This window comes from Benincasa hispida, chromosome 3 (genome assembly GCF_027475165.1).
Source record: "Benincasa hispida cultivar pf3 chromosome 3, pf3_genome.v1.1, whole genome shotgun sequence".
Taxonomy (NCBI): Eukaryota; Viridiplantae; Streptophyta; class Magnoliopsida; order Cucurbitales; family Cucurbitaceae; genus Benincasa; species Benincasa hispida.
The window spans coordinates 19,444,590-19,516,678 of NC_143480.1; the positions used below are offsets into that span (position 1 = coordinate 19,444,590).

Here is a 72,089-nt window from a genome sequence, read left to right on the forward strand (position 1 = left end):
ACGATTGGGGAAAAAACTAAAGTAATCCTATCCATTTCTGGAGTTTGAGTAAATATTCATGCAAATGCCATCCATAGGGCAACACAAGCAAAGGTGCCTCAAGGCTGAGCAAGAAAATTTACTACAAACTGATGAGAGAGATCGTGGGATATGTTGACACACATACCGCTCCCACTTACTATAAACACTCTCTCCATTCACCTGGGTATTGACCTATACAAACACCACTCATAGGGGGACACAAGCAAAGGTGCCTTAAGGCCGAATATAGATCTCACGGTGTGAAAATTTTGAGGGAGAAAGATGAAAAGAAAAAATGAAGTATCTTATACTCCATTTTCCGCCCACCGAGTGTTTTACCTAGGGTTAACTTAACTTAGAAAAATATGGCTAATTATTTTACCAAGTGATTGTTTAAATTTGCCCAAAAGTAATACTTACTTTGGATAGTTAAACAACTTTGATTATGTGCATTAAATACTTTAATAAACCTTAATCAATAATTGCATGCTTGTAGCAAATCTTTCTAATTCACCTTTCCAGGTCAGTTCCCAGGTAGGGGTATTCCATTTCCGTCAACTTAAATACCTCAGCCTAGACAAAACTAGCCTTAGACAAAAGGTCCCTTATAGATACATTTGCTACAAATTTAATTTTTTAATTAAAACCAATTTAATCCTATTAAACTGATTAAAAGATTAAACTAATTTCTAATCTCATTAGAAATGTGATCTTAGATCTATGTAAATCATGTTTTAAAACTATTTTTTTAAAAAAAGATTTTAATCTCAAGGTTTGCTTGTATTTCTGAATTATTGATTTTAATTATAACTTTTGTAAAAGAAATGAAATAAATTAAAACCAATTATTGCATGTGAACACATATTTAGGTAAATTATAACAATTATAAAATAACCTAAAGTAGTGACATGCTTCATGCAATTCCATTTCATTACTTAACATACATAACACTTATATAATAAAGTAATGAAATAATTAATAACATACATACATCCATACATTCAAACTGTATATTATAACATTTATAATATAAATGATGCATAACTATGTTACTAATGCATGCAAACATATATTGTAATATTTATATTATATGATGCATGAGCATGCTATAAAATTAAATCATGTAACTATATATTATAATATTTATAATATAAATGATGCATGAAAAATGCATAACCTATAGCGGGATTTACTATATGGCATACATTATAACATAAATATATAAATTAAATCATACATCATATGCATAATTTAAAACATTTTTTGGACTGGGATTGGGCTCTTAAACCATTAATTAAATTAATATAACACTTATATAAATTTAATTAATTAAAAACAACTAACTATTACAAAAATAATAGCCAACCGGTTCAAAACAGGAAAATCGGGTCTCGTACTGCACAAACCGGAACGGCCAACACCTAAACTGGCCACGAACTGCTTGAACCAAGTGAACTGGACATGAACCAGCCGGGCCACAAACCAAGTTGCGGGCGAACTAGTTCATTCTTTCCATCTCGACTCTGTTCCACCCTTCGCAGTGTTGCAGCGTTAGGACATAACGTTGCAACGCTACTGTATAGTTGCGAAATCCTTCAAAATTTTTAATTTTGGCCTGATTTCTCCAGAAAACGACTGAAAAACTCATGAATGACTCAAAAACAAAGAAATACTGACTCTATTGTAATTAATGCCCCAAAACAAAGGGTCCTTACAAACCAATTTGCAAAAAAAATAAAGCGATAAAACTAAGGTCTAATCTCGTAAACATCCAAAAATTGCACAAATTCAAGTTCATTCATAAAAAAATGCAGAATGCAACCCACCAACAGATATGTAAAATCAATTATGGAACAAAAAAAATTAGGACAAAAAAACCTCCGCTCTGATACCAATTGAAGGAACTGTTAAGTTCTATAACAGAAGCGGGGATCGACCCAATTTCAATTTCACAGAACAAAATTTTACAGGACATTCAATATGCATCGAAATAAAAATTTACAGCATGTATCTTTAAAAGGTAGAGAAAAAGGGTTGGAAAAAAATACATACTTTTGAAGAAACCAATTTGAACAATTTAAATTATCCAAAATTAATTCTCAATAATCCATGTTGAGCTACAGAGGGTATCTTATGGATGTGTAGATTGAAGTTTTAATGGTACTTGAATAATTTGAATAATTTTTGAACTCCTTTAATTCAATTATTCAACATCCATTAACTGTCGGTCACCCCACTAAAGACCAACAACTACACTCTTCATACTACAAATATTTCTGTGTCTATTGGATATAACCAGTAAATAGTGTGATGATCCTTCACAAATTGCTCGCAAGTACAACTAGGCCAAAAATATCGTTTTGCTCCTATAGTTACATAAAACTCCTTAAGTATCACTAATCCATCTAATGAACAATAAGTCATAGTTCAACTATTGTAACATTCTGATTTTTATTTTGTAATTAAGTTTTTTTGTTATTGTTGGCTACTTGGATAAATTATATGAGATTTATGTTTTTGGGCTAAGCTAAAATATGATTTAATTATTTGGAATTAATTGAGTTTTATTTTGGCTTATTTTAAGAGATTTGGTTATCTATGGAGATAATTAAATGTGTATATTAGATTCTTTTTTTTTAGGAAAAGGAATATATATAAGTATATATATATATTGGGAGATAATTAAGGAATTTGTTTTTTTTAAGGGAAAAGGAAGAGTTTAATTTGGTTATATATATATTTGTGGAAAGTTTAAAGAAAAGAGAAAAAGAAAAAAGAAAAAAATAATAAATTTTCTTTTTTCTCTCTCTCCACACGTAAGCAGCCCCATTTTCTCTCCTTCTTCTTTTTTTTTTTCCTTCCAGCCCTAGCCGCCGCAAGCAACCTCACCTCATCGTGACCTCCTCGCCAGCGCCGTCGCAAACAGCCTCACCTCGTCGTTCCGTCGATGCCACGAGCAGCGCCGCTAACCTCGTCGTTCCGTCGACCCCGCGAGCAGCACTGCTAACCTCGTCGTTCCGTCGACGCTGCGAGCAGCGCTGCCAGCCTCGCTGTTCTGTCGCTGCCGCAAGCACCGCTGCGCCAATCGACCGCCGCTCGCTTCGCCGATGTCAGCCCCACCGTCCAGTTTTGCTTCTGCCACCGTTCGCCCGCCACTGCCTTTTTGAGATTTGGTAAGTTTGGATTGTTTTGGGCAAAGTTTGGTGTTAAGTCTTTTTAAAGTGCCTCTTGGTGTTGGAAACGATTTTAGTGTTACCCATTGTGTCGACTTTCAGGATTTAGATTTCGAGGCGTTGCTAACAAAGAAAGGACCATTCTCTTCATCGAAGAGTTTCAGTTTTGGTAAGTTTTGTGTAAACTGGTTAGTTATTCTTTTGGATTAAGAGTAATAGTGGAAAAAAAATAAGTTATTGATTTTGGAATTAATTCTTGATCAGATTGGCTACTTGAATCAAGTTTTGGAATTTGTCTTGGATCAAGCCACAACTTTGGGTTGATTTAAGTTTTCCAAAGATTTTAAGGAATTATTTGCGTGGACTTTTGTGACCAAGTTGAGATAAGTGATATTATTACTGGTGCCTTCATGCCAGGCGATCTAGATTAGACCTATCAAGTTACTTGGTTGACTTTGGAGCATGATTTTGTTTGATATTATGTTTTACTAGTTGCATGGTGGTTGCAAGTATTATGCGTATGTTAAAATTATGATCAGTACTGATATTATGTATGTGATGCATGAATAGACCAGTAGAGCAGTTTATTGTCTTGCCTTGACACGTGTTATTACTATGTTTGATGGTATGCCTACGGGCCGCTAGACATGCGTGAACCGACAGGTTAACATTCATGTTATTATCATGTTTGACGATGTGCCTACGGGCCACTAGACATGCGTGAGCCGACAGGTTTACGTTCATGTTATTTTTATTTTCATGTTTCATGTTTTGACAGTGTGCCTACGGGCCGCTAGACATGAGTGAACTGACAGGTTAACGTTCATGTTATTATTATGTTTGACGGTATGCCTACGGGCCACTAGACATGCGTGGGTCTACGGATTCACGTTCATGTTATTATCATGTTTGAAGGTGTGCCTACAGGCTGCTAGACATGCATTTCAAAGCAAGATAGTACGTCTTTTGGTTTTCCTTTCGTCATCAAAAACCGATGTAACTACATAAGCCACGGGCTATTTTTTTTTCTTTGCCCATGTATGCATAGTTTGATCGCAGTAATGGGATCACTTACTGAGTATTTTATACTCAACCTTTATCCTTATTTTTTTTTCAGATAAGGGTAAGGACACTCGGGCGACTGACAAGAGGAATTCGTGACAGTGCCAAAGGAATCAGAATTCGCTTCTGCATTTGACTGTTTATATTTTCGCATGTTTTGTTTTTATCCATCCATGGATTTATCATAATTTAATTAATTAATTTATCTATTTATTTATTCATTTTTTTTTATAAATTGTTTCTTGTTAAAAAAGATGCCTGGGTTGAACAATTTAAGATTTTGAGATATGTTAGAACATTTTTTTTTTATATATTTAATGCAGTTTAAGATTATGATTATTTTCTTTAATTTGCTTTATTTTCTTCAATGAGAATATTTATGCATGCATGCAGTAGCGATTCCCTTTTTAGTAGTCCTAAAAAGTGGGGTTGTTACAGTTGGTATCAAAGCCCGTGTTTTAGGGTTCGTTAGACTAACTTATAATGTAAGTCCAGATTGTTCCTTTGGCAAAACGGATTCTTCGTCGTCGCCAGGTATGTCCTTTATGAAAAGTATTTAGAATAATACACACCCGAGTTAATAGCATTTATGATTGCAATTGATGTGTTTTGTGCTAGTAAGGAAAGTAGCTAAGGGCTGGTTGCGAATAACTATTAGGAAAATGGTTCGTGTTAGGGGAAGAGGCAGTCATAGGGTTACCGGAAGGGGGCGTGTTCCCGTAGAGCAGAATCCGTCAGTTCAGGAGCAAGATCCTCATAATGAGGATCTACAAGTTCAAGATGCACAAGTTCAGGACCCTCTAGTACCAGAGGATTTCTTGCCGCCTAAGAACCTCTCAGGGTCAGGGTGGCCGCGAACCCAGACACAAAGTAGAGCTCAGCACATGGCCATGCCGCCACAGACGCAGCCTACCCCCGTCGCTCCAGCAGAGGTTATCGATTAGGCAGCCACTATTGGGGAAGTAGTTACATCAGTTGTGTTGGATAAGGTAAAGGACATGTTGGATGAACGACTGGCTCAGTTTGCCCAGTTCCATCAGACACCACCACCACAGGATCAGGTGTCGCAAGTCCAGACTCAGAACATGATCCAGCACCAAAGCATGTAAGGCCTTTCGGTGGAGGCCAAACATTTGCGAGATTTTAGGAAGTATAACCCCAACACCTTCAATGGGTCACTAAAGGACCCTACCAACGCAGAATTATGGATATCCTCGATTGAAACGATTTTTGGTTATTTGAAATGCCCAGATGACCAGAAGGTGCAGTGTGTCGTTTTTATGCTTACCGACAAGGCTCAGATCTGGTGGCAATCGGCAAAAAAGATGTTGGGTGTAGGAAGGGATCCAGTGACTTGGGAGCAGTTTAAGGAGCGCTTTTATGCGAAGTACTTCTCGGCCAACCTGAGGTACAATAAGTAGAGGGAGTTCTTGGAGCTGAGGCAGGGACACAGGTCAGTGGAGGAGTATGACCAGGAGTTTGACGCCTTATCCCATTTTGCCCCAGAATTGGTCGCCACGGAAGCCATGAGGGTAGAACGGTTCGTTCAAGGCCTAAAAACAGTATACGAAGTATTGTGTGAGCATTCAAACCAACCACTCATGTTGAGGCACTTCGTCTGCCAACCGAGGTGGACCCACAGTTAGGAGATGAGTTTTCATGAGTATTCGGGGTGGGACCTTCCTCAGGTCAAAAGAGGAAGGCAGATCAGAAGGCTTTCGAGCCACACCCCCATCAGAAGGTTCAAGGTTCAGACAGATCGCTTCGTCATTTTAGGCAGCAGGCTGCCGAGACAGGTGCGGTGGAAAGGATGCGACCGGTGTGTAGCTCATTTGGACGACGTCACTGGGGTTGATATTTGGCAGGCACCGAGGTTTATTTTCATTGCAAGCAGAAGGGGCACTCGGTAGATAGATGTTCTGCTAGAGGCACGTTCGGTCTTGGGAACCAGTTTGTAGGCCGTGATCAAAGGAGTTTGGGTAGGCCTCAACATTAGCAAGGTCGTGTTTGCTCTACCACTCGGCAAGAGGCCGAGAAAAACTGTTGTGACAGGTACACTCCTAATCTTGGGGCATCTTGCGCTAGTATTGTTTGATTCGGGTTCGTCCCATTCATTTATATCATCACTGTTTGTTAAGCATGCCATGTTAGAACTAGAGCCTTTACAATTTATGTTATCGGTTTCCACTCCATCTGGAGAAATTGTGTTAGCAAAGGAGAAGATAAAAGCATGTCAGATTGAAGTAGTGAGTCATACCCTGGATGTGACTTTAGTAGTCTTGGATATGCAGGATTTTGATGTGATTTTGGGCCTGGATTGGCTAGCTGCTAACCATGCCAGTATAGACTGCTCTCACAAGAAGGTGATCTTTAACCCTCTCACGAGAGCCAGCTTTAAATTTAAAGGGGCGGGGACTATGATCCTACCCAAAGTGATTTCTACCATGAAAGCCCAGAAGTTGCTTAACCAGGGTACCTGGAGTATCTTAGCTAGTGTCGTCGACACTAGAGAGCCTGAAGTCCCTTTGACATCAGAGTTAGTAGTACGTGACTACCCGAATGTCTTTCCAAAAGAACTCCCAGGTCTGCCGCCACATCGGGAGATAGACTTTGCTATCGAGTTGGAGCCAGGCACAACTCCTATCTCGAAAGCTCCGTACAGAATGGCCCCAGCAGAACTGAAGGAACTCAAAATTCAGTTGCAAGAGTTGTTGGTTGAGGGTTTCATACGCCCTAGTGTATCCCCTTGGGGTGCGCCGGTGCTGTTTATGAAAAAGAAAGATGGGTCATTACGGCTCTGCATTGACTATAGGGAACTAAACAAGGTGACTATAAAAAAACAAGTATCCGCTTCCCAAGATTGATGATTTGTTTGACCAGTTGCAGGGAGCTATAGTGTTTTCTAAGATTGTTCGGTTGGGGTATCATTAGTTGAGGATAAAGGACAGTGATATTCCCAAGACAGCTTTTCGTTTGAGGTATGGGCATTATGAGTTCGTCGTGATGTCATTTGGGTTGATGAATGCTCTTGCAGTATTCATGGACCTGATGAACAGGGTGTTTAAGGAATTTCTTGACACCTTCATGATAGTCTTCATAGATGACATTTTGGTTTACTCCAAGACAGAGGCGGAGCACGAGGAACATTTGCGAAAGGTTCTAGAGACCTTGAGGGCGCAACAGTTATATGCTAAGTTTTCCAAGTGCGAGTTCTGGTTAAAGCAGGTGTCCTTTCTAGGGCATGTGGTGTCTAAGGAAGGTGTATCTGTTAATCCTGCAAAGATCGAGGCAGTCATGAGTTAGTCTCGTCCTACCACAGTTGGAAAGGTACATAGTTTCTTGGGGTTGGCGGGCTATTATCGTCATTTTGCGAAGGACCTTTCCCGTATAGCCACCCCTCTGACCCGGTTGACCAAAAAAGGAGCTTCCTTTATTTGGAGTAAGGCTTGTGAGGATAGTTTCCAAGATCTCAAGCAAAGGTTGGTTACGGCCCCAATTCTCACCGTACCAGATGGAACAGGTGGTTTTGTTATTTACAGTGACGCCTCCAAGAGAGGTTTGGGGTGCATGTTGATGCAGCAAGGTAAGGTAGTTGCTTATGCCTCCTGCCAGTTAAAGAACCATGAACTGAATTATCCCACACATGATTTAGAGTTGGCAGCTGTTGTTTTTTCTTTAAAAATCTGGAGGCACTACTTGTATGGCGAGAAGATACAGATTTTCACCGACCACAAGAGTTTAAAATACTTCTTCACTCAGAAGGAGTTAAACATGAGGCAACGTAGATGGTTGAAGCTAGTGAAGGATTGTGAGATTCTGTATCACCCAGAAAAGGCAAATGTAGTGGCGGATGCTCTAAGTAGGAAGGTAGCCCATTCAGCAGCCCTTATCACCAAACAGAGTCGTTTATGTAAGGACCTTGAGCGAGTTAAGATAGTAGTGGTGGTAGGGGAAGTATCTGCGAAGTTAGCACAATTGTCAGTACAACCATGTTTAAGGCAGATGGTCATTATTGCTCAACGCAGTGATCTTTACTTAGTTGAAATAGCATAGCAGGTGAAGACAGGACAGGGTGGTGAGTTCTCATTGTCAGCAGATAATGGTCTTACTTTTCGAACACGTTTATGTGTTCCAGCAGATAGTGACCTCAAGAATGATCTGTTATGGGAAGCTTATAACTCCCCATTTTCAATACATCTTGGCAGTACCAAAATGTACCAGGACCTAAAACATTGCTACTGGTGGAATAACATGAAAGTGGAGATAGCAGAGTTTGTCAGTAAGTTCTTGGTGTGTCAGCAGGTATAGGCCCCAAGACAAAAGCCAGCAAGTTTGTTGCAACCTTTGAGCATACCGGAATGGAAGTGGGAGCATGTCTTGATGGACTTCATTGTAGGTTTGCCACGAATGGTGAAGGGTTTTACAGTAATTTAGGTTATAGTGGATAGACTTACCAAGCTGGCACATTTTATTCTAGGGAAGTCTACATATCCAGTGAGTAGGTGGGCCCAGTTGTATATGAAAGAAGTGGTAAGATTGCACGGGGTACCAGTGTCCATCGTGTCTGATAGGGACCCTCGATTTACCTCCAGCTTTTGGAAGAGCCTTCAGGCAGCATTGGGTACACGTTTGGATTTCAGTACGACTTTTCACCCACAAACTGACGGTCAAACTGAGCGTTTGAACCAGACCCTGGAGGATATGTTACGTGCTTGTGCACTAGAGTTTGCAGGGAGTTGGGACTCTCACTTGCATTTGATAGAGTTTGCCTATAATAATAGTTATCACGTAACCATTGGTATGTCACCGTTTGATGCCCTTTATGGGAAGAATTGTAGGTCACCCGTATGCTGGGATGAGGTTGGTGAGCAAAAATTACTAGGACCTGAGTTAGTACAAACCACGAATGAGGCAATACAGAAGATTTGGGCTCGAATGTTGACGGCTCAAAGCAGGCAGAAGAGTTATGCTGACGTTAGGCGTAAGGACCTGGAGTTTGAGGTAGGTGGAAAGGTGTTTCTGAAAGTGGCACCTATGAAGGTAGTGTTGAGATATGGCAAAAGGGATAAGTTGTACCCTCGTTTCATCGGGCCATTTGAGATCTTGGAGCGGGTTGGCTCTGTAGCATACCGACTGGCCTTGCCCCCATCTCTTTCTGCAGTTCACAATGTTTTTCATGTTTTCATGTTGATGAAGTATGTAGCAGACTCATCTCATGTTGTGGATTATAAGCCGTTGCATTTAAATGAGAACCTGAGCTACGAAGAAGAACCCATTCGAATCCTGGCTAGGGAAATGAAAGTTTTGCGCCACAAGAAGATAACTTTGGTGAAGGTTCTTTGGCGAAATCACTAGTTCGAGGAAGCAATGTGGGAGCGAGAGGACGACATGAGGATGCATTATCCCGAGCTTTTTCAAGATTAGAACTTTCGAGGACGAAATTTTTTTAAGGGGAGTAGAATGTAACATCCTGATTTTTATTTTGTAATTAAGTTTTTTTGTTATTGTTGGCTACTTGGATAAATTATATGAGATTTATGTTTTTGGGCTAAGCTAAAATATGATTTAATTATTTGGAATTAATTGAATTTTATTTTGGCTTATTTTGAGAGATTTGGTTATCTATGGAGATAATTAAATGTGTATATTAGATTCTTTTTTTTTAGGAAAAGGAAAAAATATATATAAATATATATATATATATGGAGATAATTAAAGAATTTGTTTTTTTAAAGGAAAAGGAAGAGTTTAATTTGGTTCTTTTTTTTTTCCTTCCAGCCCTAGCCGCCGCAAGCAACCTCACCTCACCTCACCGTGACCTTCTCGCCAGCACCGTCGCAAATAACCTCACCTTGCCGTTCCGTCAACGCCGCGAGCAGTAGCGCCAACCTCGTCGTTCCGTCGATGCTGCAAGTAGCGCCGCCAGCCTCACCGCTATCTCGCCTCTGCCCCAGTCGACCGCTGCTCGCCTCGCCGACGTCAGCCCCGCCGTCCAGTTTCGCTTCTGTCACCGTTCGCCGGCCACTGCCTTTTTGAGATTGGGTAAGTTTGGATTGTTTTGGCAAGGTTTGGTGTTGAGTCTTTTTAAAGTGCCTCTTGGTGTTGGAAACAATTTTAGTGTTACCCATTGTGTTGACTTTCAGGATTTGGATTTCGAGGCATTGCTAACAAAGAAAGGATTATTCTCTTCATCGAAGAGTTTCATTTTGGTAAGTTTTGTGTAAACTGGTTGGTTATTTTTTTGGATTGAGAGTAATAGTGAAAAAAAAAATTATTGATTTTGGAATTAATTCTTGATCAGATTGGCTACTTGAATCAAGTTTTGAAATTTATCTTGCATCAAGCCACAACTTTGGGTTGATTCAAGTTTTCCAAAGGTTTTAAGGAATTATTTGCGTGGACTTTTGTGACCAAGTTGAGGTAAGTGATACTATTACTGGTGCCTTCGTACCAGGCGATCTAGATTAGACCTATCAAGTTACTTGGTTGACTCTAGAGCATGATTTTGTTTGATATTATGTTTTGCTAGTTGCATGGTGGTTGCAAGTATTATGAGCATGTTAAAATTATGATCAGTACTGATATTATGTATGTGATGTATGAATAGACCAGTAGAGCGGTTTATTGTCTTGCCTTGACGTGGTTATTACTATGTTTGACAATGTACCTACGGGCCGCTAGACATGCGTGAACCGACAGGTTAACGTTCATGTTATTACCATGTTTGACGGTGTACCTACGGGCCGCTAGACATGCGTGAGCCGACAGGTTTACGTTCATGTTACTTTTATTTTCATGTTTCATGTTTCATGTTTTGACAGTGTGCCTACGGGTCGCTAGACATGCGTGAACCGACAGGTTAACGTTAATGTTATTATTATGTTTGACGGTATGCCTAGGGGCCGCTAGACATGCTTAGGTCGACGGGTTCACGTTCATGTTATTATCATGTTTGACGGTGTGCCTACAGGCCGCTAGACATGCGTTTCAAGGCAAGATAGTACGTCTTTTGGTTTTCCTTTCGTCATCAAAAACCGATATAACTGCATGAGCCACGAACTATTTTTTTCTTTGCTCATGGATGCATAGTCTGATCCTGGTAATGGGATCACTTACTGAAAATTTTATACTCAACCTTTATCCTTATTTTGTTTTCAGGTAAGGGCAAAGACACTCGGGTGACTGACAAGAGGAATCCGTGACAGTGTCAAAAGAACCAGAATTCGCTTCTGTATTTGACTTTTTATATTTTTGCATGTTTTGTTTTTATCCATTCATGGATTTATCATAATTTAATTAATTAATTTATCTATTTATTTATTCATTTTTTTATAAATTGTTTCTTGTTAAAAAGGATACCCGGGTTGAACAATTTAAGATTTTGAGATATGTTAGAACATTTTTTTATATACTTAATGCAGTTTAAGATTATGATTATTTTCTTTATTTTCTTCAATGAGAATATTTACGCATGCATGCAGTAGCGATTCCTTTTTTAGTAGTCCTAGAAAATGGGGTTGTTACAACTATGACCAAACCCCTCTTGGGCCAAGAGAGGGTGTGATGCCACATTGTTCAAACCCTGGAATCAACCCTTAAGGGAGTAATTTATATACTTATCCAGACATTAGGGAAGAAGTGAATTCCGTCTTGTGTAGTTGTGTTTTCGGTTCCCTAATCGAACGAATCCCTAAAATGGTAAGCTTATTGAGTCGGCGATCTGGCCACTCTCAGCCATACAAATCAAAAGACCGCTTTCATAAGCAGGAGTTCACAACTCACTCAAGATTCAGGTCATGTCACCTATGGTCATCCTAATGAAATGTAAGTATCTATTATGAATGGTGTTATACAATGAGACTAATCATTTCGTGGTCTAGTCTTATACAAATTTCTTTGTATAGAATACCTCTACTCACATGTCTTCACATGAATGATCAGGATCAGATCATTTGTAGCACTTTACAATAATTGTAACATATACAAAATGGATCGTATTCGTAGTGTCACCAAGATAAGGTATCCAACCTTATCCATCTACGGCATATCATTTAAGTTATCACTTAAACACGATCCGCCTATATGTCTCTACAAACATGTTTAAGCTATAGAAGATAACCTTGGATGTTAGTTTATTGGTTTGTGGGTTAATGCTACTAAATTTTGAATAAAACATCTCATATTTTAATTAAATAAATAAAATATTTGTATATTACAATTACAAACTACAGAATCCACGAGATTGAGGACATCAACCTCAACAGATTATGGATTTCAAATTCTGGTCCAAATCAGGGACTGAGAGCACAACAGATAGTATGTTTCTTATAAGATGGACGACAAGTAGATCGACTTTATTGAGATAGATAGTCTCGAGATAGATTTATGAGTTAGTAAGTTTTCTATCTTAGAAACTATCTTCAGGAAAATTGTTATGGATTATGGTGTTTTGTTTTAGACTAACTAATTCTATAGTATCCATGGACTTCGGGAACCTCACTATGAAAGAGATTTCCAGACTCGTTCGTAGCAGGATCTAAATAATGATATGTAATTATTTTAAGATTAAATAGTAATATGATGACTGGCTAAAGTAAGTTTTAAATCCATTGGCAATAGAGAGCAGTATGTCATGTTTCTAATAATATGCGACTGAATTGGACAAAGTTGTTTTTAAGGCATGTAGCTATTAAAAGGGGCATCACAATTGTCACCTAAATTAGAAGCAATTTCCAGTTGACCAAATTTTCTTTGCTATGTATATCGTTATGATGTATATGGGAGTTGCTCTACCGTATGTATGAGAACTTCTCTATGTCAGCATAACCAATCCGAATAGATGTTTTTAGTAAATAAGATCTCTTAGATTCATGACATTTCTTAGAATGACTGTGTTAAAACATGGTTGATTTTCAACTTCTTAAGTATTATAATCGCATATGGAAGGCGTTGTCACACATAATGAAAAGTGTTGCGTACTCAACTAGGGTTCAACATAATTTTTCATTTACAGACTAATGGTCAAACCGAGCACTTGAACCAAATACTAGACGACACGTTACACGCTTGCACATTATATTTTGCAAAAAGTTAGAACTCTAATTTGCGTCTCATGAAGTTCACTATAATAACTGTTACCAGGATACTATAGGCATGGCGCCTTTTAAGGCTTGATATGGAAAAAAGTTACAAGTCTCTTGTTTATTGGGTGAAGTTGGGGAGCAAAAATTATTGGGACTTGAGTTAGTACAGACTAAAAATAAGGTCATTCATAAGATTAGAGCACAAGTGCATATAGCACAGAGTAGATAGAAAAGTTACACTGTTTTGAGGCATAAAGACTTGAAATTTGAGGTGAGTGATAAAGTGTTTTAAAAAATAGCACCTATGAAAGGTGTCTTGAATTTTGGAAGGAAAGAAAAGCTAAGTGCACATTTTATTAAGCCTCTTGAGATCTTAGGAATGATTGGCCCAGTGACTTATCATTTAACTTTTTCATCGTCGCTCTTTTCAATTTTTAATGTCTTCCATGTTTCTATGTGAGGAAGTACATGGCAGATTCATCTCATGTAATAGACTTTGAACCATTAAACTAAATGAGAACCTTAGTTATAAGGAGAAACCTAGGCAAATTCTTGCAAGGGAAGTGAAAACTTTGCGTAATCGGGAGATAGCACTAGTGAAAGTCTATGACAGAGTCATTAATTTGAGGAGACAATATGGGAATGAGAGGACAAGATGAGGACAAAGTACCCAAAGCCAGGATTTGAACTTTCGAGGACAAAAGTTTCTTAAGGAGGAAAGAATGTAACCTCTTGAAATTTCAAATGAATTTAAATTAATTATCTTAAATTAATTGGATTATATTTTCCTTTTCAATTTTGGTTTTTGAAGCTAAACTTAAAGTAATTTGAGAAGATAATTAATTAATTTGATAAAAGATTTAGATTTTGAATTTAAATGTGGAAGATTGAGAAATTAAGGAGGAAAATGAATATTTATAAGTATTGATATGTTGATTATAATTAGTCAAGTTAGGGTTTTGAGTTATGGAGAGGTTATTTATATTAATTTAGCAATTAGGTTAAAAAAAATGTAAAAGGAGGAGAAAAGGATAGTTGCTGCCCCTCTCCACGTATCTACCTGCTTCAGCGTAAGCATGCGACTGCCGCCTCGCTGGCATTCATCTCCGTCTGGCATGACCTGCACAGGGTTGTGTCACATTCTGCTCAGTGCACCACTCATGATTAGCCACCGTTCGTCGACAGTTTGGGTTCTGTCCAAGCGTCATCGTCGATCGTTCACATAGTCCATATGCTCACGCCTCATCGACGCCGTTTCAGATCTATCGTTCGTTGCTGGTTTGTGTTTCATCTAGGTCGTCATTCGCGCATCCATCTGCGCTTCACTGCCTAGCCCACGTGCGTCCAGCCGTAACGCTTCACCGTCAGTCTGGGTGATCCAGTCCCCAGCGTTGTTTGTAGATCACCGCCACCTAATTCGGCCATTAGTCCGCCAATCGTGGTAGCTGTAGATCTGCCCGTAGTGATAAGTTTTAAATCTGGTTCTGGATGTTCTTTTAAAGGGCTTTTGAATATATTCATGGATTGTTTGGCTTCAAATTGCTGTTACCCACTAAGTGTTGAGTGCAAAATTAATTTTCCCATAATGTTTGTCGGTAGATTCAAGTTCCTATAGGGGGTCGTTGGCGTGTTGTTCAGCAAAGTTCAAAGTGTTTCCAGCGACCTTTTGGTAATGTTTAAGGTTTCTAATTCATTTAGATTGATTCAAGGGTGGTTTTTGCATAGTTTGAAAGTATGGTTAGGATTGAAATTTTGAAGCGGATTTGGAACAAGTCACACTTTGGGTAAGTGTTTGGAGTTATTTGGAATAAATTTAGATTGGGAACTAGGACTTAATATTTGGACTCAATTTTGGTTCTTGTTTAGGGTTTGGGTTCAGATTTGTCTAGTCCAAAATGGACTAATTTGCTTGATTACCGAAAGTTTCCAAGTAAGTGGTTTACTACTGGTTCGTCCTCGAACTAGACTCCCTAACTAAGTTGATGCTAAGATCGTGTATACACGTGAAAACATGATCTTATCATGGTGGAATGATTTGCTATGATTTACTAATGGATGGACTGTTGAGGGTGTTTGTTAGTTCTCAAAAAGATCTATTATTCCTAACTTAATTATGACTCGTTATCAGATTTTACATGTTTATTTCTCTATTTTGTAGGTGTTGAGCAATCTTGAGGTGAAATTGGCGATTTGGAGCCAAACAAGGTTAAATTGAAGCAATTAGGAGTTGATTTAAGCATCCGGACTTCAAAGGAGTTGAGATAGCCAAATTACCATATCGGAGTACCATCAAGTCAAATTCCACCAAGAAAACAAGCATTGAGCATCAAGGAAGTGAGCAGCAAGTATCGAGTAAAAGTAGCAAGTATCAAGTATCTAACAGAACACTCAGTGTCACAACGCTCTTCACAAGCCTTGGTCCAACGTTCACTCGACGCTGGAAGGTAGTAGCATTAAGTGCAGGGCATCATTGTAAAGCTGCCCCAAGCGTCGTGACGCTCCAGAATTGAATCATCGCCAGCGTTGCAACACACCTCGATGCTCGATCCTCAAAGCTGTAAGGCATTGCACTTAGCATTGCTACGCCCCCTTCAAGCATTGCGACGCTGCATGCAACCTATAAATGAGGTGTTGGTGTTCAACATTAGAGGCACGTAGAAAAAAAAAAAAGAGTTATACGGCCCTTTTGAACACATTCTTCTTCCAAATAGAGCGAATTCCGAGAGTTTAGTTCAGTTTTAAGAGCCATTGAATTGAAATCTCTGATCGATCATTGTCAAAGTCAGCCTCGACTTATTCATTTGATCATTGTAATTCCAATATGCCTTTTAGAGGCTAGGTAATTTTCTTGAGATAGTTTGTATATCTTAATTCTTGAAGTTATTATTTAATTTATTCAATTGTTGTGAACCCTTCGGGTGGATTTGATTTATTAATAATAGAAATTTCATGAATTTTTCTGACAAACTAATTTATTGAATTTCTTGCATGCAAAATCATTCTAGCCTATGCATAGTTGAGTGTTTAAGTCCTAAGTATTAGGATAACATGTTTAAGGTCTGGAATTTTTCTGGGCAGATTCATGTATGCCCTAGTATAATCGTTCCCAAATAAATCATGCTATAAGATGTAGCTATCCGGCTTGTAGTGTGTCTCGAAAATTGAACCTTTAGTTTTAATTCGTACGTCGCTGAGAAGGAAAAATTTTAAACTGAATTAGGGTTGATTTAGATTGTTATCAAAATTGACTAATTGGGTTATTAGAATTTCTAATAGATTGAAGGGTTCACATAATTGAAGAAATTAACTTCTATCTAATGATAGAAAATAAAAAGCATTCAAACTAATCCAAGATTTTTCATTAAATTGATTCAATCCTCTTTTCTGCGCTAACTCTTATTTATTCTTCTCTATTGGTTTTTAATTTATTTTGTTACTAAAATCAAGAATCATTACAACCCCTCTTTTTACTTGGAATTCATTAATTGGTCTAATTTCATTCAACAATCTCCTTGTAGATTCAACTCCGATCTTACCACTTTGCTACATTTGTAGTATAAGTCTTGAATCAGTAAAAATAAATTATCTTTGCTCGGGCCAGGGGCGGTCACAACATGCTAGTCTCGGAGTTCGAACAGTGTTCCAGAAACCTATGAATTATGCACATGTTTATGGTTTGATATGAAATTTGGATGTTGTATGTGATGGTTTGTGAGATGACGGTATGTGCAAGCGCACACAATCGAAGTAATAAATCAAAATAGGGTATCGTCCTCAGGGATTGACATGAGCAAAATTTTCCTAACTTAGTTATCACAATTCTTCGTCAATTTTATCCAGGAAACTAAAAGATGATTTTTATCTATAACTATGGATAAAAAAAAAATTGGTCACACACAAGAGCAATTTAGAGCAAAACAATTCTAAGGTGTTGTTTCATTTAGGGAATACAATGAATATGACATGCAATTGATTGAAATTGATAGATTGAGGCTAGAATCTCTAAAATCAGGAAATCCTCTCTTGAGCTCAAACCATCCTAATAACTATCCATTGACCCGAGTCTCTTCTATCGTTTGAATAGTTACAACATTAAGACCCTTCAATCGCACCCCTTATTATTCTAAATTCACTCTGGTGCAATTTCGAATAACAATCTAAATTATTGGATCCAACAAATTATCTCTCGAGACATCTAATTAACTTGAGTTCATTCAATTAATGGCCAATTAATCAAAAGCATTAAGCACAAACAATTTAGAAATCTTGGCTAAATCAATCAATTGTAAATTCAAATACTCAAAGTAACATCCCTAAAATCCACAAACATTCTAGAATAAAAGAGTGTAGCCATGTATGATTCCGATAACAGTACTCAATAAATAAACGATCAATATGGCAGAAAATAAATTAATGAAGAAGAACGATCTCTCATCAATAGGTTAGAATCCCAATCACGATCTTTTTGACTCTATCCATGAATACCGGATTTTTCTTCGACAAAACTGCACGATCACGATCAATCCAGAAACGCTTTCAAATCAACTTTCAATCGAAATCTCGAGTCTTCAACAGAAAAACTATCAAAATTACTCTGTTTCGACTCTTGTACGGACTAGAATTTAGTTAAAATCTATCAAAGTCAACTCACTTTTTCTCCTCCTCCTCTCTTTTTCCGACCTGACGGTGCAACACTGTTATTAATCAAATGCTCATAGCATTGCAACGCTGCCGTCATGCCAACCGTGCATCAAAGTCGTAACATTGCAGTAGCGTTGCAACGCCACCCTGTTTCCAATTGATCTAGGGTCTACAGCGTCAGGGAGCAGCGTTACAACGTTCTTCCAACACTGGCTCCCCCAAATTGCCTTCCAAATTTGTCTCTTTTCTTGATCTTAGGTCTTCGTTTCTTCCTATTTTCATAGCCAACTCGTAATTGCTCAAAATTGGAATTTTGCCTCTTTTTTTTTATCATTTTCACACAAATTGCTACTGATGCTTAGTTTTTGAAATTACTCAATAGACCACGTCAAACAAAACAAAACTAGCAATATTAGTTCTAAATTTGAAGGTAATAAAAGCACTTTTTAGATGCTTTTCACCACCCCAAACTTAAAACTTTGCTAGTTCAGAGCAAAGAAAAGAAAGAAACACAAAGTAGGAGAAATAATGAATATTGAAATGAAAAGGTTCAAGGCATGCATTTTCTTATTCTGATTTCATCAGCTTCTCAACATATACAACACTCATCCACAGAAAAGTTCAAACACATCCTAATCGCTGAGAGTTTCTAAAGCCAAAATTTTTTATCCTCTGTGTGTGTGTGATTCTTCCTTTAATTCAAAACTCAAAAACTGACTTAAGATTTAATTAAGCTTCATCAGTATTCCCCCTAATCTAGCTCAAGCACCAATCATCGAGTATCACCATACTCAAGGAAGTAATATGTCCACTAAGGTCCTTATCTCTCTCTCTTTTTTTTTTCTTTTTTTTCTTTTTTTTTTTTTTTTTTTTTTTTACAGAAAAATGGCCCTAAACTTGCATCATTTTACCTAGAGGCACTAGCTTTCACACATCCACTACAGGGAACCATACCTAGTCAATTCCTAGGTGTCCTAATTGATCACAGCAAAGGCAGCTCTTTTTACCCCATCTATGCATATACATTACAAGTTTACAATAATAAAAAGATATTTCTTTTAAGCACATGAGTGACTATATATATAATCTTCAATGGCAATAATAATATTCTTTTCTTTCCTCTTAGTCTAACATTACAACCCCTTATGCAAGACACTCTCTAACTAGTGGGGCCTTTCGAGGTGACAACCAAATTGACTTAAATTAATGCTTTGTTCAGTTAGAGGTTGTAAAGTAAAGTGGTTCGTGCTCAAAATAACAGATGATACAAAGAGGGATTCAGAACAAAGAACACTCGAGACAGGACTATGTTATCCAATTTCTACTTCAAAGCATGGCATACATCACAAGTGACTCATCAACCATCATAGTAAAAGAAAGCAACCAAAGAACACAATTCAATCAGTCTCAACATTCTTCCTAGCTAAAATCAACTATTTTTCAAAATTTTCAAAATCTTTCAATTTTTCCTCAAAATAAATAATAACATACATAAAACAATCAACTCCAAACAACATGCATAAAAGCACAAGATTCAAGCACAAAGTACGCCTCCTACCCCAAACTTAAAAAGATGCATTGTCCCTAATGCATAACATCTAAAACAATCACACAATAGATGAGTGATACAAGGCTGGGTAATGAGCAGGGTTTCACGAATTTGGATGGCGAACTGGTGCTTGAAAATACTTGAGCATCATCTCTAACCTGAGGATCAAAACAAAATAATCGTGAGGTGGCTCTCTATCTTAAAAAAAACAAATAGTCAAATAACAAATGAAATAAAACTAAAATAAAACTGGAACACTTGGGTTGCCTCCCAAGAAGCGCTTAGTTTAACGTCTTTAGCTAGAACAGGTCTCCAATTCAGACACTCTTTCAAAGTGGCTTCATCATTCCACATCTGAAATATATAATTTTCTCCTGCATTCCCATAAAATATTGGTTGCAGAACAGTTATCAGAAAAAGCATAATCTTCTCTTCCTTCGTCCACCAGTTCAATATCCCCCTTGTGAATATAATCCAGAAAATTTACTGTACCTTCCTTTGGAGATTGTTCAGGACAACTTACCTTTTCCTTGCCCTTTCCTTTACCAAGAAATTGTTCAAAATGTTTCCCATCTACTTTGTTGGTCTCTTGACACAAACTTATAGGCTCATTAGGTTTGGAAGAATGAAAGATGTTGAATTTTACCTCTTCATCGTTTACCCTAAGTGTAAGCTTGCCATCATAAACATCAATTAAAGCTCTGCTTGTGGCTAGGAATGGTCATCCAATGATGATGGGAATTTCTACATCTTCTTCCATGTCTAGGACCACAAAATCTATTGGGAAGATGAAATCACCGACTTTAACCAGAATATCCTCTACTACACCACAAGGGTAAGTAAGGAAATGATCTGCCAACTGTAATGAGATCGTCATTAGTTGTACCTCTCATGTATCCAGTTTCTTGTACAAAGATAAAGACATCAGATTAATTAAGGCTTCTAAATCACATAAAGCTTTGTTTACCATTAGATTCCCTATAGTGTAGGGAATTGTAAAACTCCCAGAATCCTTCAATTTTTGCACAGTAGCTTCTTTTGCAATATAGCACTGCATTCCTCATTTAAGCTAACCGTCTCATACTTTTCAAACTTCTTCTTTGAAAACAACATTTCCTTCATGAACTTCACATAGTTTGGCATTTTTTCCAATGCATCTGCAAAAGGAATATTTATGTGAAACTTCTTAAAAATATAAAAAAAAATTTAACAAACTGATCATTCAATTTCTTTTTCTGAAAGCGTTGAGGATAAGGGGTTTTATTCAATACGGCAGGTGAAAGTTTAGAATTACTTCCTGATTTGGATGATACGGGAACATCACCCTTTTTCCCTTGCTTCGCATTACCAGCTGAAGGACTCAATACCACCTGTTCCTCTGTCTGGTCTATCGGAGGATGCACAATATTTTTCCCACTTCTCAAAGTTATTGCTCTGCACTCTTCCATTGGGTTTTTCTTCATATAGCTAGGGAAAGCTCCTTTGTTTATAATATTCAATGTAGCAGCAATCTGACTAACCTGAACCTTAAGATTCTGGATAGCTTTCCCATGACTCGTTACTGTGCTCTCCAAGAAATTGGTTCTGCTCATTGACTTCTTTATAAAATCCCTAAGCAAAGCCTCCACAGATGGTTTCTTTTTAAGAAAAACCTGGAGGTGCTTGCAAAACATTTTTATTGTTAGCATATGAAAAATTCTCATGATTACGCAAACCTGGGTGATAATGAGTGGGTTGGTTCATCTGGTAAGAAGTTTGATGGGCTATTTGAAATTGGTTCGCTTGGCGTACATGATGTAAGTGCATTACAAGCTGTCATTGATGGTTGAGTACTTGTGGAAAAAAGATTAATGGTAGTAGTCAAAGTAGCCATTTACGCCTTTAAAGCATTTTCCTCATCTAGTTCATAAATTCTAGCCACTCTAAATAAAGATCGTTCTGAGGCCAATTATAGCTCGTGGCAGCCATGTCCTCTAATAATGCCTGAGCAGCATCAGCAATCTTTGCAAAAATTGAGCCTCCTGTAGTAGCATCCAAGATGGATTTTGTTGTACTGGTCAACCCATTGTAGAACAACTGGCAGTAAGGGTATCCATGCTGGGGGCACTTCTGCAATAACTCCTTATAGCACTTCCATGTCTTGAATAACTGTCTATCCTCTCTCTGCCTAAATGCACCAATTTCTATTCTCAATCTGCTCATTTTCACAGGGGGGAAAAATTTGTTCAGAAAGGCTTGGGCCAACTCATCCCATGTTGTTATGCTTCCCGTTGCAAGTGACTCCAACCGGTCCTCAACCTTGTCCTGCACAGAAAAAGGAAACAATCTCAGTTTAATGGTATCAAAAGAGACTCCATTTGTTTTTATCGTCCTGCTAATTTCCAGGAAAGAGCGGATATTCTTATGTGGATCTTCATGTGGAGTTCCTCTGAATGCAAGGTCTTGTGCCATCTGAATTATACCCAGTTTTAACTCAAAACTATTGGCATTAATTGGGGCTCAGCAATGTCCGTCTGGGTTGTAGGGACATTTGGTTGGAAATAATCTTTGATAGTTCTAATAGCTCCCCCTGGTTTCCCATAGTGTTGAACTCAACTCTCTTATTCCTTCTTGATCTCCTCAAAATCCATTCAAGTTACGGATCACAAGGAACAAGTTCAACCTATTGACTTCTTCATATACACAAGATTCTACAACAACTACAAAAACAAAAACAAAACAAAAAAACAAAACAAAACAAAAATGCCTAAATCAAGATCAACTCAGTCTTTAGCAAGCTTGGGAAAAATTTTTGTGCCATTCCCTGGCAGCGATGCCAAAAACTTGACGGTATGCGCAAGCGCACGCAATCAAAGTACTAAATCCCAAATAAGGTATTGTCCTCAAGGATCAGCGTAAGCAAAATTTTCCTAACTTAGCTATCACAATTCTTCGTCAATTTTATCCAGGCAACCAAAAGATGATTTTTATCTATAACTACGAATAACAAAAATTCAGTCACACGAACAATTTAGAGAAAAACAATTCCAAGGTGTTGTTTCATTTAGGGAATACAATGAATATGACATGCAATTGATTGAAATTGATAGATTGAGGCTAGAATTTCTAAAATTAGGAAATCCTCTCTTGAGTTCAAACCATCCTAATAACTACTCATTGACCAGAATTTCTTCTGTTGCTTGAATAGTTAAAGCATTAAGACCCTTCAATCGCACGCCTTCTTATTCTAAATTGACTCTCATACAATTTTGCATAACAATCTAAATTATTGGGTCCAGCAAATCAAATTCTCTCTCAAGACATCTAATTAACTTAAGTTCATTCAATTAATGGTCAGTTAATCAAAAACATTAAGCACAAACAATTTAGAAATCTATGCAAAATCAATCAATTGTAAATTCAAATACTTAAAGTAACATCCCTAAAATCCACAAACACCCTAGAATATAAGAGTTTAGCTACACATGATTCTGGTAATAGTATTCAACAAACAAACAATCATTATGGTGGAAACTAAATTAATAAATAAGAACGATCTCCCCTCAATAGGTTCGGATCCCAATCACAATCTTCTTGACTCTCACTACGAATACCGAATTGTTCTTCAACAAAACTACATGATCACGATCAATCCAGAAACACTCTCAGATCAACTCTCAAGCAAAATCTCAAGTCTTCAACTAAAAATGATCAGAATTGCTCTGCTTCAGTTCTTGTATGGACTAAAATTTAGATAAAATCTATCAAAGTTGGCTCACTTTTTCTCCTCCTCCTCTCTTTACTATGCTCGCAGCATTGCAACGCTGCAAACTAGAATTGCAACACTGGAGTCATGCCAGTCGCACGTCAAAGTCGTAGCGTTGCAACGTTACAAGTAGCATTGCAATGATGCCCTGTTTCCAATTGGTCTCGGGTCTGCAGCGTCAGGGAGCAGCATTGCAATGTTCTTCCAACGTTGGCTCCCTCGAATTGCCTTCCAAATTTGACTCTTTTCTTGATCTTGGGTCCTTCGTTTATTCCTATTTCCATAGCCAATCCGTAATTACTTAGACTTGGAGTTTTGCCCCGGGTTTTTTTATCATTTTCGTACAAATTGCTTTTGATGCTTAGTTTTCTGAAATTACTCAATAAACCACGTCAAACTAAACAAAACTAGCAATATTAGTTATAAATTTGAAGATAATAAAAGCACTTTTTAGATGGTTTTCATGACAACCCGTACGGATGCAACATCGTTTCCCAATTTCAAATTTACACAGTGAATTAAAATTCATAAACCTAATTATGCATTCTAAACATAAAATTACAGCATGCTTAGATAAAAAAAAATTCAAAGAAGGAATTTGAGGTTTGGATTACTAACCTTTGAAGACAATGAAATCTTCACGAGTTCCTTCTCCAATTGGTCTCGAACACTTTTTGAATCTCCTTAGATCACGAACTCTCAAAGATAAACAGCAAAACCGAAACAAATTGTTGGGCATCACCACAAGATAATCCTCTATTCTCCTTTGGGTATGAAATTACCGGAGTTTTGTGGGCTCTGTTGATTTTGGGAGAAGGAAAAAGATTTTTTTTCTTTTTTCCTTTTTTTTTTTTTAGAGAGAGCAACTTTCGTGAGAATACTAAGACCTTCTATATTTTGGGAGAAGAAAAAGCACGTTCTTAAAAAATCAATTCCCACTCACGATCTTCATTGAGACAAAAATAGGGAGGAAGTTAGAAATAACTCCCTCCATTTAAATTTCAAATAATTTCAAATTAATTTTAATTTATTTAATATATAATTTTACATTAACCACCCTCATATATAACATATATATTATATTAAGTATTATATCTAATATAACATATAACCTATAGTTTACTATACCAAATATAATATAACCTATAGTTTGAATTCTCTCAATAATATATAAAAATTAATATAAATCAATTTTATATTAAATATATGAATCTAATTCATAATATTCAAATATTTTTATCCTCTCAAATAAACTTTGTATTATAATATATCAAATACATTATATTAATTATATCACATATAATTAATTTAAATTAATTATATCATATATAACTAATCCCTCAATTAATTTGAAAAATTCAAATTAATTCAAAATTAATTCTCAATAATCCGTGTTGAAATACGAAGGAGACCTTATGAACCTAAAATTAAAGCTCCAATGGTACTTGGATAATCAATTAAACTTCTTTAATTAAATTACCCAACTTCCATTAACTATCAGCCGCTTCACTAAAGGCTGAGTCAAAATTACTATTTTACTCCTGTAGTTACATCTAACTTCTTAAGTATCATTGATCACTCTAATGAACGATAGGTCATAATCTAACTATGACCAAACCCCTCTCGGGCCAAGAGATGGTGTGACACCACATTGTTCAAACCCTGGAATTAGTCCTTAAGGGAGCAATTTATCTACTTACCCCGATAATAGAGAATGAGTGAATTCTATCTTGTATAACTATGTTCCTAGCTCCCTAATTAGACAAATTCCTAAAATGGTAGACATATAGGTTAATGCTACTAAATGTCGAAAAAAATACCTCAGATTTTATTAAATAAATAAACTGTTTGTACAATACAATTATAAACTATAGGACCCATGAAATTTAGGGCATCAACCCCAACAATACCAACAGTATGTTACATGTTGGATTGATGGTGACTGTTAGCACTCCTATTAGGTAGTGCACTCGATAGAAAGAATAGAAAATTCACCTAATGGGCCCAGTAGTGGGTCACTGAGTGTAAATACTCACCCTTTCTTATGAAATGTTTTTCAAGTAAGGGCCAGGATAGATTGACAATGACAAGGAGAATCCGTAACCGTGCCATTGAGACTAGACAGAAGCTTCTGCTTATGTTTTCATGTTGAAACGAGTCTTGGTATTTGAAATTCTATAACTTTTTATGCTAAACTTTCAAGTTCTTAATTGCTTTCCATTTTTAAACTTATGTTTTTAGGGAGACCCCAAACATGATTTAAGTTGTTTAGTGAAATTTTATTAATTTTATTTGACATATGAAATCATTTTATTTTTATTCGAATAAAGAGTTGAAATTTTTTATCTAAGGTCTATGCATGCATGTAGTAACGTCTTGTTAGTAAACATTGAAAAGTTGGATCGTTACATTTCGCATACAAACTTTAACAAAATAAACATTTACACAAAAATAAGTTGAAAGATTTAAACAATCAACCTACTTTACCAATGATATTTCATAAATAGCTTAAACTTAAACAATATTTCATAACTAGATTTCTACAAATTTTTTGGACAAATGTAATCTTGTAGTACATTCTCTCTCTTATTTAATTCTTGTAGTATTTTATAATTAAAATACTAAAATAAATCAAAATGAATTTAATCTTTATTATTCAAAGAATTTTTTATTTTTATTAATCATTGATTACAAAATATATCATCACTAATGTGTATTTAACAAATATGTTATATATCCTAAATCTTAGGATGTTATTAATTATATTCCCAAATTTATTCAATTACTATGAAACTTCTTCAATTAAGGTGAAAATTGCAACTACCATACTTTAAGGATGAATTTTGCAATTTGAACTAGCATTATTATTATATAATATGAGGTATATATTTGTAAAATGACTAAATATACATGGATAGATATGACAAAGTAAATGGAATGTATATCTTAATAGAAATGAGACCAAAATTATAATATAGGGTATAGTATATAACAACCTTAAATCTATTGTTGTTCTAAATATACTAGGGAAAAAATAAAATCTCCTAATTTAACGGAAATGTAAATTTCCTTTTAAAAATGTTGGAAAAAAACTATTTAAGGCACAAGATTTATATGTCTTTTTTATTTTCTTAATAAAAAGGCTAGAAATTTGGGGGTATTATGGACTTTTGAGCTTGATTTTTATATAATATGGTAACATATTATGCTATTCGTGAAAAAATGGTGGATTTAAGTCATTTTTATAATTTGGTCTATTTAATTAGATTATTAGTATAGAAAGTTCAAATAAGTTTAACTAATACACAAATTTAAAATTAAACATTGAATAACATTTCAAAAATTTATAATTTTTTATACAAAAAAGCTAACATTCTTTTTCTCTTTAGAAATTACATATTTTACATCGTTCATTTTTTTTTTGTAACATTACCTCAATTGAAAAAAGATTAAATGCATATGAGAAATTATGCTAACTATATTTGAACAGAGAAGTTGTTATAAAGTTAAAATTGTAACACTTCTTAAATTTTAAAGTTAAAATTGCAATACTTATTTAAATTTAGAATTGAAATTCATAGATTTGAAAATTTAGTACTATCACAAGTTTTAGGGTCTAAATTGATTTCCCCCTATAACTAAAGTGCAAAATAAAAATATAAAATTCATACATCCTTCCGTTATCCGTCAACGAGGACTAAAATATCAATGTCGATGTCGATATTGAGAGTTCAATTTTATGAATATATCAACAAATATATTGATAAAATATTGATATCAATAAATATTCATATATGTAAAAGTATTTATAATAATTATTTAAATTAGTAATTAAATTTTTAGTAAAAAACTAAGTCATGAACATTGCAACTAACCTTTTGAATTTTAGTATTTATGTTCAACATTTTCATTCCAAAGTACTACTGCATCCTCTTGTTGTAGAAAAAAAAACCTCGATGACAAACTCCAATTGCAAATTTGCATTGCTCTAGCACCCTCAATCAATTCTTTGGACCCGTTTGAATTGATTAGATATAAAAATAAAAACCATTTTAATTTAAACTCTTTTAATAAAAAAACGTTTATAATGAATTTTGTATTTAAAAACTATTTTACATAATTATCAAACATTTTGACTTTTTCTAAAATATCTTATTTTAAAATTAAACAATTAAAAAATTAATCCAAACACACCTTTCCTAGATGTCTTCATGGATTATCCTTCCTCTCAGGCTAAAATCGTAGCCCAATCGAATTTTTTATTTTAAATCCCAAACCAAAAAACGGAACCAATCGATTCTATTCTTGGTTGAACATCGGCTTGGTTCTGTGTTAAATAATCGAAGTTATTGGTTCGATCTCGAGTTGAACCAAAACGGGAAAAAACCGAACCGATGTGCACCCTATTGTCGGATTGCCCTCGACCGGAATCCACAAACATCCTTTCAGTTACTTCTTCACACACGAAGAGCGTAGTAAGCGTCAGATCTCGTGGAATCAATTTTTTTTTTCTTCTTTTTGTCAATTCTGATCATTATAAAGCTTTTGCGTTCCCTCTAATCGTTTTTTGTTCTTGTTTAATCTTTTCCAGACACAGAGTTGTTTAAAGATGGACCCGAACTCCGTTAAGTCGACCCTTTCCAATTTAGCATTTGGAAATGTAATGGCCGCTGCTGCTCGTGATTATCAAAAGGTATTTGTACCATTGAATCCCCCCTTGCAAGGTTTCTATATTCTGATCTATTTTTCCAGCAATCATATTGAAATATGGATGGAGATCTGGTTATATATTTATGTGTGATTCTTGTTTTGGATATCGTTATATTAACATATAATCTGTAACTTTAGCTTCAGTCTAATAAAATCTCTGCAGGCTAGACATATCATCTGTATTGAAAATCAGTTAATTCTTCTTAGATTTGGGTTTTCCTTTTCCTCCTTTTACATGAATCTGGAAACGTTATTACCCTTGGATCTCAATCCCCCACTTTTTTTTTTTGTCTTAAAATATTTTAGTAAATGATGCTTCTTTCAGAAAAGTGTGCATTCAGGACATTGGTATTTCTAATAAGTAATTGGGAATCGTTGAGAGCCATGGAGTGGGGTTGCAGTTTTTACTGGTTTCATGAATATGTTTATCGACTTTACAGGAATTGCTTGCTCAAGAGAAGGCTCAGACGAGTTCTAAAAACGAGGAAGTTGACCTTGACGAGTTGATGGATGTAGGTTTAATGATTGGGGTCCTTCCACACTGCTTACTTATGCTCGTGATTTTCACTAATGTTTGCTTACCTGGGTCAGGATCCAGAGCTGGAAAAATTGCATGCAGATAGAATTGCAGCCCTCAAGGTCTGAGCTTTTGTGTAATTGTTTATATATGTTCCGTTGCTATCACCATCTGCAGTTCGCAGTACTCCATGGGCCGCCAATGTTTTTCTAGTTTAAGCTCTCATTAACATGGAACTTGAGACTTCAATTCAAGTGTTCCAATTACCAAACCCTCTGCCTTTTATGAAAAACATGATTCATTGTTATTTTCAGTTTGGTGTCAACTTTCCCTAATAGGTCATGCATTTACATTATTATTTGTTTGAGCAGAAAGAAGCTGAGAAGAGAGAAGCAATGAAGAGGCAAGGGCATGGGGAATACAGAGAAATAACTGAGGGAGACTTTTTGGGAGAAGTCACCGGGAGTGAAAAAGTGATTTGCCACTTCTATCATCATGAATTCTATCGGTGCAAGTAATCTTTTAATTTGAAATAACTTACTAATCCAAACAATGTGCTTGTATATTGTAAAAGTCTCTTAGTGGATCTTTCTTTCTTAGGATTATGGATAAGCATTTGAAGACTCTTGCACCAAAACATTTAGACACAAAATTCATCAAGCTGGATGCTGAGGTTTGTATAACTCGTTTATTTTAACAGCAATATCTGCTCATTTTGAAACATTTGTTGTGAAAATCTGTCCGGGTGAAGAACTTGTGGGGGCTAATTATCAAACTTGCAGAATGCACCCTTCTTTGTAACCAAACTTGGAGTCAAGACTTTGCCTTGTGTTGTTCTGTTCAGGTACAACAACATCATTTCCTTGCCCCATTGATTATTGTAGTCATACCTTTGTAGTTAGTGAAAGGCATATATACGTAGGGCACTCTATTGGTTGTTAATAAGTCAGGAGAATAGGGAAATAATGTTAAAGACATCCCTGGATACTTGGATAGTGATAACGTGGCTCAATTAGTTTTAGAGAGCTAAAAAACTTTTGTTTATATTAAGTCAAGCCCGTGTTGGTTTGTGTGTGCAAATCTGCTTTGAAGACATTGATTCTTGGTTGCAGGAAAGGCATTGCTACAGATAGGCTTATTGGGTTCCATGATTTAGGTGGAAAAGATGATTTCAGTACAAAGACATTAGAAATTTTATTGACAAAAAAAGGTGATGTTTCTACTAGGTGTGTTATATTAACTCTCAATTATGTCATTGCGCTGCGTTGTCTGACTGAAGACGCAATATACAGGTATCATAAGTGAGAAAAAAGATGAAGAGGAAGACGAGTACGATGAAAGTAGGCGAAAGGCAGTAAGATCTTCTACCAACGTTGATTCTGACTCGGATTAAGGAACAGAGTTTTCTTTCTCCATTGAATTACAAAGATATGTATAGATATTAATGTTCTGTCAACATGTTGAGTGTTTTTGTAATTGAACCCCAAACTAAACATAGTTTACAAGCTACTGACATTAAAGTTAAACAAAACATGATAATCTTAATGTCGTAGATAAATCATTAACATTAGTTCTCGATTAAATCTTCAATTAACTAATTAATTTAAGGTATGCTAAGAAATAGACTACATAAAATTGATGACAAGAAATAGACACTAAAATTGAAGTGTATTGGAATAGGATCAATCAAAGAGTCTTAATGGTGCTTCGATATTAAGAATGCATAACGTTGAATTAAAAGGAGGATAACTTGCTTAATTATCTTGGAATATTATTTTAATTCGAGTTATACTTTTAAATCTTTGTAGTCCTCTTAAATAACAACATTGTTATTAACTGCAAATTTGTAGTTTCTTTTAGGAGCAACAAATGATAATGATTTTTCCTTGCAGAATATTACATTTGACAACAGGAACAAAAAATATAACTGTAATGTGTTTTATTCTATCAAATTATTGTCAACAATATGCAAAAGGAAATTATTACTGTTTGTGGTGTTGCAATAAATAGCATTTCTTATTAGAAGAGAGGTTGGCTTCGCATGTGATACTCGAATATTTACTCTAATTCTATCCAAATTATACGTTAAAAGAATTGTAAAATGAAATACTTGAGAGGACATTTTTTTATATATAAATGTAATTATTATTCAGAAACCATTCGAGGACAGAAATTTTATTGGATCCGTTGAAGAATTGAATTTGAACTTAGTTTTTTCTTTTGATAAGAATAACTAAAACTAACTTCATTTATGACATATTTTGTTTTTAAAGACTCGTGAAGTCATAAATAATACGTCAATAAATAAATATTTAACAAACATTCGATATAATTTGATTTTTCTTTTGAGGAAGGAAAAAAAAAAACCCGAATAGAATTTAATTTCAAAAGCTATCTAAATGAAATTTAAATTTCGAAACACTATATTCTAAAAGAATTTGTATCTTCATCATTCATAAATATTATCCAAGAACTTAAAAAGTACCGTAAAAGTAAAGTTCTCAAGTTATGAGACAAAAAAAGGGATAATAATGTAGAAGGGCTCTATATTTCATTAGTGTCCCAAGTTTTTAATGTCTTTAGGTAGAATTCTTATTTTCACAAATATTAGGTCCGGTTACGTTCTTGTCCCCAAATCATTTTTTTTACAAAAAAAAAAAAAAAAAAAAAAACTAAAAGGTCCAATTAAATTTCTCCCTCCTCATTCATCTATATTAATAAATGTGTTTCCCAATAAATCATAAAAAGTATCTCCAAAATTTGCGAACTATCTTCTCCATCTCCCTCCTCTACAACCCACGTCGTTTCTTCTCCAAAATTGATCTTTTCCCCTTTTCTTTCTTCTCCACATCTCCACTCCTCTAAAACCCACGTCATTTTCTTCACAAACCGTTGTTTGAATGGTTGTTTCTTCTTAGACAGAACAGAGAGACTTAGATGACGGTGGACGCATGACTCTCGAACGGTGCGCCACTCGGACGACAGTGGACGCGCAACGGCTGACGCGGGGCAGCAAGGGCTTCACAAAGAAGAAGAGAGGAATATGGAAGGGTTCTTGAGCACGCAAACCAACGAGCTTTTTTCTTATTTTATTTTTTTCGATATATACTGTGTTATAGGTAGTTCTTCTCTATTTTTATGTTTTCATTTATTTAATATAAATGAAATTTATGATCTCTACGATAATTTATGTGGAATATTGAGTTAGTATTGATTTATATTGTGATTTATGTTCAACATGGAGTGAAATTATGATTTATATATTGTAGTATATTTTATATATTATTACAATAGAATATTTTCTATATTTGTTTGAATATTTACAAATACTTATATTTAAAAATAATCATAATTTGCTAGTAGAACAAATAAGCTGCTGCTGTGAAAATTAAAATGTGTTAAATGTGAAAATGGAAAAGAAATCATATTAATGGCATACAGGAAGAAAATATTAATTAATTAATAATCTATAATAAATGCATACAACCTTTCCAGTACACTATTTAATATTCTATAATAAATGCATATTATCTTTCTGGTACACTATTTTGTCAATTTTTCTCTTGATCATGAAAAATATGATTTTTTGTCTAATAAACAGTGATAAATATTGCGTTGGTTAACGTGAAAATGGTATTTTCATCCAACTTTTTAATCAAATTCTCAAAATGAAAAGATTCAAAACTATAGACGTTTTCGGGTCTACAACTATAATTATCCCACAAAAAATCATTAATCTATTAAGCTTTTTTTTTAAATTTAAAAGTCTATTCTATTGGACGTAAACTTAATTTTGAAACTGAACTTACCATTTAAATCATTATTAAATAAATAAATAAATAAGCTTGCAATGATAGTAATTTTGTATAATTATCGATTGGTAATATGTCATAAAATTATTAGAAAAAGTTGCCACAATATATGACTAATAATTTTACATTTGGTAATAGGTGAGAAAATTATAAAATACTTTGAATTTGAATCCAATAGTTATTAAGGAGACAACAAAATATTTTAATTTTCATCACCACATTACAGTGGTCTCATCTAATATATATATTTTGTTGAAAATAATAGCTGAAAAAATAACTTCATTTATAAGAAATTTTGTTTTTAGAGACTAAAATGATGACGGGGATCTTTAAATTTAATTAAAACAATTTATGACAACCAAAAGAATATCCGTACGTTAATAAATAAAAACATTTAATATAACTAACCATGAATAGAATTAAATTTCATCACAGAATATATTTTGAGGGCGTGGCGGCATAAGAAAGCGGGTGCAGGGAAGAAAGAATGGAGAAGCAGACAGAGGATTCATTTGCCGGGAAAAGGCAAAGAGACGTTAGGGTAGTTGGGTATAGAGGGTAATGAAGAAAAGGAAGGGGCTGGGGTTTCGCCGGAATCAAAATTCAGTGAAATCGTTAGAATATAGATATAGCTGACCTCGTCAATCTTCTTATTCTGAAACAACAAATTCCCTCTCATTTTTTTTTTCTATTATCAACAAATTAACAAACTCTCTTTTCTCTCTCTTCCAATCTTTCCCTTCTCTTATGCTCTGTTGTAATCGCCTAATTTCTCCACATTTTCCTTACAACCTTCTCTTTCTTCTTCTTCCCTCAATTTAATCTCCCCCTCCCCGCCCACTTCGCTTTCCTGCCCCTCACATTATACCTTCCTGCGTTTCTCATTAGTAATTCCTCCGCTCTCTCTCATTCTTTCCACCACTTTTATTTCTTTTTCTCTAAATCTATCTACCTGAGGTTCTTTTTCTATTACTTTAATCTGTTTTCATATGCATTTGGGTTTAATGTGGATGGTTTTTGGAATTTCTGTTTAGATTTGGGTTGAAGATCGGGAATTTTTTAGTGGGGTTTGCTTTGATTTTTGATTTTTGAAGATCTTGATATTTGTTGGGTGGGTTCTTTTTCTTTTTCTTTTTTTTTTTTTGCAGGCCGGGCATTAGGAGAGGAATTGAAATCTGATATTTTTGCGATATGAGTGCTTGATTCGTCTCTTTGATGCGTTACCTGTTTCAATTAGAAAACCCGAAAACACACCATCATGTCCGGACCGTTCTTTCCCAAACCAGGTATGCTTCTCTAATCCGTTCGGTTGCATTCGTTCTTCCATTATGAATCTTTCCCTGGTTCTGGTTTTCATTCCTTGTTTTGTTTTTCTTTATCGTTTCTTCCGTTATGAATCTTTCGTTTTTCGCCGACTAGAGTTTTTGCAAGAATATTCGTTCATGAAAATGGTTGAATTTTATAACAATAGACTGATAGTGTTAGATGTTTGCACCAAGGGATTGTTGGAGCTGAACAAATTGAAAACATTGATAACTTTAATGGATAATCTCCCATTCTTTTATTTACCTGAGGTTTGACTGCTTGATTTAAATTTATAGCTCTCGAAGGATCTGATCTTGAGAATTCCGAGGATGAAAAGAATACATCCATGGGGTCTTTCAAGCAGAAGGCCGCCAGTGCCTCCTCCAAGTTCAGACATTCTATGACTAGAAGGGGCAGGAGAAGTAGTAAAGTCGCATCTGTAGAAATTGAAGATGTGCGCGACACAGAGGAGATGCAGGCTGTTGATGCCTTTCGCCAAGCGTTAATATTAGACGAGTTGCTACCCACCAAGCATGACGAATATCACATGATGCTCAGGTTCATTGTTTTATAGCCCTACGTTTTATCACCTGTCCAGCAGAATCCAAATCATTCAAGTTCTATATCTCGATTTTTAGACGTTAATTAATCACTCTGTACATTGACATCATGATATCAGCCCAAGTTTCCTAAGGATTTGGTTGATATGTCATACTTCTAAAAGATTTATGACGTGAACATAAAATAGTTGCTTCATGTCTTTGGAGCTTTACTGAGCTAAAATGCTTGAAATAATGAAGATAATATACTTTAGTAGTCCATGGTGGTGATACAAAGTATGATTAGTTGATCAGTCACGACTAGTTTATTTAAGCTTTGAGAAAGTACTAGCTGAGGTAGATTCCAGAGCTCCCTACTTCTCCCCCGTCTCCCTAAGAGTACAAGCAAGATATTATCAATACTTTCTCCCCCAGAATCTATCATCTCTCCACTTCCTGAAATGGAAGGCAGCCCCTAACTAACTAATATGCTTGCAGCCCCACACAAATATAAATCATATTACATGTTACACAGAGCCCCCTTTCTTCACTCTCTTACATCTTTCTGTGTACTCTCGTGATTGGGGTCTATCTTATCGATTAATCGTTTCATAGTGAAGGGCAAGCATCATTATCAAACAGTTGTAGTCTAAAGAATTTCCTTTGGATACAGATTCTTGAAGGCCAGGAAGTTTGATATTGAGAAAACAAAGCAAATGTGGTCTGACATGCTCCAGTGGCGTAAAGAATTTGGCGCGGACACCATAATTGAGGTATTTGATGTAGAAATATTCTCTTCGTTTTTACAAATTTTCTGCAGCTTTCCCCTGTGTATGAATTACCAGATTTTAGAACTGAATTGAAGTCACTTAACATTTTTCCTCTTTTTGTTTCCTTCTCTGCTTAAGGATTTTGTCTTTGAGGAGCTCAATCAAGTCTTAAATTATTATCCTCAAGGGCATCATGGTGTAGATAAGGAGGGACGGCCAGTATATATTGAGAAGTTGGGAAAGGTGGATCACACAAAGTTAATGCATGTCACTGATCTTGATCGCTATCTGAAATACCATGTACGGGAGTTTGAGAGAACATTCGCGGTAAAGTTTCCCGCCTGTTCAATAGCTTCCAAGAGGCACATTGATCAAAGTACAACAATCTTGGATGTCCAAGGAGTGGTATGTATGTCTATATTAATACTTCTAGGGAATAATTAGTTGCAGCCAAAGACTTTATGCAAGTATCATACATATCTATCATCATGGTATATGATATTGATGGGCACTCACTTTGAGCAAGATGACCTTAAAAAAATTGAGGTCCTTGTTTTCATGAATGTCTATCTTTTCCCTTTTCCAATTCCACAGTGCAGTTTACAAACTAAAATTGAATTGGCAGGGACTTAAAAACTTCAATAAGACTGCTCGGGAACTCATCTCCCGCCTTCAGAAAATTGATGGCGAGAACTATCCAGAGGTACTGTGGAATGTTTGGTTTTCAGTTTTATGTAATGTTCATTTTTCTCTTAACCTACGTCCTATACTGAACCAAAAATCTGAGAAAACGTATATGCAGACCTTGAATCGCATGTTCATTATTAATGCTGGTTCCGGATTTAGAATGCTGTGGAACACTGTAAAATCTTTTCTAGATCCTAAAACCACTGCAAAGATCCATGTAAATATTCTTCCCTGATCTCAGTTTCTCAGTATCAAAGGTTGCAAATGTAACTAATTAGTGAAACTTGCCCAGGTTCTTGGAAATAAATACCAAAGCAAGTTGCTGGAAATTATTGATTCCAGGTAGGCCACTGCAGAGAAAGTAAAAATATCTCGAAATATAGTATAAACTTCACATATAGTATAAACTTCACTTTTCCTATTAGCTTAAGATCTACTAGGTACCCCTTGTAGATTTGGAAATTTTCAAGTAACGTTTTGTAAATATCTCCTCCTTTTGTGGTGTCATGTTGCACCAGTGAGTTGCCAGAGTTTCTTGGAGGCACCTGTACCTGCGCCGATCAAGGAGGATGCATGCGTTCTGATAAGGGTCCATGGAAGGACCCAAATATATTAAAGGTCCCAATTGATATCTCCATCTCGTGACATTTTCCATCTTTGATTAAAGTTCATCTAACTTTTACCGTTAGTTTTTTAAAATAATTGATGGACTTGCAGATGGTCAACAATGGAAACCATAAATGTTCATGGAAATCTGAGGAAAACGAGGTTATTTTCTTGGGCTTTGAACCATTTTTTTTTTTTTACCGGATTGCGCATTTCTTTTGATATGGTCTCTTTAATATCATGGCCTGCTTCTGACTCATTCCTAGTTGATGAATTATTCTGGTGTTTTCTATTATGTAGGGCCATCATTTACCCGATGTTAAGGAGGTCTGCACCATCTCCCCCAAACATCCTTTTAATCACGTCGAGTATCGATCACTCTCTCCTCTCCATGAGGTAAGTGAGAAATTTAATTTGCTTCACACCGTAATGCTCAATATTAATGATTTTCAGTCTGGGAAGTAAGAATCCAATGTCCCCTAGTTGTATAAAGAATCTTTTTAACTTTTGTTCCTTGGTGTCGAGTTTGATCATTGCATGTAACAAAGATTTCAAGCTGGATGAGTAAGCATGGTGGATTAGTAAGGCTCAATCTAATAACTATTTCGTTTTTAGTTCTTGGTTTTTGAAAAATTAAACTTATATAAATTGTACTTCCACTTATCAATTTCTTTGTTTTCTTTTCTACTTCCTATAAATGTTTAAATATCTAAGTCAAATTTTAAAAACTAACAAAAGTAACTTTTGTAAAACTTGTCTTTGTTTTTTGAATTTTGCTAAGAATTCAGATGTTTCCTTTAAGTGGTATGAAGAACTTAGTAAAGAAATGACGAGGAACAAGCACGATTCTCGAAAACAGAAAACTAAAAGTAAAATTATTATTGAAGAAGCTTAAGTTGCTGGTTACAGCTTGTGTGCCTTTGCTGGTAGAATCAGTTCTCTAGATATGACATTTTTTTTGGGATTCTCATCATAGATTTCAGAATTGTTGGTTATGATATATCCAAAACTAACTTCTATGTTTTCTTCTTTGGGAAGTCCTGGATCACATTGCCTGCCCTTAATGAAAATATACCGTTAATTATAATTTTGAACTTAAGCTAATAGAAGAAAAAACATGATAGGTTCCGATTACCAAGAATATTGAAGTGCCTTACAATAAGGATTATGTCCCGGTGGTCGATAAAAGTGTGGATTTTGCATGGAAAACGGTGCCAGAAAAGAAAATGCTGGCCTCTTCCAAGGGTATATTATCATTTTCAAAAACTCATTTTTAATTTATTTGATTTAATTATTCAGTTTAGAAGGTAATTTTATTTTTCATGTTTCTTTTTTTTCACTACTCATGTGCTTGTTTGTGGCATATGCCTTTAACCGAGAAGTTAGAGGTTTAAACCCGTACCCGAACTCAGAAATTGTTTTTTAAAAGACTAAAACACATTTGTCTTTATCCTATGTATTTTGACTCATCTATTTGGTTTCTACAGTTAACTGAAAAAATCAAACCATTCTCCATTAAAAATTGGACTGTAATCCACAAATCTACATTTTTCAAAACAACTCTTCCTTTATTCTTATTCAATAATGTTTGCAACTATTTTTAAACATTTTTAAAAAATTTGTGATTTGGTTAGAACACAAATGTAAATCTTGTATGCTTGAGCGCTTTAGACAATATGGTATGTGATTTTCTTTTCTTTCATTCGGTACAGCTGCATAGGAGTATTTAGATAATTTTCTCTTGCATAACTAAAGTTTTCTCTTATTTTTTAATACACGACTCCTTGCAGCAATAGAGTATGCTTTAGCTAGTTCAGGAGATGCCCCTGGGGGTCTTAAATCTAAGTTTCTCGCTAGTATTGTGGCCTTCCTAATGGGAATTTCTGCTACGGTGAGATTGGCTCGCACCATGCCTAAGAAGCTCACTAATGCCTCCATTTACTCCAAACCAGTTTACTGTGTCGACGACACCATGTTCAAGGGTCAGGATCATCCACCTTTATTACAACCCTTGCCTGATTACATGTCCACTGTGAAACGCATGGCTGAATTGGAAGAGAGAGTCAATAACTTGTGTACTAAACCTGCTGACATGCCTCGCGAGAAAGAGGACCTGCTGAATGCTACAATCAGCCGCGTCGAAACTCTCGAACAAGAGCTTACCGTATCCAAAAAGGTATCAGTTAACATCATTATGATTACTTTGTTTTGATAAGCTAAGCGGTTGGAGATAGGATTAGTACTGATCAGTAGTCTTTAATTACATAGGTTTTGGCGGAAACAATGGCTAGACAAGCAGAGATCTTTGCTTATATTGAGAAAAGGAAGAAAAAGAGGAAACTGGTAATCTACTTACACTAATCACCATATCATTGTCCTCTTATTTATTTATTTATTTATTTATTTTATTAGTGAATTGACTTGCATAAGTTTGGCTGGGGATATTATTCTATATATGCAGATACCATTCCGCTGGTGAAGGGATGAAATATCAGCCTCGAACACCAATGTCTGAACTCTCTCTGTGGTTGAAACCAGAAAATGTAAATGGAAAAAGTTCTGGTGGAGTTGTTTTAATTTTATGTACACATTATTTATTTCTGATGTAAAACTGAGTCTGTCCTATTAGATTAACCAAAAGAAGAAAAACCCCCATCTCTTTAAATGTGAATGGGGGTATGTAAATTCATAAAGTTTCTGCAAGAAATGAAATCAAACACGTGTGTTTTATAAAGCAAATATGATTATGGAAAATGGGAAAAATACAAACCAAATGCTTATTTGTAGATCTCATCCACCAAATAACCATTATTGACAAATATTTCTTCTTTTTAAACTGAACTGGACGAACAGCTATACAACAACGAGCACAGCCAAACAAGACATATGGTCGCTTTTTTTGTGGGGGCTGCTCATTTTTCTTTCTTTCTTTGATGAAATACTTTTGAAATCTTTGGTTCTTTGTCTCAATCAAAACCATGAATGAATGAAGCACAGGAAACTGGCATAAGGCATAGCCCTCTGCTTCTAAGATCTTGCCTTGGTTTTGTTCCATCCTCCTGGATTGGACCCTGCAAATTTTAGTACATAAATGCAGTTTAATTTTAACTTCATATATATCTAGCTATATGCTGCTTTAGGGCTTCTTTTAAATGCACAAACTCTATTTTTTAATGATTAGTTAAGTAAAACAATTTGACAGTTTCTATAAAACAAACAAAGAAAACAAAACCTTATCTTATTTTAGATCTATTAAATAAATACATAGATCCTATTCATCATTCTTCTATGTTTATATATATATATATATGTAAATATCATTCTTCTAATTGAGAGCAATATTATCATGTCAAATACTGGGTGTATCACCCAGAAAACCCCATCAAATTAAAATATAATTTTGAACCAAATTATCTGTCAGCAATAAACAGATTCAAACAAATTCACAATATTATTAAACTCCAAATATAAACAAGGATGCATGAACAGTAAAAGGGTTGCTATTAAAGAGACTAAGAGAAAGAGAAGTTGATCAACTTACAGGCTGCTGTTTTTGGTAGGGTTTGCTCTGAGAGGACCCCAAATATGGCATGCTTAATGTCTGCACAGCTTATAATAAATCTTGTTAGCAACATTATAGAATAATTAAAGAAGAAGAAAAAAAACATAAAGTCCCACGTTTGATAATCATTTAAATTTTGATTTTGATTTTTTAAATTTATGCTTATTTCCCTACCATTCCATTACCATGCTTTGAACTCGTCTTTTTCTTTTCTTTTTAAACAAGAAACTAACGAAGACGACGGATCAATAAGTATACTTCAATATCTCAACTAAATTAAACATATTCATATTACTCTCATCATATTCCAAATTCATACGAAAAATATCATGCTTTGAACAAATAGGGGGCAACTCTTTAGTTCTTGAAATTGGATTTTCAAAATAATTAATTTTGAAGCTTAATTTTAAAAATTAAAACTTAAAAAATCAAATAGTTATCATACAGGACTATTGTTAAAGAGTTAAAGAATTAAATCACCTCGACTTGATCATGAAGAAACTGAATGTAGCCAATTGCTTCAGTTAGAACTGAGGAAGTATCAGTCTGAAAAAAAGATTATATTTTTTTTTCAAGATAAAATCAAATGGTAAGAAATTAAACTGAAACCAAGTTATGGGCAAATGGGGTTATTTTAAGCATCAAAGAGAGGTTAGTGGGTTCTGAATCTGATAAAAAGGAAAGCAATATGTTGAAGAAAAAGGAGTTTAATTTTATATATAATATATACCTTACCAAAAGGTGCAACCAGCCTTTGAAGTGCTGAAATCCTGTCTCCCAATTTCTCTTTTCTCACCTGCACAGAGATTATACAAAATTTAATTCAATAACCCAAAAGAATCTCCATAAACCAAACTTTATAATTGCAGACACTTAAACAAATTCCAATTTTGGGTGACTTCTTAAATTGGATTCAAAACCTATACCTTTAATGGTGGGCAAGTGGATCTTGAGGTGGAGCAAGATTTCTTTGATTCTGGATTATTGGACTTTTTAGGCTCAGACAAGCTGGTAACCGGCCTCTTTGCTCTTCCAACACTTGTTGATGAAGTCTGAAAAAAAAAATACACTCAGTGTCACAAATCAATTTGCATGTAAAGATTATATGCAATAAATGAGAGGAAATGAAAAGAAAAAAGGGATTTTTTTCCAAGGGGGGAATGATTCAATAAATGAGAGGAAACTTATAAAAGCAAAAAAGTGTATAAGATCATGAAAAGATACAAACTTTATTGGAGCTGTTTGATGGGCTGTTGTTATTATTAATTGAATCTTGGACATGATGATGATTTTGATGAGCATAGCCAAATAGGGCTCTATTTTTGTTAAATCCACTTGAATAATTTGGGGTTGAGCTGAGAAAATCCAGATGATGATGATGATGATGATGAGCAGCCTGTAAATTGTAGCCCATGGAACTTGAAAATGATGATGAAGACAACAAATCCAACGTTGAAGTATTGCTATTATTATTATTATTATTACTATTATTCGAATAAACATCATTGGTGTAATAATTGGTGTTGGATCCAGCTGGAATCCCTTGGAAACCTCCATAACTTGCTGGAGATTGAACAGAAGAATAAAGAGTTGAAAGTTGCTGTTCATTGGGTGGTTGTTGTCGTTGGTAAGTTGATGAGAAATTGAACCATACATTCTCATTCTCATTCTCCCTTGAAGAACATTGTAAGCTTTGATCCACTAAACAAGGGTTATTGTAGGAATTTCCTTCCCTGCATGACCAAAAAATAGAGAAAAATGAATCAATGATCTCTCAAAACAAGAAGAGTAATATAAAGATCACATCTTTTTGTTACTAAGCTAACAAAGAATAGTAAAGATTAAATCTTGATGTATTTTGCATGCATATGATATTGATCAAGATGAGTATCTTTGCAAAAACAAACAAATTAAATTAGGGGGAAGATATTGAGTTTGGGCTTACAAAATGATATTGGGGTTGCATTCATGAGTAGTGATGGGAGCTGTTCTTGGAGCTGATACCAAAGAAGAATATCCAACAAATAGTTCTTGAAGTTGATGTTGGAGATTAGCAGATTCCATGGGTATGGCCTAAAAAGAGATTTTGAAAAAAGAATAGAAATGAAATGATTAAAGGTAGGAGATGATGGGGAGAGAGTTGTTGCTTTTCCTTTTTGCCAACTTTACTGTTGTGTGTTGCCTTCTTGCCCTTCCAATTCCAAAGTTTATAGTATCATTTGGAAAGAAGAAAGTTGCTCAAAACATATATGCTCATCAAATTAAAATTATAAAACTAAAAATAAAGTATATGAGATGAGAGAATAATTTAGCAGACTATGGGGAAAGAACAAAAACCTAAAGGGATTTAATGGGGATGACTTTGTGCTGGTGGTTTGTTTATTATTAAGTTGCCTTTACTCTCTCTTCCCATTTCCAACTCCAACCTTATATATATTAGAATGATCAGAAAAACTTTGGTTTATGCAGAAAAGAAAAAAACTTTATTCAGCTTCAGTTGCTTTTTGCAAAAACCCTATCTACCCTTTATTTTTGGCTGATTTCAATATCATGTCAGAAACCAATATATATTGCCCTTCAACCCTTAATCGATATATTCTTGGTTGGTACTTACATTAGCTAGCTAGAAATGAGAAAATCCAATTATATAATGTTAGGTTTGGCAAAATATTAAAAGAGTAGTTGTCCTACGTCTGAAAGAGTCGAAGAAGTGATGGACTCCAAATACCATAAAAATGAGTTTATGTCTTTGGTTTCAAATCGTCCCAATCAAAAACATTTTATGTACAAATGTACTAACTCTAGTCAAATTCTCCTAGTCTAAGAGTGGAGAAAATGGTGTGAGTGGTACAAAAGTTTTAAGGGAGTGTTTTTGTAATTAGTACCAAGAAGAGAATTATTCAATGTGATTGCATTTGTGGATTTCTTTTGGTGGATCATGTTTTTTTCCAATTTTCGAATTTTTCACGTAAGTTCTTGTGTTTTTTATTTTGTTGACTTTCTTTTAATTTCTTAGTTATTTTTTATTACTCATGCGATAGTGGAAGCTAGGTTGAATGAGAGTCCAACATCTTTATTAGTACGAGACGTTTTTTTAGAGAAATTAGAAGTAAAGTTACAAAGGCTTATATATCGCAAAACTTTATTTTAACTCTACTTTATTTTATTTTGTTTCTTTTTTAATGATACCTTTTTTTCCACAATGGAAACTATCAAAGTTATTGGATCACAATAGAGGCAAACCTTGATATCTCCTTTTCTGATGAACATAATCACTGGATGAGATGTTGCCGTTATCAGATGAGAATATAATTTTTAAAGGGTTATTTATTTTTCTTTTTTTTTGAAGATTTCATTTTGTTTTCAAATATATGGTAGGAAAAAAAGAAGTGACTGGTTAACCAATGATTTTGATCTTCCCTTAATCACGTAATAGGCAACTTTTGCTTTTTCTCTTTTTGTGTGCTTTTTGTTCAGATTAATATATATAAGCGTGACTAATTAAACTTTTAACTACCTAATATATATTTATTTCATCCAATTATGTTTGGAAAGCAAGAGGAGGTATATGATTAAGTATTCCTTCAATGATTAAGCATCTTAAATTTTCACCATTCATAAATAACTCAATAAGCTAAGCCTTCATTCCCACACCTTCCCATTTTTTTAACTCAAAAAAATGTTATCATAATTTGTTATGTATACTCGGAGATATAAAACTTAGACAAATAAGAGACGGTACAATTATAATTAGCAGTATTTTTCTCCTTGAGATTAGAGGTAGAAATCTTCATAATACTTTAAAAAATAAATAAATAAAAAAAAAGAATATCGAGGTTAAAGTATATAAAAACCCTAAATTTTTGTCCAAAACAATCTCGTTATAGACACTTCTCCGTCTTATTCATTTCCCACCTTTTCTTTTTTTAAGTACAATATAGGAAACTGTAGACCTCTTGGTCATTAGCATATTCTATGTCAATCGAGCTATATACACTCATTATGGAACCAACTTGGTATTATGTTCTACAATAATGATTTTTTTTTTTTTTGTGTGTTTTGGAAATATTTTAAAAATATTTAGCAATATTATAATTTTTTTTATTTGATAAATAGTGATTAATAACAAATTATTTTGCTTTTTTTTTTAATTTTATGTTCTGAAAAATGTTTTTGAACTACGATCAAATACCTAAGCCAAAAATAATAAGAAAGTTAAAAATACTACAGTAACTTTTTTAAGAAAAAGATACCGTAATGTGGGTTAATAAGTGTACCAACATATCTCCATTAGGTTGACACATGCTTAGCACCCTCCCACGTTCCTTTCAACAATAATCGAAGTCCCGAAGATTACATAAAAATAGCAAGATTGAAGACAATGGAGGAAGGGTCGTAATCTTTGATCTAAAAGACTAGCATCCGGTCAGATTACAAAGATCCTCCCAATTTTTAGTGATACTGTTGAAGTTTTCGTTGAATGTACGTTTGTTTCTCTCGTTCCAAATCGACCATGGAACAGCAACCACTGAGTTGAAAATGATGTTAGTTTTTATGAAATCAAGTTTTAGGCAACAAATATTATTGCAAAGTTCTTGAATGTTGGCGTTAACCGTAGTAGGGTACCCCAATAGATTTTGGAGCTTTATCCAAAGATGGTTGGTCACACTGCAATGAATGAACAAGTGATCCATATTTTCCCTGCTCTATTTGCATAAAGGACACCAATTTAGGTTTAGAGATAAATTGAGAAGCCTTTCTTGTAAAATTTTCATGGTGTTGATGATTTTATGAAGGATGGGCCATGTAAAAAACTTGCAATTTTTTTTGGTATAGATTTGGTAGAGAGCTCAAAATTTATAAATATTTTTACAAATTTTCAACAAAAGCTCATTTTAAGCTCAAAGCATGGGAGAAAATGTTAATTAATAAATTAAAGCCCCTTCCAGGTTAACAACTTCGAATTATATTTTTAATTTAAAAAGTAATTTAAATCAAATGAAATCTCGTATCATGTATATGGTAACTTCCTATACATTTCAACGTTCGAAAATTTCAATTTTTAATAAAAACAGAAATTTCATTATCCCAAATTCAAAAGATTCCTTTACTTCCCTTTTAATTTAGCCATTGTTTAATCGAGAAAACAGTCTTTCCTTTTTCTTATATATGATGTATCAGGTTGAAATATTAGGTCAAATCAATGGTCTAACAAGAAAAATTCACCCCTAAAGAGAGCGCTTCAAAAATAAAGTTTTCTTTTCAAAATAATTTAAAGCTCCTCTATTAAAATTCTAAGGAAAAATTTTCAAATGGTAAAACTATTGAAAATATTTACAAGATATAACAAAATTTTAGAACTATTAATGATAGACGGTGATAGACACTGGTAGACGTCTATCATTGATAATTTTAAAATTTTACTAAATTTTGTAAATATTTTGGTTTATCTTTCTATATTTGAAAACTGTCCAAACTCTAAAGTGGTTATTTATAGCATTGCAAGAAAATAAATAAATCCAAAATATATTTTTTAAAATAATATAATGGAAGAAAACAACATTACGAAGAAACAACGAGATGATCTTTGTTCTAATTAACAAGATCAAGAAGCCAACTAGGAAATTAGCTCATCCATAAAAAAGAGCAAGTCTCCTCCATTGACCAACGCGAGCTAAGCCACCAACTATTGTGTTTTGAGAACAATGAATGTGACAAAAAGATTGAATCACTATCAAAGAAGCCAACTGCAATGTTAACTCAATTATACTCTTATCCATTAATTTTCCTTGTCAATTTGACAATTTGAATAATGATGAAAATAGAGAGAGAAAAAAAAAAGAAAGAAAACAAAAGCACTGAGTACTAAACTAATGAGGGTCCAATAATATTTGAAATGAATATAGCTCAATTTGCATAGTATTTATATTATCAAGCCAAATATTTGATTTTACATACATATTTGATGCAATAATGGAAAGAAAAAAAATACTTATTATTAAGATGAATCAAATTTGATAATCCATTGATTTAAAAATCGCTTTTTTTTTTAATGACCACATAAATTACTGTAAATGATATGTCTAATTTGAAGAAATTAATAATGAAAAACAGTTCAATAAATATATACAAATGAGAGAATTAAATAATGGTGAGATATCCCAGGTCTCAAAATTTCAAAAGAATCTTTTATTCTTATTATTATATTTGGTAATGTGTAGAGTGGAAGAATCAAATCTAACATCAAGATCGATAATACAACTTTTGTACCACTTCAACTATAATCATTTTTAGCAAAATTTCGGAAACATACTCTAAGCAATATATCTTGGGATCTTGAAACTATTTGGTTGTCAATCTAGATTTTTTGTTTTATGTTTTATGATTCAGCAAATATGTATTTAGCTGACAATTCAAATTCTATTTAAACTCAATTTTTCTGTATAAAAATATAAAATAATAATTATATATTTTTTTAAAAAGAAAATAAATTAATAATAGTTTATAATCAATTCATGTTTAATAGATAATTACACCTAATTTTATGATTTATAGATATAATATCAAATATATTTAAATTAGAATCTAATTTCTAAATATGCTACCAAATAAATATCTAAAAACATGAAGAAAAAAAAAAAAATTCTGTTTTCATTAAATCACTTCTTTTCAAATTCCAACCTACTAAGTATACTCTTAACTCTTACATACATTGTCTAAATGCTAAATTTAATCCATGCATGATTTTATTTTAATAATTAGTGTTAGTATAGTTGAAAATAAAACCTTTAAAAAGGAATTAATTTGAATTAGTGTTAAGAGTTATATTATTCACATTCGTCTATTTAGACCTATAATTTCATATCTTAACATTCTGCCCGATCTGATGTTGAGCAAAAACAGGAATAAATGGTGTGAGTGGAATAGAAATGATCAGAGATCTGACCCCCAAACACAACACTCATAAAAATAAAAATAAAAAAAGTGTAAAAATGAGAGAGATGAAAGATGAAGAAGAAGAATGATGGGTTAGTTTTGTCGTGGGGCTGCCTTCATTTTTTTTGCAGAAACCTCTTACTTGTGTCTCCCTTTATTCACTTCGCTTGCTTAATTTACCCCTAACATCTCTAACTTTTTTGTCCTTTAAATTTATTTTCCTTATTCTCTCTTTTTCGAATTATTAGAAAGTCAACTCAAATATTTAATTTATTAAATTGGGGGAAGGAACAGACCCAAAATGGGCTCACATCCCACTACTCTTCACTTTTAAACCCAAAATTATTTAAAGAGAAAAAAAAAAAAACCAAAGAAACAAAGGAGGTGAATTGATGATATATGGGTATAATGCGCTCTTCAAAAAAGTGTACAATTATTGCAAACGCAACATCATTGGGATTCCAAGATGCTTTTTGTAAATTTTATGTCCTTTCTTCTCTCATTCAATTCTTTTCTTTTCTTAGAAAGACAAAAGGAGTACTCTACGCCTCAAAAACCCAATTGGACTCCACGTTCCCCCACTCTTTCTATTATTTATAATTCTTCATTTCTTTCTTTCTTTTCTTCAGATTTAGGAATGAGATCTCTGTTTTCTGTATATAGTTCTAAAGTGGGATAAATCTGTGCCTGAGACTTGAGAGTTGAGAGTTGGGTAATTAAAGACAAAGAAAACTAAAAATGTTGAACAAAAAAGGGGGAAGAATTTTAGAGATGAGAATGATTTGATTTTATTCCCTTTGATGTTGAGTTGTATTAGATTATAGACCCAAAAGTGGTGAATTTTTGTGGTTTGTTGCAAACCCCAAGGCCCTGAAAAGAAGGACCCAATTCTTAAAAGAAGCCTTTGGGTTTATACTTTTGTTTTGGAAGTCGGACAAAACAAAAGTCCAGAAAGGAGCCGCATTTTCATGCCCTTTTGTCCCTCTGTCTTCTTCTTACTAACGTTTCTTTCTTTATTTCAGTTTTTTACATGCTTATTCTCAATAATAAAATGATTATAGTTTAGTGGTAAGAATTTTATTTTGTGGTTGTAGAGACTTGGGCTCGAATCTCAGCAGCTACGATTTACTTAAAAAATTTTATATTAAAGGGCACCTATGAAAATATGTTTTGTTAAACATTCCAAACATCTTGGCACAATCTTATTCAATTAAGAGCTTCTAGTTTAGTAGTAAGGATTTTACATTATGGTTTTGAGATGATGGATAAACTAAGAGCGAGAATAAATAAAACATACTGATTGATATATTTATAAAAATTCAAGATTTAAATTGATATAATTATTAACTTAGTATTTAAATTGATACAACCTCAAAGTTCAAAAGGATAAATTGATATTTATCATAATATTTATTAAGAAAGATAAATATTGTTTTTTAAATCAATACGACGATGACTCAATTGACATGAACTTGCTTCAATTTCTCATAAAAAGAAAAATTAAAAATAAAAATACCCTAAAGTAAGGATAATTTTGATAAGACACCAACGAAAATATGTAGAATCGGACATATAGCTATAATTACGTTATCATTTGAAAAAAGAACAAACAACAAAATTCTTTTGAATTATGACAAGACGCTATTACATGTGATGTGTTTTTTTATAATTCTAAAATGCCGTCAACAATATCTTCTATAAATTTTGGTCTTCCTATATTATAACATACAAAATCTCCCCTATTGTTTGAATCTTGATATAATATCAAGTATTTATTTTCAAATCTCATTTTATCTCAATTTTTCGTTTCTCTCTCTTTTATGTATTTTTTTCAAATCTCATTTTATCTCAATTTTTCGTTTCTCTCTCATATTATCCTTATTGTTCCAATTCTTCCTTTCTTTTTTCTTTGTTCTTTTTTTTTTTTAAATCTTATATCATCCTTTTTATTTTATTTTATACATTTATTTTGCTTCTTCTTCTTTGATATCTTAAATTACTGAAAATCAATGCGAGAACCTCTCAATTTGCTTTCTTTTCTAGAGTTATCGCCTAAATACTTTCTGAAAACTTCCTTCGTAGTGGAGTTGATTTTCTTAGAGTGCAGTCATGATGCATTTTCATGCTCTGGATAATTCTTTGTCAATTCTTTTCTAAACATCAAAGAAAATCTTAATAGTGAGAAGTATTTGCTCTTCTTAATCAATTTTTGCAAATTAAGATTGGAGTTGTAGTTGTTATGATTCTTTGACATATAGATGGTGAGAGGAAAATGTAATCTCTTGATATGCGTTGATTTCTATGCATTGATGGTCATGCGTTAAACTGAAGAATATTCAATATGCGTAAATCGTGTATGCGATGACCATGCGTTCCTGTCACAAGGTTTCTTGCTCTCTCGAAAAGTGTAACGAGAACACAAGTTTCTCGGGATGATCCGTGGTCGAACACAGGGACTTGTAACTAAATGATATTTGTAAAGTAATGCATTTGCGGCGGGGAATAAGAATAAAAAGAAAGAAGTTAATTGCTATGTACTACTCCTACTTCTAGCTAAATAGACTGAGCAATAGAAGTTTGACTATGAGAATTGGTGGAGATGCGACAAATGTTAACACATAATAAGATGCATGAAGAAGTAGAATTGTAGAGGGGATAAATTCATCGCATCATTAAGCTTGGTCGCAAAGGTAATCCCAGCTCGCCACACTAACACATCGCACACCTCTCGGTGGTCAGCCACATGCTTATGTCTCTATAACGCATGGTTACGTTGAGCATAAGATTATTCCTATCTCTAGGAACACTACTCACTTTGTTTAGTGAGTTCCACTACTTACCCTCTCGGGCAGTTGGTTATAGCTACTTAGCTCATAGATAAGCATTGCTATAGTCTCGTACTAAGTAAAGAGAATTGACTCACTTTACTTGTGCAACGCACACCTCTCGGTGGTTTGTTACATGCGTCATATCTCTCTACCACATGATTAAGTATGCGATAACTCTTGCAATCTATACTTAACTCATGCAACGGAAGTAAAAGATGATAAAGAAGAAGATGATGATAAAAATGGCGTTAAGGGAACTAAAGAAATGCATTTATTACAAAATATATTAATATCTTAAGCCAAGATGTAATACAAAACAGAGATGAGAAAAGAGGTGGAGGGCTCGATGTAGGCAATCTCTTGCTTCCATCAGATGTACATCAAGACTGCTGGTGGTGCCATGGATGGGTGGTGAAGTAGTCTCTCTCAAGCTCTATCTCCGGCAAAGCTCTGATTGTCACTCGGAAAGGGTTGTGGAAGTGAAAAACTCTCAAAGAATGTCTTGCTCACGCTCTCATCTACGATCACAAGAATCTGCCCAAGGCAGAGATTTGGATGGCTTGAATTTGGGCTCCAAGGCTCTATTTATAGAGCTCAAACGCCGACAACATTGGTAGTCCCGCTCTGAATCACTGACACTTCTGACGCAGTAGGTGAAATGTCAACATCATTTTATCTCTTTTATACTCCCAAGGTATGTGTTCCTAATTGTTTCTTCTTGAAGTATTAACACATTCCACCCATTTTGTGATCGACCTTCTATCACAATTATCACTCTGTAGTTGTAGCATTCCATGCAACGAATTGGTCTTCATGAAGATCAACACATGCGATTAACTTTGCAATGGTCTGGGATCAACGCATGCCATCGATTCCTGCAATAACTACAAAAATAGACATTTTGACGCAGAATAATACATGATATAGGGTTAGTGGGGACTTTCAGTGCTGATCGACACAAGCTCATTTTTCCACATGAATTTTTATCAACATCAACACATATTTTGCTCATCAACCTTCATAATTCTAAGTAAAAAGCTACAATAGCTTGTATTTCTACAAGCTATCACACCCCCAAATTTAGAATCATGCTTGTCCTCAAGTATGTCTTAGACTAAGGAAATTCAAAACTTGCCCTCTGACTCTTCCTTTGTGTTGACCAGTTTCTCAGAATATAATTCATTTGCACCTCTAACCTTGGCAGCAACACTCTCCTCAAACTGAGCTACTTCTTCTAAGAGATATTTTCTAAATTTAGTTCTAGTAAGTCTCCGCTTAAAACTTTTTTTACTCATCACAGACAATTTTACTTTTAGCTTTTTGTAATGCGATTGTTCAATACGATTCAAGGCTTTGCGAATCAGTATTAGATTGAAGCGTTGAACCTAGTGACGTTCTTTGTTTTGGCTTGCTCCCACGGGTGTCATGTGGGCATCCAACTTTGGTTGTGTGCCATGTTCAACTCAACTCTTGTTTTAGCTAATTTTAATTTGCACCAGGCAGAGGAGTTGTTATTGTGCGTTGATTATAGTCACCTACTTCCGTTTTGGCTTACCTGCATGGGTGTCATGCATCACATGCAACTTCAGGTAGACACCTTTTATAACTTTAACTCTTATCAACTTCGGTCTACCCTTTGCACTGACAATGGAGTTTTTATGATTTTTTTTTTTAATAATCATCGCAATGTTTAAAATGGATGTATTTGCCCGTACCACTCCCACCCTCAAATTTAAAGAGTGATAGGGTCCTTGCCAAAAAGCTAAAGACAAACACTTCAGAAATGCGATTTAATAGGTTGAGCTGAGATTTGCACATAATAAAACTTAAAACTGTCATGAAGGAACCATGTGAGCAAAAGCGGATCGTTCCAAATCCCATTGAGAAAGAACACAAACAATTACAGTCGAACGAAACAGATTTTGCATAAACAATAAATTACAACATGCTTCTTTAAATAAACAGATAAGAGATAGAGTATGCAAACCTTTGAAAAACCTTTCTAAAAGTATCCCTTAATCATTTAGCAACTCGTTCAATAGCACGAACTCGAATGCAACGATCAGAACTCGATCTCAACGAACGGCTGGATGAACCTCGATCACAATCGAATTCAACTCATATCTCAAACCTCAAACGGAACTAGAACACCACCACAAGAGTTACTTTGGTATTCTCGGTGTGAGAATCTAGGAGTTGTGGACTTTGTGTGACTTTGGATAGAGGAATGAAGGAGGTAGACAATCGAGTAAATGATCGAGTAAGTGAGAGATGGAAGAAGTCTATCATATATACTAGATACTCAATCGTGTAGTAAAAAGAAGCCTATCATATAGACTTACTACTCGATCATGTAGCAATGAGTAAATGAGTAACTATCGTATAGTAAACTCAGTACTTGATCGTGCAGTCTCTCTATTCTATCGTTTAGTAAAATAGTTTTACTTGATAGCCTTTCTGTGAAATCAATCCGAATGAATACATCCACCTTGATTTTGGAAAACCATTTTCCTTTTATCTCATAATTACCATAATCGTGCAAAACCTCCCACTTCGGTTATTAAAGAAAAAGAATAATTAATTATCATATAATTAATATATCATAAATATAATAACCAACTTATCATATTATATTCATAACCTATAGTTTTAATGTTTCATCATATGAAACATATAAACTATAGTTTTTTTTTTTCTATTTTATGGTATTTAATATAAATCATATTTATATTAATTCCTCCAATTAATGATGTATCAAATACATCATATCAATTATATCACGTATAATTGAATCAATTTAATTATATCACATATAATCAAATTTTCTCTTGTTAATTTGAACACTTCAAACTAACCCAAAATATGATTCTCAATTTGAACCCATTGAATTACCAAGGGGATCTTATGGACCTGTAGCTTGAAGCTCCAACGGTACATGAATAACTGACTAAACTCTTTAATCATGATATTCACCATCCGTTCACTATTTGCACTACAGATATATTTCTGTGTCCATATGACCAATCAACAGTGTGATGATCCTTCACAAATCGCTCATAATTACAGTTAGACCAATTTATCGTTTGCCCTTGTAGTTACATTTAACTTCTTAAGTACCACTGATTCCTCTAATGAATAATAAGTCATAATCCTACTATGGCTAAGTCCTCTCAGGCCAGGAAAGGGTGTGGCCACTATGTTCAAGACCCGAAATCAGCCCTTAAGGGAGCAATTTATCTACTTACTCTTGCTTTAGGGAATGAGTGAATTCCGTCTTGTGTAGCTGAATTCCCAGCTCCCCAATCAGGCGAATCCCTAGAATGGTAGGCTTATTGAGTTGACAATCTGACCACTCTCACCTATTACAGTTGGACCAATTTATCGTTTGCCCCTATAGTTACATCTAACTCTTTAAGTACCACTGATTCTTCAAATGAATAATAAGTCATAGTCCTACTATGGCTAAGTCCTCTCAGGCCAAGAGAGGGTATGGTCACTATGTTCAAGACCCAAAATCAGCCCTTAAGGGAATAATTTATCTACTTGCCCTTGCTTCAGGGAAGGAGTGAATTCCGTCTTGTGTAGCTAAGTTCCCATCTCCCCAATCAGACGAATCCCCAAAATGGTAGGCTTGTTGAGTTGACAATCTGGCCACTTTCACCCATACAAATCAAAGGACCACCTTCATAGGCAGGAGTTCTCAACTCACTCAGGATTAAGGTCATGTCACCTATGGTCATTCTAGTAAAATGTAAGTCTCAATTATCAACAGCATTATATAAAGAGACTAATCATCTCGTGGTTCGGTCTTATACAAACTCTTTGTATAGGATACCCAGCTCGCATGTCTCCACATGAATGGTCAGCATCAGATTATTTGTAGTACTTTACAACACGTGTAACATCTACAAAGCAAGTTGTATCCATAGTGTCATCAAGATAAGGTGTCCCTCCTTTATCCATCTACTACGGACCATTTAGGTTATTACTTAAGACATGATCCAGTTGTATGTCTCCACATACATGCTTAAGTTACATGAAATAACCACGGATTTTAGTTTATTGGATTGAGTAAATGCTTATAAAATAATATTTATTTTATTAATAATAATATGACAAAGTGTTTACAAACTACGAGACTACTAGGAGAATTAGGACACCAATTCTAACATGTCAAACTTTGAAGAAGCTACTAAAGCAAGGTGAGCCATGTGACATTTAGTTAGTGGATATAGTGAATTTACATATCATCATGGATGCTAATCTATCAACGCGAAAGAATAAAGCAGACAAAAGAGAATTTCAAAAGGATAACACATGAATGATAACAAGAAAAGAAGGATGCAGGTAGAATGGTGATTATGTCAATACTTAGAATTCATGCAGAGGAAATAGCTATGCTTTGAATGATGGAGAGGATTCTTCTTTCAAAACAACACACTAAGAGGAAATTATTATCGCACCCAAAAGGAGCGAACGCACACCACATCTAAGAAAAGCAGCCGCAAATCCAAAACGACAATAATCAAATAAATAAACTAAAGAAGTTAACTAGGAAAGCAAAGTAAAATAGAGTAGAAGACGTCCCTAAAGGAATTGGAGTGAAGTCACTGCAAGGACTCTTCCATGTAGGAGATTAAACTCGACTGCTTAGGTGAAGGAACTCGTTGTCCCGACCACCAAAGCTTCCAGCATTCATTGGCTGCATGACAGTTACCACACTTCTAAGACTGCTTTCAGCTCATGTGAAAAATAGCCTTTCAATCTCAGGGTCAATATTGAATTCCGACACATCACTTTCCCTCAAATATCGTTTGCAACTTGGTCGCACAAGCCACAATATGCCTAAGACCAAATGGGGGCATGCGAAAACACCAAACTTAACAAACTATTAGCTACCAAGTCTCCGACAACGACACTATAAACTTGATGAAAGGAAAATGTAATCTCTTGATATGTGTTGATTTCTATGTGTTGATGGTCATGCGTTAAACTGAAGAATATTAAATATGTAATCGTGTATGGGATGACCATGCGTTCCTGTCACAAGTTTGCATACTCTCTCGCCAAGTATAACGAGAACACAAGTTTCTTGAGATGATTTGAGGTCAAACACAGGGACTTGTAACTAAATGATGTTTGTAAAGTACTGCGTTTGCGGCGGGGAATAAGAATAAAAAGAAAGAAGTTAATTGCTATGCACTACTCCTACTTCTAGCTAAATAGACTAAACAAAAGAAGTTTGATTATGAAAATTGGTGGAGATGCGAAAACTGTTAATGCATAATAAGATGCATGGAGAAGTAGAATTGTGGAGGGGATAAATTCATCGTGTCCTTAAGCTTAGTCGCAAGGGTAATCCCAGCTCGCCATCGCACACCTCTCGGTGGTCAGGCACATGCTAATATCTCTATAACGCATGGTTACGTTGAGCATAAGATTATTCCTATCTCTAGGAGCACTGCTCACTTTATTTAGTGAGTTCCACTACTTACCCTCTCGGGTAGTTGGTTATAGCTACTCAGCTCATAGACAAACATTTCTATGGCCTCGCACTAAGCAAAGAAGATTGACTCACTTTACTTGTGCAACGCACATCTCTCGGTGGTTTGCTACATGCGTCATATCTCTCTACCGCATGATTGAGTATGCGATAACTCTTGCAATCTATACTTAACTCATGCAACGGAAGTAAAAGATGATAAAGAAGAAGATGATGATAAAAATGGCATTGAGGGAACTAAAGAGATGCATTGATTCAAAATGTATTAATGTCTTAAGCTAAGATATAATTCAAAACAGAGATAAGAAGAGAAGTGGAGGGCTAGATGTAGGCAATCTCTTGCTTCCATCAAATGTACGTCAAGGCTGCCAGTGGTGCCATGAATGAGTGGTGGAGTAGTCTTTCTCGAGCTCTCTGTCCGGCGAAGCTCCAATCGTCACTCGGAAGGGGTTATGGAAGTGAAGAACTCTCAAAGAATGTCTTGCACACGCTCTCATCTGTGATCACAAGAATTTGTCCAAGGCAGAGACCCGGATGGTTTGAATGTGGGCTTTAAAGCTCTATTTATATAACTAAAACGCTGACAACATTAATAGTCCCACTCTGAATCACTGCCACTTCTGATGCGGTAGGTGAAATGTTAGTATCATCTTATCTCTTTGATACTCCCATGTGTTCCTGATTGTTTCTTCTCGAAGTATCAACGCATTCCACCCACTTTGCGATTGATCTTCAATCACGGTTATCACTCTGTAGTTGCAACATTCCATGCGAAGAATTGGTCTTCATGAAGATCAACACATGCGATCAACTTTGCGATGGTCTGGGAACAACGCATGTGATTGATTCCTATAATAACTACAAAAATAGACATTTTGACGTAGAATAACACATGATATAGGGTTAGCAGGGACTTTCAGTGTTGATCGAAGAAAGCTCACTTTTCCACATGAATTCTTATCAACATCAATGCATATTTTGCTCATCAACCCTTATAATTCTAAGTAAAAGACTATAATAACTTGTATTTCTACAAGCTATAAATATTATATCACACTTTGAACTCATCATCCTGATTATGAGAGATTTAAATGAAGGAATAAATAAACTTTTCTAAACGAGCTTATCGACAGGACAAAGTGCGATGGAGACTTGACGAAAATAGAGATGGTGAATTCGAAATCAAAGGATGAAGAGGAAGGGAAATAATTAATAGATAATTTTTTTTTTTATTCTGAACAATTTCAGTTCTTTATTTCACAAAACTATCCACTCTCTAATAAATAGTAGTTATTTACTTCTTTATTTTATTGTTCACTAGTTTTTCTTTAATACGATATTAAAATTACAATGTAATTAACTAATGAATAATGGTTTTAAAAATTTAATTAATTACTTCTTTCAAACCATTCTTATAAGGTGCTGTACCGCTTCTTTCTTTTCTTTTCTTTCCCCCTTTTTTAACGATTTCACTCCAATTTTTCATTTATCCTTTCCTCTTCCTCTTTTTCTCTCTTTTTTAAATATTGTCTTTTTTTTTTTTCAAATATCACTTTATTTAAAAATTATGTTTTTCCTATTTAATTTATTTTTTTTTAAAAAAATTTCTACATTATCATAGAACTTGTCGAAGATTTGTTATATTTGGTTGAGAATTTTTGTTATTTACAATTTTGAACTAAGTATCATCCATCTACCATTTTTTTGCAAGTATTTATGTAGAGCAGTTCTAAATTATAAATACACAGTTTATGTTCACATTATGTTGTTGTCATACAGTATTGTTTAATGGTCACAATACCTATTCGTGGTATGTTCTAATTAGTCTACTACAGGAAAACAATCGGGAAAGGTTTGATCCATTTTCTATATTAAAATTTTATTTATCTTTTAATGGATTTATCTTTTCCAATTTTTGGTTTGTTGTGTGTTATCTATTTCTTACTATTTAATTAAGATTTGGTTAGCTAATTTAGATGAATGAATCTTTTTTTGTTAGCATTAAAGAGAATGTAATCTATAGAAAATAAGGATATTTATGATATTCGCAAATTATTAATTATTTATTTATTTAATCAATTTATTATTTTTTAAAATTTAAAATCAATTTGTCATATCTTTAAATGAAATTTTAAAAATTGTAGAGTTCAGGCTATTGAGATTCAGGGAAAAGCAACCAGCCAAGTTTATGATGGGCCATAACTTGATTATGAGTCCATTAACTTCCTGACCCATTTTACAAAATAAGCCTCTTGGAATGTAACTTCTTTCGTGTAGTAGCTTATGTCTAGTAACTTATTTTTTAGAATGTCACATTTCAAAGAAAAATATCAGTTTTCGAGTTTTCTTAGTGGATGATACACTATTTATTATGTCAAATATTTCAACTTTTATATATATAAAAGCTCTCCATCTAGATGCCAACAATCAATTTGCAAAGTATCCGTTTGTATACTTCTTTCACGTTCTTCTTTTCAACCATATTTTAAAGTGATTTTTGACAATTGATCGACATCTTAAATTACTATATCCTCGAAACTGATCCTTTGAGCAAAACTTTATGTTACGTCTAACAAAAAATATGAGTTTTGAACCTATGGACAATACAATGCATACTAGAAAGTCAACAAACCATGGTCTTTTGAAGTATCATGTAAAAATAATTGTAAGGTTTAAATTCCATTTTGAATTATAAACATTCGAATGATCTCATTGTCACTAAAATTTCAAATATTTGTTTCGGTTTGTTTCGATTTTTGAAATAATAATAACAATTAATCTCCTTTCGTTATTCATCAACTATTTAATGTATGCATGTTAAAGCATAAAGTTTGATATTTACTGGAGTTATGTAAGTTAATTAAAAGAAGTAAGGTAAAAAAATAAAAAAAATAAAAAATAAAAAAAAGAAAGAAAGAAAGAAAAGTCATGTAAATGAATGTGAGATAGCAAAGTAACTACAATAGTAACTATCAGGTTTTATAGGTTGGATTGGTTGAAGTACCGTTTTAGATCCAATCCAATTATTCAGATTGTAAGACTACATTTGGGACCGTTTTAGATCCAATCTAATTATTCAGGCTGTAAGACTACATTTGGGATTGCGTTAGCTGTGTTAAACCATTTAAACTACATATATAAAATTTTGATTTAATTATTTTCATATATTGAATTATGATTAACAACTCAATTTTAATTTATATAATAAAAATTTTCTTTCTTAAGTGCTAAAAACTATTTTTATGAACTCTTGTAGAATAAATTATCCAAAAAATGAAACTAAATAAAACTAAAATAAATATATGTATATATAATTATATCATGAGTAAAAAAATGCATTTTAAAATTAATAATAAGTTCGAGTTGGTTTGAGTTTAACCCATGAACCAACTCAACCTATGGAATTTTCATTTATTTGAAGCAAACTCAACCCAAAATAAATTAATAACCCAATTCAAACCACATAGGTTGAATTGGGTTGATATGTGTTTTTTCGGAGTTTTGAACACTCTAGTGATTGAAATATCTTTAAAATAAAAATGTGATTACAAATAGACATTTTGATAAATTCATTAATGGAAATATAACTTTAAAATGAAATAAATTTGAAAGTCCAATTAAAAAAAAAATGGTCGAATGACGCAAATTAAAATTTAAGTCAACTTTTTATATATATCATCACTTTTATATTTTGACTGGATAAATTTATCATATGTTTTCTTTCTTAATACAACTTGGATTGGTTTCTATTGTTAAGAGTGCAAGAAAAGTCCTACCATAGTTAGGAAAGAGAATGATTAGGGTGTATAAATGTGGACAATTATCTCTATTGGTATAAGGTTATTTAAGTGGTTTCAAAAGTAAATTAAGGTTTAATTAATATTTTCAATAACGGACATTTTTTTAGTACAAGCAAATAACACATTTTCCTTTATTAGATTTTTCTTTCTTGCATTCTTTAGTTATTATATGCACTTTGTAAGGTATTGTGATTAAGTTAATTATTCAATCAAATATAGTTAATATGGTATCAGAGTCCACTTAGGGTTTATATTTTTCAGTCGCATCTTTTGTCCAATCTCTGCCTTAGTTGATAAGCCATCGATGGAGGTGTAGATCCACGCATAGATCTACTACCTAGATCCATCTTCGATTTGTTTTTGCTCCACCGTATGAACAAATCTGAAGCCCTCCATTTCAGCTCCGATTTGCAACTTGATTTGCATAGGCCATCCTTCATCTCAATCCCCATTTTGCTCCTTTCTATATAATGTTCTGCTTCATTTGGTTATGCCTCTTAGCCGTGCCAGTCGCCGCTCTCCCCTGCCACTGACCAATCTATTCACGTTCATCATTTTTTTAGGATTGGTATGACAACCCTAGAACGAGTGAATAGGGTTTGTTTAATTTAATGAAAACTTTTTACTAATATGGACCCAATTAAATAAACTAACCGACTTTTTGCTAACAAGTAATTTAAACAATAATTTCATGCAAAATAATTCAACCCAAAATAATCAAGAAGTTAATAATACTACTTTAAATTATCCAAAATGGTTCTCATAACAAGATTGATAATGGATGTAGAAATTCAAGAACAACCAATCAAAATAATCTAATATGAATCATTAATTTCAAGAACAAAAATTGTAATTAATTTCAAGCAATAAAAAATAACGAATTAATTGCAAAATTAAAGAGGAGAGTGATAGAGAAATTGACACCAAGAATTTTATAGTGCTTCCGCACAACCGGCCTACTGACCACTCTTTTTAGGGATCAAAAGCAACTCTTACAATAAATTTAGAAATAAAAAACAATATGAGAAAAACTCTCTTGAAGAGTAGATTTAGAAGTTTTTGCTCACAATAAATGAGTCCTCACAATACATAAGATATGTCTCTCAAGAATTAGATGAAAAGAAGAAAATTGAAACTTGGAGAGAAAATAACAATGGTGGCTTTTGAGTTATGAATAATTTAAAAATAATGTAAAATTGTTGTATTAATTTGGAGAAGAAGATAGTTTAAATATAGAAGGAGAATGACGAAATCCAAATTTAATTTGGATTATTGGATCTTGGAAAACAAATCAATGGTGAATATTTTAAATTAAACTAGCTGAGACATGATTAAAATATAATATCAAATTATTTTTCTTTTTAAATTATTTTTTTTAAAAAAATCCAACAAAAAGCAAAAATCAACTATGTGTCCAAAATTAGCCGTTAGACATAAACATAAAATAATATTCAATTCATTTCTCTTTTAAATTCATTTTTTTTAAAAACCAATCCAAAAATCAAAAGTTCACCATGTGTCACTCCCCCATTGTTACAAGTGACACTCTCTAATTGGTCCAATTTGATGATTAATTTGTCATGTCACCGTTTCGGGTAATTTTTCATTACACTTCTTTTGGCCATATCTTTTTCATCCGAACTCTGATTTGGGTGATTTAAAATGCGTTGGAACCATTATTTCGAACTCTACATAATAGACACTTCAAAATACTCAAATTGTTAATGTATAAAAAGTAAGTTTGTTATCATCAAAATATTAATTAATTAATTAGTTAAAATTAATTAATTTGAGGTTATGGGCCAAAAAGCCAACAATCTTCCCTTTTTGATGATGATAAACAAGTCAAGAAAAATGAAATCCAAAGACGTGTATGATTGAAATATGTTCTTGATGCATAATTAACACACATATAATTTCAATTCACTTGAACACAAAAAATATATTTAATAACAATATGTTTTCATTTTTCTTATTACCTCTCCCCCTTTTGGAATCAATTAAAAAATGATAATTAAGAAAAATAAACAATAACATGAAAGTTCTCGGTAAAACATGAACGCATAATTTGCATTTCTTCTCCTATCTACATGTCTTCTAAAAGAAATAACAAGCAACAACATTGTAAATTCTAGATGCATCATAAAGAATCAACCAAGTTTAGGATAATTCTATTTAAAATTAATTTCACAAATTTCTCCCCATTTTGAAATCTATTGAGCACTCCCCTTAATAAGGGACAAAAAGACATTAACACATAATTCAATTTAAGGATAGAAATATCAAATAAATTTTCAAAACATAATATTACTAGAAACACAATGACTCCCCCTAAAAGGATAAACAATAGGAATAAGAGAGGCACAGATCAATAAACTAATATGGGAATCATTTTCATTTCAACATGAAATTCATATATAAAAGTGTATATCTCCTCCTAAAATTAAGCAATCTCCTTCTAATAGAAATATGTCAATAAAAACAAAGGAGATGAAATCAATCATGTAAAATTCAAATAATTGAGATACCAAAATATCAAATATTATAACATAAACACCAATTGTTGTAAAACAATTGATACCAAATAATAGCAAAGACATATTAGCAAATCAATATAAGCATGGAAGACATCTCTCTCAAGAATTAGATGAAAAGAAGAAAATTGAAATTTAGAGAGAGAATAATAATGGTGACTTTGAGTTATGGAAGATTAAAAAAATAATGTAAAATTGTTGTATTAATTTAGAGAAGAAGATAAATAAAGAAGGAGGATGATGAAATCCAAATTTAATTTGGATCATTGCATCTTGGAAAAGAAAATCAATGGTAGAGATTTCGAACTAAACTAGCCGTTAGACACAATTAAAATATAATATTAAATTTCTTTTCTTTTTAAATTTATTTTCTTTTTTTTTTAAAAAAAAAACCCAACAAAAAGCAAAAATCAACCATGTGTCCAAAACGGGAAAATTAAAAGGATATTGTCCTTTTAGAAACTATTTAGGAAAATATTGTTGTTTTCAAACTATTTGTAAAAATATTGTTATTTTTTTTAAAAAATAAGTCGAAGGTTGAAAATTCGAATTTTGAACCCTTGACCTTCCTTTCATTTGTACGTCGAACTTTGAACCCTCGACCTTGCCCTTCCAGATATTATTATTGAGTCTGTTTAATTATCATTCCGGAGACCTTTCTCTATTAAAAGATCGTATTTCTAAATTTTCATAAGGTCCCCCTGGAATTCCTTCCAAAGCTTGTTGAATGATTTTTACGGATTCTGTCATCTCAGCAAGTCTGACTAAATAACGAGCTAATGAATCTCCTTCTTTTTACCACTGAACTTCCCAATCAAATTCGAGAGCGAGATTATGAGAGAGAGCGAGATTTTGAGCGAAGCATGAGCGAGAGCGAAATAGCGAGATTTTGATAGAAAGCGAGAATACCGTGCAAATTTCCCTTTTTTTTCTTTTTTAATTATTACAAATTCCACCTTCTTCTTTCTTTCTTCCTTCCTTTTTTTTTTTTTTTAATTTTTCATTTTATAAAAACAATTTCTAAAAATATTTTATTATTTTATTTAAACTCTAAAAAGAATAAATTAAAAAAATAATAACTCATAAAAATAAAAAAAATGTAAAGTAAATATCTCATTTATATAAAAATAATTACAAAAATCAATGTGTCCCACAAGGCGGACGTCGTCGATTTCGAGCTGGTTGTCGTCCTCGACTTCAAACTTGAGGTTGCTCGGATTCTTCTTGATGTTGCTCTGGTACCTCTGCAGGTGCTTCATAATATATGAAGACGAAGGACCAGCCTCTGAGTCATAATGTCCTGAGCCAAATGCTGGCATCATCATCATCGGACTAAAATAATCAGTTTGACTCTGCGTATGCATCATAGGGGACAACTCTTCCACATTATGTGCAACCTCATCAAACTCATCCTCTTCCCGAACAGGTCCTTTACGTCTAGAAGCTGGTGGAGGAACAATAGGTATATCGTACATATAATGAATTTCCTCCATATAGCTTTAGTTGTCACTACATATAGCAAGAACCTGGTTCGGATCATTCGCAACCTCATGGAGTCTACTGTTGTTCGATCTCTATGAATTATAAAACAATTAGACAATATTTAAAATAAATTTAAATTAAAAATAATTAGATAATATTCATTCATTTATCAAATGACCCACAGTTGCTCCCGGACGAGTGACGTAGCGCCTTGTGATATTATTATACCAATGAATATATTCTGGAGTGACATATGTGTCAAACTGTTCAAGAGAAACCCCCACTGCAATAAACCTACAATCTCGCTTTCTCAATCTCGCTCTCTCCTACAATCTCGCTCTCTCAATCTTGCTCTCTCCTACAATCTCGCTTTCAATCTCGCTCTCTCCTACAATCTCGCTCTCTCTTACAATCTGCTTCACCCACTTATCTTCCTTGTCGAGGGTTGAAGTTTCGACTTATGTATACTAGAATTTCAACCTTCGACAACCTAATATACAAAATTAGCGAGATTCCCTTCGAGATTCCCTTTTAGAGCTAGATCCTCATCACAAAATTAGCGAGATTTCCTTTTCCTTGTCGAAGGTTGAAGTTTCGACTCGACAACCCTAATTTACGTATTGTTTCCAAGTTTTTCTTTGTTTGTCGAGTTCTCAACGAGTCGAATCCTCAACCCTCGACTTCTAGCCTCGAAATCCCAAAACAACAATATTTCTCTAATAAGTTTCAAAACAACAATATATCTCTAATAAGTTTTGAAAACAACAATATTAATATTAAAGGTCCTGTCCAAAACTACGACACAAACATAAAATAATATTAGATTCATTTTTTTTTTAAACCAATCCAAAAATCAAAAGTCTACCATGTGTCACACCACTAATTGGTCTAATTTGATGATTAATTCGTCATGTCACCGTCTAGGGTACTTTTCCATTACACTTCTTTTGGCCATATCTTTTTCATCCGAACTCCGATTTGGGTGATTCAAAATGCCTTGGAACCATTATTTCGAGCTCTACACAATAAATATTTCAAAATACTCAAATTATTAATGTATAAAAGCAGATTTTTTATCATCAAAATATTAATTAATTAATTAAAATGAATTAATTTGAGGTTGGCCAAAAACCCAACAACTTTGTGGTGTTGTCTGCCCGCGCCATCGTTCTACACAGCATGCCCCAATCTTTCACCCCAAATATGCAAATCGTGGGTTTTGAATCAATTTATCAAAAAAAAAAAAGTTTTGTCGTGTTTTCTTTTCAATTGGGTCGGTTCAACCGACTTAATTCGATTCTGTTAAAAAATCAGTTTTGCTCATTTCATAGGAATGACCTATGTAACAGTGCATTTTCGATCGGTTTTCATTTGGCTGTTTTATTCTGGGGACGACGTGACAATTTTCAGACCTGCTTGCACACTTAGGCAGAGCCGCGAAACGTCTTAAAGAGAGCGAGCTCCGCGACTCAGCCTATAACAAGTTTCTATTTTGCAGGTTTTGCTCTTCGCTTGACCGTCGTGCCTTGACGGTTTACAGTTCATTGTTCTGAGGCCATGTCGTTTCCAACAATTTTAAGACGTTTCCACATCATCAATGGCCGTCAGTAGCAACAATGACATTATCATATCTGACCTCAACCGTCCATTCCGGTTCGAAGGAGCAAACTTCAAGTGGTGGAAGCAAAAGATGCTATTCTTCCTCACCGTCAAGAAAGTTGCCGAAACTTGTTCCAACGCTAAGCCGATCGTCCCTTTAGAAGAACCAACTGAATAACATATAAAAGAAGTTGCTGACTAGGAGGAGAAAGACTTTCTATGTAAGAATTTCATTTTAAATGGTTTGATTAATGATCTGTATGACTATTACAGTACAATGAAGATAGTGAAGGAGGTCTGGGATGCCCTACAAAAGAAGTATGACACCGAGGAGGCCGGGTCAAAGAAATATGCGGTTAGCCGTTATCTCAAGTTCTAGATAACAGATGAAAAATCCGTGGAGGCCAAATCCCATGAACTCCAGAAGATAGCCCACGAGATAATTACTGAAGGTATGTCTCTAGACGAACAATTCCAAGTTTCTGTTATTATTGATAAACTACCCCCTTTGTGGAAGGACTTTAAGAATACTTTTGAGGCATAAGACCAAGGAGTTCTTCTTGAAGAGTCTTATAACCCGGCTAAGGGTCGAGGAGGAAGCTCGGAAGCAGGACCAGAGGGAGAAGGTGATCGCAGTACCTGGGAAACCTGCCTCTGCCGTGGTAAAACCTGACCAAAAATCTAAGGGGACAAAAAGGAAAGGTCAGAAGCGTGACTCTAGTAACCAGAACCAACAGAAAAAACAGAAACCCCCTACAGGAAAAATGGTACAGTTCCTCTGCTTTAATTCTAATAAACCTAGGCATATGGCTAGGAACTGTAGGAACATGCATCATCCTGCTGGTCAGGCGAACCTGACAGAAGAACTGTTAGTCGCCATGATCACAGAAGTAAATGTGATCGGTGGTTGTGAAGGGTGGTGGATAGACACTAGCGCGACGCGCCATGTCTGTCACGATGTGCCATGTCTATCACGACATGCCATGTCTGTCACGACCTTAGTCCGTTTAAAACTTATACTGAAACTAAGGATAAGAATATTCTGTTGAGAGATCACCACTCCACGAAAGTTGCTGGAACTGGCAAGGAGGAACTGAAGCTTACCTCTTGGAAGACCCTTACATTGAAGGACGTTCTGCACACTCCGGAGATACGAAAGAATTTGGTTTCGGGCTATCTTCTCAACAAAACCGCTCAAACTATAAGGGTAGACCTATGTACCCTTACCAAAAATAATGTATTTGTAGGGAAAAGGTATGCAACTGAGGGAATGTTCAAATTAAATTTAGACTTTAATAAAATGAAATCTTCTGTGTATATGCTGTGTTTTATGAATATTTGGCATGTTAGACTATGCCATGTGAATAAAAATTTAATTTGTAACATGATTAGGCTGGAAATGATACCTAAGTTATCCACGAATGATTTTGATAAATGCGAGTATTGTAGTCAAGCTAAAATTACTAAAACTCCGCATAAATCTATACTTAGAAATTCTGAGCCTCTAGATTTGATTCATTCTGATGTTTGTGAATTTGATGGCATATTGACTAGGAATAGTAAAAGATATTTCATTACTTTTATTGACGACTGCTCTGATTTTACTTTTGTATACTTGCTGAAAAAAAAAAAGTGATGCTTTTTATGCCTTCAAACTTTTTGTTTTTTAAATAGAGAATCATTTTAATAGAAAAGTTAAAAGACTTCGTAGTGATAGGGGAACCGAGTACGACTCAGACAATTTTAATGAATTCTTTAACTTACATGGAATAATACACAAAAAGACCACACCTTATTCTCCTGAAATGAACGAAAAAGCCAAAAGGAAAAATAGAACTTTAACTGAGCTAGTAGCAATTTTACTTAGTTCAAGAGCCGCGTCTTAATGGTGGGGTGAAATCATTCTTACCGTGTGTTATGTCCTAAATAGAATCCCGAAATCTAAAAATAAAATTTTACCTTACGAAATTCTCAAGAATAAGAAACCAAACTTGTCCTACTTTAGAACATGGGGTTGTCGAGCCTTTGTAAAGATTCCTGACCCAAAAAGGAGAAAGTTGGCTAGTAGAGCTTACGAGTGTATCTTTATAGGTTATGCCTTAAATAGTAAACCCTACAGGTTCTATGATCTAGTGAACCAGGTGATCATTGAATCAAATGATGCTGACTTCTTTGAAGATAGGTTTCCTTTTAAATCAAGGAATAGTGGGGGCTCTGGATCAAGTGGTATAACCCTAGTTAGAAATCCTAACCCTAGAGAGGAAACTGACCCAAAACCTAGAAGAAGCAAAAGAGCTAGAACCGCCAAAGATTTCGGAAATGACTTCCTGACCTACAACGTAGAAGAAGACCCTAAAGATCTAAGAGCTGCCCTGTCCCAGTAGATGCCAACTTATGGCAATAAGCCATAAATGATGAGATGAACTCACTAGAGTCAAATAGAACTTGACACTTAGTAGATCTACCCCCAGGATGTATGGAAATAAGGTGCAAATAGATCTTAAGGAGGAAACTTATACCTGATGGGACTGTCGACAAATTTAAAGCCAGGTTAGTAGAGAAGGACTTTAGACAGAGACAAAACGTAGATTTCTTTGACACCTTCTCCCCTGTCACTAGAATTACCTCTATCTGTATCATGATCTCTCTCGCTGCCCTTTATAACCTCGTAGTACATCAGATGGATGTAAAAACCACTTTCCTAAACGGTGAACTTGAAGAAGAGATTTACATGGAACAACCTGGGGGTTTTGTTGTCCATGGTCAAGAAAATAAGGTATGTAAATTAGACAAATCTCTCTATGGACTAAAACAAGCTCTTAAGCAATGGCATGAAAAATTTGACAACCTTATCCTATCTAAAGGTTTCAAGGTCAATGAAAGTGACAGATGCATTTACTATAAGTTTGATAATAACCTCTGCATTATCTTGTGTCTATATGTAGATGATTTATTGATCTTTGGGTCGAACTTGCACATCATAAATGATGTAAAATCAATATTGAGTGCGAACTTTAACATGAAAGACTTTGGAGAAGCTAGTGTAATCTTAGGCATAAAAGTAAATAGGTCTGAAAAGGGAATTTTTTTGGGTCAATTCTCACTATATAGAAAAGACTCTAAAGAAATATAATTACTTTGAGTGTAAACCAGCCTGTACTCCTTATGACCTTAGTGTCAAGTTGTTCAAGAACACTGGTGACAGTGTTAATCAATTTAAGTATGTGAGCATCATAGGCACTCTTAGATATGTTGCTAACTGCACTAGGCCTGACATAGCTTATGCTGTAGGATTACTATGCAGGTTTACAAGTAGACCTAGTAAAGAGCATTGGAATGCTATAAAAAGAGTCATGAGATACTTAAAGAAAACCCAAAACCTAGAATTACATTATCAAAAGTTTCCCGCTGTCCTAAAAGGGTTCAACGATGCTGATTGGAACTCTCTTTCGGATGATTCAAAGGCTACAAGTGGTTATATCTTTAATATAGCTGGCGGAGCTGTCTCTTGGAAGTCCAAGAAATAGACTATTTTAGCCCAATCTACGATGGGAGTCAGAAATGATAGCACTAGCAATAGCTAGTGAAGAAGTAGACTGGCTTAGAAGTCTGCTATTAGAGATTTCCTTATGAGAAAAGCTGGTATCAGCCATATTGATCTATTGCAATAGTACTGCAACAATCGCAAAAGTTCAGAATCGTTACTACAACAGAAAGAGACTTCAAATACGTTGTAAGCATAGTACCATTAGAGAGTTTCTCACTACTGGTGCAGTTAGAGTGGATCACATACGGACTGATGAAAATTTGGCAGATCCTTTGACAAAAGGACTGACCAGAGAAAAGGTTTTCAGAACCTCAGAAAGGATGGGACTCATGCCTATCGGAAGATGAATCACAGTGAGGAAAACCCAACCTGTAGACTGGAGATCCCAAGAAATAGGTTCAACGGGTAATAACTGATCACGAGTGATATATAATGAATCATGCTAAACCAAACACAGAGTTCCATTCCTATGACTTAAAGTCTGAGCATGATATCCTGAAGCGTAAGAATGGTTGAAATCAGTTCTTAATGAGATCTATACTTGATGCAAGTGGGGTACCTAGCTACAGAAGTACCTTTGATAGATTCACCTGTGTGAATGTGGAAGTGAGGGCCGCTTCCTATGGAGTGTTTAGGCAAACTCTCTAGAGCATTCACTAAACCAGGATTCACGTACTAGGCCTTAAAAGCACGGGCTTTCGTACTACACCCTAATAACACTCTGTGTGAGATGCTGTTAGAGATAGAGTTCAAAACCAAGGGTTACTCTAGTATATTCTAAATCATCTACACTATGTAAATGTTCAAGTTGTAAGACACCTTTGCTTATGCACAGTGTTGTATATATTGAAACTGCTTGATGAAAATATTTCCTCCCTTTTTGTTTAAATTTCCAAGTGGGGGATTGTTGGGTGAAAATTTAATTTTCAAAACTAGAGAGAACTAACTTTTTTAGTTGGAGAATCCCACATTGGAAAATTTGGTGTTGGAAGTCGCCTTTATGTACTCCAATCTTGTGTTTTGGGTTTGGACCCCAAGGGGTATCCATGTTTTGGAGGGAGTAAGGAGACCCACCAATGTGGGTTCAGTGGACGTCCCACAAGTGCACCGCCATCCGGTCGGTGGGGCGGGAGAGGGCGTAGCGTGGCACGCGTGTGTGTGATGATTATTTTTAATAAAAAATATTATTTTATTATTATTATTATTATAACCGAAAAAAGGGGAAAATGGTCCATTCGTCCGCGCGTTTTGTCCGCCCATCCCATTCCGTTTCGTCCGCCCATCCGTACCATCCGCGCACGTTCTGATGTGGAGCGCTCTTCTCGCTCCCTATCGTTCGACGCTGAAGGCCTATAAAAGGCGATACCTTCAGCAGTTCGTAAGACACAAAATTCATTTTTTAATTCCCCACTTCATTTTCCTCTCCTCCTCCATCTTAGTTTTCTGAGCAGTGAGTTTAGAAAGGGTGTACATTTCAGTCGGTAATGGTGCATTTCCGATCGGTTTTCATTTGGCTGTTTTATCCTAGGGACGACGTGACAATTTTCAGACCCGCTTGCACACTTGGACAGAGCCGCGAAACGTCTTAAAGAGAGCGAGCTCCGTGACTAAGCCTATAACGAGTTTCTGTTTTGTAGGTTTTGCTCTTCGCTTGGCCGTCGTGCCTTGACGGTTTACAGTTCGTCGTTCTAAGGGGACGTTTCCACATCATCAATGGCCCTCAGTAGCAACAATGATGTTATGATATCTGACCTTAACCGTTCATTCCGGTTCGAAGGAGCGAACTTCAAGCGGTGGAAGCAAAAGATGCTGTTCTTCTTCACCGTCAAGAAAGTTGCAGAAGCTTGTACCAGCGCTAAGTCGATCGTCTCTTTAGAAGAACCAACTGAACAACATATAAACGAAGCTGCTGACTAGGAGGAGAAAGACTTTCTATGTAAGAATTTCATTTTAAATGGTTCGATTGATGATCTGTATGACTACTACAGTACAATGAAGATAGCGAAGGAGGTCTGGGATGCCCTGCAAAATAAGTATGACATTGAAGTGGTCGGGTCGAAGAAATATGTGGTTAGCCGTTATTTCAAGTTCCAGATGACGGATGAAAAATCTGTGGAGGCTCAATCCTATGAACTCCATAAGATAGCCCACGAGATAATTACTGAAGGTATTCCTCTAGACGAACAATTCCAAGTTGCTGTTATTATTGATAAACTGCCCCCTTTGTAGAAGAACTTTAAGAATACTTTAAGGCATAAGATTAAGGAGTTCTCCTTGGAGAGGCTTATAACCCAACTAAGGATCGAGAAGGAAGCCTAGAAGTAGGACCAGAGGGAGGAGGTGAACTTAGTACCTGGGAAACCCGCCTCTGCCGTGGTAAAACCTGACCAAAAATCTAAGAGGACAAAGAGGAAAGGTTAGAACCATGGCTCCAGCAACCAGAACCAATAGAAAAACAGAAGGCCCCTTCAGGAGAAATGTTACAGTTCCTCTACTTTAATTCTAATAAACTTGGGCACATGGCAAGGAACTGTAGGTACAGGCGTCGTCCTGCTGGTCAGGCGAACCTCACAGAAGAACGGTTAGTCGCTATGATCACAGAAGTAAATGTGATCGGTGGTTGTGAAGGGTGGTGGATAGACACTGGCGTGACACGCCATGTCTGTCATGACCTTAGTCTATTTAAAACTTATACTGAAACTAAGGATAAAAATATTCTGTTGGGAGATCACCACTCCACGAAAGTTTCTGGAATTGGCGAGGTGGAACTGAAGTTTACCTTTGGGAAAACCCTCATGTTGAAGGACGTTTTGCACACTCTGGAGATACGAAAGAATTTGGTTTCGGGCTACCTCCTCAACAAAGGCGAGTTTACTCAAACTATAGGGGCAGACCTATATACCCTTACCAAAAATAATGTATTTGTAGGGAAAGGGTGTGCAACTGAGGGAATGTTCAAATTAAATTTAGACTTTAATAAAATGAAATCTTCTGTGTATATGCTGTGTTTTATGAATATTTGGCATGCTAGACTCTGTCATGTGAATAAGAATTTAATTACTAACATGATTAGGCTGGAAATGATATATAAGTTATCCACGAATGATTTTGATAAATGCGAGTATTGTAGTCAGGCTAAAATTACTAAAACTCCGCATAAATCTGTAGCCAATGTCACTTTGATCCTTTGACAACAATAAACCGACTAGAATTTCTGTGGCCAATGTCACTACCTGGGATCCCAACATGAGTTTATACTAGCAACCGTCAAACTTACACCTGTAACCTTCATCATCCAATTTTCCATTAGAGATGAGATTTATTTTCATCCTAGGCACAAACTTGACATCTCATATTACTAACTTTTCTCCAAACTCTGTCTTCAGATTAATGTTCCTGATCTCAACGATGATCTTGGAAACTCTACCATTCCCCATTCTCATTAGACCATGATGTTCTGATATGAAAGATGTGAATAGACTCATATCTAATGCTATGTGTACTGAAGCTGTATTATCAATTGTCCATTCAGATGAGTGGCTACTACTTTGTGTGTAACTCTCAACATAGGCATAAACATCACTATTATTTCTTCACTAGTTTCAACAAATTTATCATTACTTCTTCAATTTCAACCAAATTTACCTCATGTTTTCTTTTTAGATCCTTTTCTAATTTCATACATTGATTTTTGAAGTGACCTTTCTTGCGACAGTAAAAACACTCTATCTCCTTATTCTTATTCTTCCATTTTTCTACTACTCGACCCATCATTTTCAGAGTCCACCTTGTCGTTATCTTTAACCACCACTAAAGTTAAACCTACAGTAGATTCTTGATTACTGTCTTTCCTACGAATTTCTTCAGATATAGCTAAATTGCAAATCCCTGAAAACTTTAAAGTGTTATCCCCTATTTAATTAGACATTGCTAAAGACATCAATAATTGAATAGCATATACCTTATCAGTAAATTCTATCTTAACAGATTTTAACTGATTAGTTAAAGTGGTAACCTCATTAATATAGGAATTTACAGAAGCATCATCAACCATTTGGATATTAAAATAATTCTTAAA

At 34.6% G+C, this 72,089-nt stretch overlaps 3 protein-coding genes, 1 long non-coding RNA gene and 1 pseudogene across 5 annotated transcripts; 4 read left to right on the forward strand and 1 right to left on the reverse strand.

Moving 5' to 3' along the window:
• Positions 1-5,261: 5,261 nt before the first annotated feature.
• Positions 5,262-5,864, forward strand: LOC120081110 (uncharacterized; annotated as a pseudogene).
• An 8,515-nt stretch (positions 5,865-14,379) lies between these two features.
• LOC150037101 (uncharacterized) lies at positions 14,380-16,306 on the forward strand. The gene is made up of 2 exons (XR_016528714.1): positions 14,380-14,780; positions 15,498-16,306. It is a non-coding gene; the product is annotated as an uncharacterized LOC150037101 (long non-coding RNA).
• Positions 16,307-27,485: 11,179 nt separating this feature from the next.
• On the forward strand, positions 27,486-30,032 carry LOC120073873 (thioredoxin domain-containing protein PLP3B). The gene is made up of 9 exons (XM_039026779.2): positions 27,486-27,749; positions 27,866-27,967; positions 28,425-28,496; positions 28,576-28,623; positions 28,873-29,015; positions 29,102-29,174; positions 29,284-29,345; positions 29,614-29,711; positions 29,794-30,032. Exons 1-9 carry the CDS (start codon positions 27,669-27,671, stop codon positions 29,892-29,894), a joined length of 780 nt encoding a protein of 259 aa, XP_038882707.2. The 5' UTR covers positions 27,486-27,668; the 3' UTR covers positions 29,895-30,032.
• Positions 30,033-32,908: 2,876 nt separating this feature from the next.
• LOC120072881 (phosphatidylinositol/phosphatidylcholine transfer protein SFH12-like) lies at positions 32,909-38,959 on the forward strand. Of its 2 annotated transcripts, none has more exons than XM_039025407.2 (15): positions 32,909-33,200; positions 33,462-33,599; positions 33,915-34,176; positions 34,831-34,930; positions 35,066-35,332; positions 35,553-35,630; positions 35,730-35,831; positions 35,907-35,956; positions 36,133-36,232; positions 36,332-36,382; positions 36,521-36,616; positions 37,345-37,465; positions 38,011-38,396; positions 38,489-38,563; positions 38,682-38,959. In XM_039025407.2, exons 2-15 carry the CDS (start codon positions 33,572-33,574, stop codon positions 38,697-38,699), a joined length of 1,734 nt encoding a protein of 577 aa, XP_038881335.2. In that variant the 5' UTR covers positions 32,909-33,200; positions 33,462-33,571; the 3' UTR covers positions 38,700-38,959. The 2 variants fall into 2 exon arrangements, with proteins under 2 accessions (XP_038881335.2, XP_038881336.2); XM_039025408.2 differs by having other exon boundaries at positions 33,130-33,270.
• Positions 38,930-42,320, reverse strand: LOC120072882 (uncharacterized). Its single transcript, XM_039025409.2, has 7 exons — positions 41,728-42,320; positions 41,011-41,515; positions 40,709-40,834; positions 40,513-40,578; positions 40,263-40,328; positions 39,762-39,821; positions 38,930-39,291 (listed from the first exon to the last, which is right to left on the reverse strand). The coding sequence occupies exons 1-7, from the start codon at positions 41,844-41,846 to the stop codon at positions 39,187-39,189; spliced, it is 1,047 nt and encodes a 348-aa protein (XP_038881337.1). The 5' UTR covers positions 41,847-42,320; the 3' UTR covers positions 38,930-39,186.
• Positions 42,321-72,089: the final 29,769 nt, after the last annotated feature.

Coding starts and splice junctions, on each gene's coding strand:
- LOC120073873 (XM_039026779.2), top strand. CDS start 27,669: ATGTGCACCCTATTGTCGGATTGCCCTCGACCGGAATCCACAAACATC. Junction 27,750..27,865: donor CTTCACACACGAAGAGCGTA/GTAAGCGTCAGA, acceptor AATCTTTTCCAG/ACACAGAGTTGTTTAAAGAT. Junction 29,016..29,101: donor CATGAATTCTATCGGTGCAA/GTAATCTTTTAA, acceptor TTTCTTTCTTAG/GATTATGGATAAGCATTTGA.
- LOC120072881 (XM_039025407.2), top strand. CDS start 33,572: ATGTCCGGACCGTTCTTTCCCAAACCAG. Junction 35,333..35,552: donor TCTTGGATGTCCAAGGAGTG/GTATGTATGTCT, acceptor TTGAATTGGCAG/GGACTTAAAAACTTCAATAA. Junction 38,397..38,488: donor AGCTTACCGTATCCAAAAAG/GTATCAGTTAAC, acceptor TTAATTACATAG/GTTTTGGCGGAAACAATGGC.
- LOC120072882 (XM_039025409.2), bottom strand. CDS start 41,846: ATGGAATCTGCTAATCTCCAACATCAACTTCAAGAACTATTTGTTGGA. Junction 40,329..40,512: donor TGGTTGCACCTTTTGGTAAG/GTATATATTATA, acceptor TCTTTTTTTCAG/ACTGATACTTCCTCAGTTCT. Junction 39,292..39,761: donor CCTACCAAAAACAGCAGCCT/GTAAGTTGATCA, acceptor TAAAATTTGCAG/GGTCCAATCCAGGAGGATGG.